Source organism: Spinacia oleracea, chromosome 5 (genome assembly GCF_020520425.1).
Source record: "Spinacia oleracea cultivar Varoflay chromosome 5, BTI_SOV_V1, whole genome shotgun sequence".
Classification (NCBI taxonomy): domain Eukaryota; kingdom Viridiplantae; phylum Streptophyta; class Magnoliopsida; order Caryophyllales; family Amaranthaceae; genus Spinacia; species Spinacia oleracea.
In genome coordinates this window covers 16,839,908-16,909,608 of record NC_079491.1, presented here as the reverse complement: position 1 = coordinate 16,909,608, position 69,701 = coordinate 16,839,908, and the positions used below count along the sequence as shown (strand labels likewise).

The 69,701-nt window shown below is 36.0% G+C and overlaps 1 protein-coding gene and 2 pseudogenes across 1 annotated transcript; 2 read left to right on the top strand and 1 right to left on the bottom strand.

The window, feature by feature from the left end:
- Positions 1 to 20,490: 20,490 nt before the first annotated feature.
- LOC110786043 (60S ribosomal protein L7a-2-like) lies at positions 20,491 to 37,146 on the bottom strand (annotated as a pseudogene).
- Positions 22,284 to 31,942, top strand: LOC110786045 (uncharacterized; annotated as a pseudogene).
- An 18,134-nt stretch (positions 37,147 to 55,280) lies between the features above and the next one.
- Positions 55,281 to 57,607, top strand: LOC130460755 (DEK domain-containing chromatin-associated protein 2-like). Its single transcript, XM_056828289.1, has 4 exons — positions 55,281 to 56,009; positions 56,097 to 56,130; positions 57,175 to 57,254; positions 57,407 to 57,607. Exons 1-4 carry the CDS (start codon positions 55,506 to 55,508, stop codon positions 57,590 to 57,592), a joined length of 804 nt encoding a protein of 267 aa, XP_056684267.1. The 5' UTR covers positions 55,281 to 55,505; the 3' UTR covers positions 57,593 to 57,607.
- Positions 57,608 to 69,701: the final 12,094 nt, after the last annotated feature.

The following is a 69,701-nucleotide window of genomic DNA, read 5'->3' as shown; positions in this document are numbered from 1 at the left end:
TGCATTTAAAAAATGTAGAGGACAAAATCCCTTGATAAGAATTATGATTCTAATAGTCTAATACTGTTGGAGATTGCCCTCTTGCACATGAAGATGCAAGTCAATGATTGACTAGGTTGTTCTATACTTTCCTTAGTACAAGGAAAGTTTGTTATATTTGTTAGTAGCTTGTATATATACAACACTCTGTTTGTATTCATTAGTTAGTTGAGAAATAATAAAAATAACACATTTTATTTAGCTCCCTGTCTTCCTCACGTAGTCAAGCCTTCTTCAATGGCTTCCCTACTCTTTCACCATGATTCTCTTCCACCTTAGATCATGAAATCTAACATGGTATCAGAGCGGGAACGATCCCGGCTCTTCAATTCCGCATTAAACTTCTGTTCGAATCAAATTAACAATTCGTCAAAATTTCCCCAAATTTTATGCTTCGAAATTTTTGCTCGAATTGGGTCAAAATTCGACGAATTAGGGTCTTAATTCGCCCTAATATCTTCTAAATTCGCACACAAATCTTCTCTAGAACCTTGAATTAAACAATTTTTTTTGATTCTTGAGTTTTCCCCAAATTCTAGGGTTCTTGAAATTTTTTGAAATATTTGCAAGAATCTGGTATTGTTGGTAGATTCTTGAAGCAATTTGTGATTCTATGTTCTTCGGTGTTTTTAATCGAAGGATTGACCGGACTTTTTGATCGGAGGTTTGATCTATGATCGATTTGGTTGTGATTTCTGCTTGGCAATCTTCCGTCGTCGTCTTCTTCGACGCCTGCTTCTGATACTTCAAGTTTTGCTGTTCTTCAATTTCGAAGTTCAAATTAATGGCGGGCACTACTCTTCCATTGTCGTCTTCTTCGACATCTGCTTCTGTTACTTCGTGTGAGTTTGAAGCATCTTGCGATTTCTTCTGGTAGATTCGGTTTGATTTCTTGATCTCCTTGATTACTTTCTTTAATTGCGAATTGAATAAACTTTCGTATTATTTGAGTGATTTGCTGCTTAATGGGTTGATTTCTTGGCATTTCTTGGCTTCTCCTGCTTCTCCTGCGGATGTTACATGGTTTTTCCCTTCACCTAAAAACTCTCCCTCTCCTCAACCGAACTCTCAAAGAAATCCAGCTTTTTATTCACTCCGAACTCCCAAAGAAATCCAGCTTCGAATTAAACGGATTTCTAAACATTCTGCAAATTGATTGATATGATTTGTTAATCTGGGTAACATATGATTGAATTGAGGTTTAAGAACTGTCAACTGCATCAGACTAATTTCCAGTTGGTTTGAATGTTCATTGGCTTTCAATTTGGTGTTGTTCAGAGATGTTATTGTAATTTGAGATTCTGGTTAATCTTGAATTTGGGTAGTTCTTGATTAAACATTGAATTGAAGTATGAGTGTTTTGTTGGATAATGTTGGAGGTTAGTTGTTAATGTGAACCCTGATGAAGTAGGGGACATTGTTGTGGGGTCTATTTTGGTTCCAGGTTCTCAGAGAGCCTGTGAGTGTAGGTTGGAAGCATACTGGTTTCCAGAAACAATTCTTATAAGGTGAATAGGCAACATTCTTCAGGGATTTAGGGAGTTGATGATGTTGCAGTAGCCACTAAAGTCGAATTAAATTTTTTTGGCTGGGTCTGCTTGGAGCAAATTCTCTATTTTTGGGGGATTATGTTGATCATGGCAGACAAAGTCTTGAGACAATTTGTCTTCCTCTTGCCTACAAGATCAGACTTTGGAAGACCTTAACAGATGTTTCAATATACTCTGCAATTTTTTCTTCAATTGAATTTTTGTTGTTGCTGGTTCTTTTGTGAGCACTGGAGTGAGTTCTGCTTGAAATTGTTTTGATCTGTGGATGGATTCGTGAGATTGAGTTCACTTCCTTTTCTGGAATGTAGTTAGGAGTTGAAATTTTTTGGAGTTGCTTTACCATAAAGCTCAGCCTCAGAGTCTGTTAACCAATTAGGACTTCGTGTAAACATGCCTCCAATGGTATATCCCAGGCTGCATTTGCGTTATCAGATTTGATTCAGTTTTGAGGTTTTGGAGTTTGCGTATGGAACCTGTGAAATCAAGTCTGTTTTGTTTTGTTTTGTGATCCAACAGAGGTTTATGTCCTCTTTGTTCTGAAATTGTTTCTCTAAACCCCTATTTCTTGTTCTAAACCTAAATCAGTTAGATTGATTCTCTTTCTGATCGTTTCTCTGAACCAAGTTTTTCTGAATTGTTTCTCTGAATTGTTTCTCTGAAGTTGATTTGACTGTTACTCAATTCAACTATATTGTTCTGAACTATTTCTCTGAATCCTTTGTTTTTCTCTGAACCTTTACTAATATTCTCTCACTTGATAACCAAACCTATGGTCCTTCGTGTGATCATATCTTTTCCCTACACCATTCTAAACACAAATTCCTGATACACATACTTTCCAAAATCCTTTCCACCTCAATTTCTTGGCTCATTTCCTTAGAGTAGTTGGTTCCATATTCTGGCAGTCTTGATGGGACATTTCAGCAAGTTGTTGGTTAACCTGGTGAATTTTTTGGTGCTAGAAGGAGGGGAGTTGGTGTTTCTGCCTTAGCTTGCGTTACACTCCTAGTGTTCTACAATTCACCAATCACTGTTATCTACATTCTGCTTGGCAATGGAGTCATATGGAGTGCATATTCCTTGATCAGATTTGATATCTACATTCTGCTTGGCAATGGAATTGGAGCCCTACTTGCTGTAATGCTACCTTGTATGCTAACTACGTTACAATAGCACTACACCAAAGAAGAGCAGGATCATACTCCAATTAGGGTAGCTCATCCCTCTGGTCACTACGATCTGTTGTGGTTCGGCAGCTTGTTATCGTTTTCCGCTTGCAATGGTTCCACTTCTTTACTTCAGTTCAACATTTTAGTTCAAACTGGAAATGTTTTTCCAACCATTTCCAGTTTGAGGGGGGATGTTGGAGATTGCCCTCTTGCACATGAAGATGCAAGTCAATGATTGACTAGGTTGTTCTATACTTTCCTTAGTACAAGGAAAGTTTGTTATATTTGTTAGTAGCTTGTATATATACAACACTCTGTTTGTATTCATTAGTTAGTTGAGAAATAATAAAAACAACACATTTTATTTAGCTCCCTGTCTTCCTCACGTAGTAAAGCCTTCTTCAATGGCTTCCCTACTCTTTCTCCATGATTCTCTTCCACCTTAGATCATGAAATCTAACAAATACTATGATGAATATATGATTTTTGAATAGCCCAACCAAGGTATGCAATTCGATGTACTCCGTCCGTTCCATAATGTTTCTCACTTTTCCATTATGCGCGGTCTCCAATGCACTACTTTGACCGTTAATAATTTTAATTTCGTATTAGTAAAAATTATAAAAAATTGATATTTAGAAAATTTATATTGAAACGAATCCAATGATATCCCACAAGTTAACATTTATACTCTTAATCATACTATTAATTGCGGTCAAAGTTTTTAAACTTTGACCATATGAATAGTAAACATGAGGAACATTATGGAACAAAGGGAGTACTCAATTACCAAATTACTCCATCCGTCCCGAAATACTCGAAACGGTATAATCGACACAGAGTTTGATGCATTGTAATTGACTTATTATTTAATTAGATGGTAGTCGATAGCACTAGTTCTTAAATGGACTTGGTCCACACTAAATTTATTGTGGACCATGCCTTAAAATAAAGTCAACAACTTATTCCTAATTTATTTTGGCATTTTATTAAGATTACTATGGAAAAAAATATCAAATTAGTGTCGTTGATACATGTTATGCTTGAATAATGTGATTTTAAGTCACATTTAGCTTTTAAAAATATAGGGTTAATATGCTTTAAAAAATGGTTACTATGTCTAAGAATTTTGGTGTTTAATTTATTATAGTTACTATATGAACAATAAAGGTCACTATGAGTGTAAAAAATGTGCTACGAAAAACTATTGATTTTGAGTCCGCACTAATATTATTGTGGACCAGGTCCACGCAAGAATAATCCAGTCGATAGTGGGGTACTTTTTTAATATAAGTAGTGGGATGTGTGTCAAAATTTAAAAGGGGTAGGGGGTGGGTGGGGGTAGTGGAATTTTTTAATGTTTTTTTAGGGAGTAGAGATTTAGGTGGGTCCTTGGGTAAGTGATGAACTGATATAATATTAATAAAAGTTTCCATTTTTAGAAACGTTGCAAGTAATTCGGGACGACCTTATAAGGAAAGTGTTTCGAGTATTCAGGGACAGAGGAGTAATTTGCTTATGGGCCCGGGCCATGTAAATAAGTTTCTTTTTTGAAGTGACACTACAAAAATTGTACCATTAACGACGGGAAATCCCATCGCTAAAGGCCAATAATCGATCGTTGATTAATGACGGGATATCCTGTCGCGAACCCTTCATAAAAGGTGGCCGTCATTAATGGAAAATCTCGTCGTTAACCTGTCGTAAAAGACATTTACGACGGTTATTCCCGTCTTTGTTTGATTGTTAGCCCCGTCGCAAACGCAAAAGGCTTTTGCGACGGGATTTTTGACCCGTCGTAATTAAATTGTCATTAAAAATACAAATTCTTGTAGTATGATTGAAACTATTAGCATCAATTATCTATTTAATTGGTTGTTTAATTTGATTGAATAGAGATTATTTGTGATTGTAATGAGACGATTCCTTGACATACCCCAATTATTGAGTGTTACAGTGCTAGATTTATGTAGACCAATATGTGGTTTATGAATACGAGTGCACGATGTTCATTGTATACCTTTATTTCAAAAGAACAGATAGTTCGGTATGTTTTTTCTTAGCTATTCGTATATGATATGAGATAGTAGTAAATGAGACTTAGGAAATCTACAAACGTAGGATATCTATTGTATATTATAAATAGAAGCATATATCCACATATAATATATATACGAGATAATCAAATATACACATTCTCTTCCTATTTTAACAATGTTAAATTTTATCGGGAATTATAAATTTTATTGTCTTATATTATTCGTGGGCTAACGCCTCAATCTATTTATAAATTATAATACAAACTAGATATCTTATCCTTTATAAATTTTATAAATCTTATAATTAAATTTCTATCTCATATCATATATTCCGTAGCTTGGGAATTAACATTCAAGAACGAAATGAGTAGGTGAGATAATTATATCACATATCAAGCCATGAACAACATTGTGTGGAAACAAAAAACAGCCTGGCAATATGTGACCAATATCTAAAGTAGACTTGTACAAAAAAGCTTAATAAAATGGTCGACATTCTAAAGCCATTGGCCCTAAACTCCCCCAATAACCCAATTGGTTAAAAAACATGCTAATACTATTGTTTTTAGCATATTCAATTTGTTATTCGATATGTCCCATAAAAGTCTAGCATGCAAACGGAGAGGCCAATATGTTTGGCTATACATGTGAACGTGATATATATGAATATACCCTTTTCAACTATACTCCGTATGTCAAAAAAAAAAAAAAAAAAAAACTATACTCCGTATTGTTAAAGTAATACGTTTGAAAACGTGTTTTAGAGACTGTCCAAACTCGTATATTTTCGATCCAGTTGAATCGGATTAACGAGCCGGACCAGCTATTTATAGTGTTAAGTAACATGCTTGAAGAACCTAGAAAATCTAGACAAGAAAAGCTTTCAATAATGTTTTTTATTTCTTGCTTTTTTTTTTTTTTTTACGGATTTCTTGCTATATACTTAGTATACTTTACCACTTTATATTTTCCAATATAATTGTTTTGATCCGTTGTTATAGCCAATTCAATGAGGGACCTATAGATGTTTATCACGATCCAAGCAATTCCATCACTAGCTAGGACGATTAAATAGATGTGACAAAAGCAAGCAATTGGCTTGGATTATTTGAGACCATTAACGAGTACGTAAATAAAGATTCAAATTATGCAAACAGTGAATCTCTTTGGACCCTCCAACATGCTATACTTTCTTGAGTTGATGACAAGAAAAAACACTCTCTTGTCGGCCGCGTTGTTTATTCATCCCTACCTCTTACAATTAAAATTATGACATAATTTTAGAAAATAAACGCTAAAAAAATGTGTTATTAATTCAAGTTCTTTTTATATTAAGTAAGAAGAAAATACCCTATTGAACCATCACATATAACATGTTAACCTGATAATTATTCAAATTAGGTTGCACTTCTATAAGGTACTTTAACCATGCATGCACGACAAGGTCAAAAATTATGTTGAAAATGTAATAAAACTCTTCTAATCGCCGAGAAATAATGTATGTGACTATTAATTTTGAACAAAGAAAGAAGTGTGAGTTTATTCATTTGATATACAACTATTGTTATGTCATGGTTTTGACTTTATAAAAGGATCATCTAATACGAACTTTCCTCATTTAAATGATTGACCAAACAAAAGGATTAGGTCGTGTTCATCCAAACCGTCAATCAATAGTCACCTTATAACATAAAACACTCCGTAGTTGATAACGCATAGGAGTTCCATCTTCCATCACTTCATGTACCATTATACCCTATATTATCCTATAATATAGGGTTACTTGATTTTGTTTTTGAATAAATATATTTTCATATTTATCAATTTTTGGTTTAGATTAAAAGAAGTTACCACCCAATGTTTTATTTAAATATTCAACTGAAAATTGTTATATTTTATACTCCGTATTTAATGATTAAAATAAAATAAATTAGATCTAAAGCCCGTGCAATGCACGGGTTAAATTCAATTCTTTTATGAGATTTTTTTTTATCTTTTTTTTATCTTTTAACGGGTCTTTTTTTATCTATTAAAAATTGCTCAAATTATCTTTTACCGGGTCTTTATTTATCTAATTTTTATTTTTCTCTTATTATCTTTTAGTGAGTTTTATTTATCTTTTTTACTTTATAGCAAAATTTATCTCTTACTCCATATTATCTTTTGCTGGATCTTTATTTATCTATTTTTTGTTTTTAATAAATCTAAAATAATATTAGAATTTGATGACATGGAAATCCTATGTGGTGCTCCAAATGCTCTCCAAAAAACTCCACTTTATATTAGATTGAGCATATTTCTAACGAAAAAAAAGGTACGTTAATCCATCACTGAATTCTTTAGTTATAAACTTGGATAATTCTGGGAGCGAGCCCAAACTATTAGCATGAATGAACGAGCGCTTTCGGGCATTCGGCATAAAGGTAAGAATTTCAGCAGATGTGTCCTTCGCATGGTTGTTTAAGATCAATTTCTATAGGCCCATAACTTGGCGCAAGCAGCAATATATTCAACTGGGAATTTGTGTACCGCAACATCCTTTGGAGCCATATTATATTAGTTTTTATTTTGTTCTTATTTCCTTTCCCGTAAGTTCTGAGCGATGTCAAAAAAAAATTTAAAAATTAATCTTCGTTCACAAAAGTCTTTCGGTGAACAATATATGGATTTGTTCTCTTCACCTAGAATAAGGTATTTTGATATAATCTGGTCTGAACTTTTTCGATCCGATCTTCTCATTTGACTAAACTTTGCCCATATTTGTACGTTACTCCGCAATATATAATAATTTCTTTTTTTTATCAAGTCATATCTTGTTAGATTCATCTCGATGTATATCTTCAAAAATCTAATTTGTTTAAATGATGAATTAAAAATGACAAAAGGAGTACAAAAAGAAATATATCTAAACTTTTTGGTTTAATACTTTATTTTAACAAAAACAAGCAATAAGTTCACGAAATAAGGGTATATGGTGTTAACCTCATTTTCGCTTATTTTAGAAAAAACTAGTTTTTTGGCCCGGGTGATGCACCGGGTTACTACGTTAATAACATTTATATTTATTATTTATTATTTTGCAATGATAACATGAAACTTCTAATAGCTTAGTGGTAAAGACTTTATTGTTTAAACTCAAGGTCGGGGGTTTAAACCATGTTTTGCATTTTTTTTTTAATGTATTTGAAGATTACACGGAGCGAACAACTCATAAACAGAGCGCCACGTTTCATGTAAACTTTCTAGCGTCACGTGTTACGTAAACTTTCTTCATAAGTAGATCGTCACATGTCAAATAAACTTTATTTTAAACGCCTTTTAATATATAGATATGTTCACAGAGGTTGGCGAGACGACTATCTGATATGTGTTGCAAACATAACATATCTAATAACACATATCAGTCAACAAAACGACAAAATAGGGGGAAATGAAGTACCATTCATGTAAAAACAAGTACCATTAATGTTAAAAAGTATCATTCATGTAAAAAAAAAAGTACCATTTCTTTTTTAAAAGTACCATTTAATTTATTTATTTTGTCTTTCCTATTTTATCTTTTGCTTGCAAACACATATCATATATGCAAAAATACTTCCTCTATATTCATATATGTTTAACTTCATACGATTACTCCCTCTGTTTTTTTTTTCTTTTAAAGTTCTATCCATTTTCCGTTTTGATGTGTTTATTTTTTAAGTTCTATTCAATTTTACTTTATTCTATTTATATCACTTGTCAGCCCAGTTTATGAAGTCATATACAGAGTTATTTAATAATTCTTTACTATCATCCTCTGTCTTCCTTGAGTGCGTCGAGGCGGATATCGGGCATGCAACAACAAACACATATCAACTAAAAGACAAATAGCTAAAAGACAAAAAAGGAAGTACCATTCATGTAAAAAAAGTACCATTCTAATACCATTCTGTAAAAAAAAGTACCATTTGTGTTTAGAAAAGTACCATTTAATTTTTTTTTTGTCCTTTTTCCTATTTTGTCTTATGTTCTGATATGTATTTGGACACACATATCAGATATGTGTTTTTACTTCCTCGTCTTCCTTAAAGCAAAATTATCCCATTTGTGAGGCTTCTCACTTAAGTAATAATTTATTATGGTACAGTAACAGAGTAGAACTCGAAAAAAAGAAAGGAGTATAAGGTAAGTTTATGAGAAATAAGTTCACCTTATTTCAGGATCTTATTATTTATTTCAGATCTAATCAGATCAGATCAGAACAGATCAGACCAGATCAGAAAAAATAAGTTCAGATCAGATCAGATCAGAAAAAATAAGTTCATATCAGATCATATCAGACCAGATCAGACCAGATCAAATCAGATCAGACCAGATTATTATTATTATTATTTTATTATTATTATTATTATGTTTATTATTATGTTTGTTATTATTATTATTATTATTATTATTATTATTATTATTATTATTATTATGTTTATTATTATTATTATTATTATTATTATTATTATTATTATTATTATGGGAAACCACCAAAACGTTACAAGCTTAACAAGCTACAAAGATCAAGTAAATTACAAGAAGTTGGAGGGGAGCGAGATACAATCTGGGCCCCCACTCCTCTAGCTATGGCGAACCCGATCCTGCTGAAAATATGGGCAGATGTCCGTGCCCCAATGTCTTGAGCCCTGGAGTACGTCTGGACCCGCTTCAGCAACGAAACAGCCCCTTTCTCTAATTCCCCAAAAAAAGAGAAGGAAAAGGAAAGAAACCGTAACCCAAAGCCCTACAACGTGCCGCATACTTATCCTGCTTCCTCTGCGCTGCAACCGCCACAACCCGACCCGGAACGAAGTCTGACAACCCAGATTGCGTCATAGGGGAAGACCCAGTCAAGTCAATACACACATCTACACCGCTATCCCAAGAATAAAGCAATATATCTGCAGGACGAAGAGCTCCATCACTCTCACTAGTCAGCCCAACATCAACCTCCTTGCGAGCAGAAATCCCCGACCGATAGAAAATATCCAAAAGGGTATCACGAACAACATTATATCGATGTTTAATACCCACAATCTCAGCACAAGACACGACATGATCCCCATAAATGTCCACATCGAAAATCCGAGAGCAAGCAGAACACGACGTCGAATCAGAGAACAACGGAATACCCAACCGATAGCAAAGAACCGAACGATAAGTCTTACCGTTCATAGTCTGGCCTAAACCCGAGATGGGGACTGCCCGCAACCAAGCTGAGGCGTGATCCCCCTGCTGTGATTTCCATAGGGCAACATGACGGGAAGATAAGGAGAAGGCGGATTCCGCATCAGCAGTAACCTTATTATTATTATTATTATTGGTATATGTTTATATCATTGTTATTATATTTAATATTTTATTACTGTTATTGCTTTAATAAAAAATAATGTTGTTGTCGGTGCAATTAAAATCTATTATTTAAGGCATAAAAAAACATTAACAAAACATTCAAATTGATCATGTCCAAATTAAAACCACTAAGTCCAGATTAGAAACGATATGATCAGATCATGTCCATATCAGAACTGATTTTTATAGATCAGAACCATTATATATCCAGACTAGAACTGATAGGATCAGATAATATCCAGATCATAACTGATCTGTACAGATCATGTCCAGATCATTTTCAAATCTGCAAAGATCTTGTCTACATCAGAACCGATCCTTACAGAACCATTATGTTCAGATCAAAACCGATTTGTACAGATCATGTCCAGATCAGAATCGATATGTCCAAATTATAACTTGTCTAGATATCGACTCTGTAAAGATCATGTCCAGATCAGAACTAGTCTGTACAGATCATGACTCGATCAAAACTGATCTGTACAGATCATTACCATATCAGAATTGATCTGTACAGATCATGACCAGATCAGAACTGACTTGTACAGATCATGACCAGATCAGAACTAATCTGTATAGATCATGACCAGATCAGAACTGAACTGTACATATCATGTCCAGATCAGAACTGATTTGTACAGATCGTGTCCAGATCGATCATGTCTAGATCATAACTGAACTGTATATATCATGTACAGATCAGAACTAATCTGTACAGATCATGTCCAAATTAGAACTGATCATGTCCAGATCATAACTTATATGTACAAATCATGTATAGATCAGAACCGATCTGTACATATCATATCCAGATCAGAACTTATATGTCTAGATCATAACCGATCTATCTAGATCATGTATAGGCCTATCTAATATAAGGAATAGTTAAATCATGAGCAAAGTCAAGTAATTAAATAATAACAATATTATAAATTTGTGTAACATTTATTTTACACGTAAGTCGTTTAACATTAATAAATGTAGATTTTTGTTTAAACTTAATTCAGAAGAATTAGATCAGATCAGATTAGACCAGATCAGAACAGATCAGATCAGATCAGGTCAGATCAGATCATATCAGATCATATCAGAACAAATCAGATCAGATCAGAACAGATCAGATCAGACCAGACCAGATCAGATCAGACCAGATCAGGAGAAATAAGGTGAACTAAACAAGGCCTAAGTACATAGTAATTGATAAATAAAATAAATTTTGATAAATTTTAAAAATTCAATTAGAATCAGATGAATAGAACACTCAATTACTCCCTCTATCCCGGAATACTTGCAACGGTTTGTCTTTTTGCACTATCCGCAAATTCATTTTGACCCTATTTTATTTATAGTATATGAAAATAATTGTTAGCATATAATGTATTATTGGTTTCATCTTAATATATACTTCCTCTGTTCTTTTTTGAATGACACAATTATTTATGCACGTTCGCCAATGCACGATTTCAAACATTAATATCCCTAATTATGTATCGGAAAATATTATAAAAAGTTGATATTTAAATAATATTTACTGATACGAATCTAATAAGACCCCACACGACTATGTTTTTTCTCATGTATAAACCACAAAAGGAAGTCAAAGGTGTGTGTGAATAGTGTCTAAAACTCCATTGTGTCATGTAAATAAGAACAGAAGAAGTATTTTAAAAATATTAATATTTTATAAGTTTTTATAATATAAAATTGAAGAAATTGATGATCAAAGTTATGCATTAACAAACGTGTTCAGTTAAACAGTTGCGAATATTCCGTGACGGAGGAAGTATCATTTATCGGACATAGGACTATAGGAGTATTCATTTCAAAACTTCACCGCTTGAGAAAAAAGACGTGGTAATTCAGAAATGGCTCAACTAAGAATCTCTGGCAACAAATTGAACTCATCATCACTTGTCCTATCTGTAATAACTCTGCATTAAAGCTTCAACAATTATTGAAATGCGAGTACAATCTGCTGAATTCAACACCTTTCCGTAGTAAAAAAGCGACCCTCACTCTTGTACCAATTTCAGTAATTACATATGAGTACATGCAGATGCACCCCATCGGTTTTGAGCTGGATACCGGACCACAACTCACTCTCTAGTCGGGTCGGTTAGATTCTCTTGGCTTCATGATGAGATCTGCACCACAGCACCGGTCACTAGCAGAGGCGGAGCCAGATTTTTTGAATCAGGATGTTGAGGTGTCGATATTTTTGGATTGGGATGTCGCTATGTTAGTAAAACGATTGTTAATTCGTATTAATTTACTTTTTCTAATAAATATAAGGTATAAATGTTCTTTATTATAAAATTGGGTGGTCGGTCGCCCATCCTTGACACTACATGTCTCCGCCACTGGTCACCAGAGTTGAAGGGGCTCAAGATTGAGAACTACTTCCTCCGTTCTTTTTTATTTGACACATTTTTTTTTTATGGATTTTTTATGAAACACCCCCGAATTTTGGCGTAATTCACCAAATACCCATCGACTTTCAAAAATTCTATTTTTTTAGGCAATTGTAGATCCTCGGTGGCAATCCAAATTCCCCTCACAAATGACTCAATACCCAAAATACCTTACTAATGTCGCACCGTTAGTCCTCCATTAGCCTAATTTTCAAATTTACCAAATACCCATATTTTAATATTTATTTCACCAGATACCCCTATTCTGAAACTTAATTCACCAAATACTCATAACATAATATTACCCATTTTGATGCTCAACGGCTAGTTTTTGTGTTTGAAAATTAGTTGTTGCTTATTGTTTGTTTATAAATACCTTTTTCTGACTATTTATTGTAGTTGTCCTATTATTTTATTAATTTCATATCATTTTTGTCATGAGTTTTCTTTCAAAATCATCATCCACCCCCATGAATCCACATACGTAAGAGTCCCAAACAAATTCTATTGTCGTGGGAGGAAATTTATCATTCGAAGTTCGGATACAACACTCAATAAGTTTCATTTAGGTATCCAATAAGTTCAGGCCTCATCCAGTAAAGACAACGTACTTCCGGTGAGCAAAAAGCCAAAAAAAACCATTTTCAATGAAATCTTATGTGAGTGAAGCTGGAGTAATTCAATTTTAAAGCTAACACCTTAATTTTCTTTTTGTCTGAATGGTGAAGAGACTAACAAATCAAGTTCAATAACGCATACATTTGTATCACAATCTCGATTTCAAACTAGGATTCATGATGCGAAAATCTTAAGTTTGGAGGAAAATCTTTGTCCTAAGATTCATGTTTTTTCATTGGTATATGATTTTTGGAGCATACCTTAGTTTCATTTCTTTTTCCCTCAAATACAAAAATAGATATTTGTCCATAAAATCTATATCACCGTGTCAATAGAACCTAACTCAAAAGAAAAGTGGGAGAACCTTTCTGCCTCGACTGTAAGGTTAATTGAGAGGAAGTTAGTAGATGGAAGAAAGGTGTTTGGAGGCAGTAGAGACGGGAGACAAAAAGGGAATTAACGTTAAATAGGTGGCATGGAAGCGATAGGAGCTGAGGTAGCTGGAATATATGCGTTAGAATAAAATTAATAAGAGCTTTGTTTTTAATCTATTTGCACATGTTAAAGATATTGCCCGTATTGGCAAAGGAATACCTTCCGATTGCATGAAAAATATTATTGGCCACATAAAGAATAAGGTACAAAAGCAGTAGCTATTTTCTTGAAGAGTTGCGGCGTTTTGAGGTGTTTTTAAGAGTATTTTTTTTGTTTTAGTGTTGTATCGGAGCTTCAGATTGAGTGCGCGCTTCGGATGAAAAATTTTCTCCCACAATAACATAATTTTTTTGGGACTCTTACATATGTGGACTCATTGGGAGTGTATATTTTTTTGAAAGAAAACTTATGACAAAAATGATATAAAATTAACAAAACAATACAATAAATAGTCAGAAAAGGGTATTTATAAGCAAACAATACGCAACGGCTAATTTTCAAACACAAAAAATTAGCCGTTAAGCATCAAAATGGGTAATTTTAAGTTATGGGTATTTGGTGAATTAAGTTTCAGAATATGAGTATTTGGTGAAATGACTATTAAAATAGGGGTATTTGGTAAATTTGAAAATTAGGCTAACGGAAGACTCGACGCGTTATTGGTAAGGGTATTTTGGGTATTGAATCATTTGTGAGGGGCATTTGGTGAATTTCTGAAAGTCGATGGGCATTTGGTGAATTACGCCGACATTCGGGGGTATTTCATTAAAAATCCATTTTTTATTTCATACTACCTTCGTTTCAAAAAGATCTTTACAGTTACTCTTTGCACGAACTCCAATGCAATATTTAACTACTAATATATCCAATTTCGTATGTAAAAAAATTATAGAAATTTGATATTCTGAAAATACATACCGAGACCAATCTAACCATATCTTACATGTAACGTTTTAATGTATATAATAGTGATAATTTACGGTTAAAGTTGGACACATTTTCCAAAGCGTAAAGAACTTTCAGAAACGGAGGAAGTATTACGTTTGTCAATGTAATATTTCAATCATCAATATCTTTACGGATTTTTCATGAAATACCCCTGAATTTTCACGAAATTCACCAAATGCCCCTCGACTTTCAGAAATTCACCAAATGCCCCTCATTCTCACTAAAATACCCAAACTACCCTTACACTTAACGGACGTTAAGTCGCCGTTAGCTGCACTTTACTGTTTTGCCCTTATTTGTCTTTTGGGCGCCATTACCCCTCTAACCCCACTTCCTTCTTCATTACAGTTCAAAAAAAACCTGATTCTCAAACGGCCCCTCTCTCTCTCCCCTGTTCTTCAACCTTCAACCACCATAAATGCATCATCAATCACTGAAAAAGCTTCAAAATTTTGTTGCGCGTTGTGTTGCTGAAGTTGTGTCCTGGGTTTTCAACCCCAACTGATTTCTTAGAAAGGGGGTTTTGCGAATTGCAGTAGGAAGTTGAAGAGGTGCAAGTCCAATTCTGAATTTCGTGTTCGTAGTAAACTCGCGCATCGTTTAAGGTATGTATTCACAATCGCACCTCATTTTTTTCGATTTTTCAAAGTTCTGTTGCGCAATTTTAGGGTTTAGGGTTTCTGAAAATTTGATGTTGGAGATGAGTTTTATGTTTGTGTTTTGATTAAAATAAGTAGGAATTAGTTGTATGATGTTATGCATGTCAATTTTTTGATCAAAATTTAAGTTTTTTTCTTGATGATTTGTTTGTGGTAGGATGTCTGCTACCTGGTTGTTGCTTCATTATAAAAGTCATGACTTTGATGTGAGGGTGTTGGACACTGCTAAGTGTCAATTGATTGATATATTTCTGGATATTTTTGAGGAGTCAAGGAAGCAAAATGTGTTTTTGCCTGAGAAGTTTAGGTTGTACACTGACTCACTCACTGGGAGGGTAGAATTGGTTGATGATAGTGTTATGATTAGAATGTGGGGGTGGAATATGGGCAAGGACACGGTAGAATTGTGGATAGAGGATTCAGATTCTCCAGGGCTAGCTTTTAGGTCTGCTGTAGCTCTGCTTGATATGCAAAGGAAGGAGTTGGAAAGAAAGTTAAGGGAGAGACAGGAAGAGCTCTTGAGGATGCAAAGAGAGGCTGAAGAACAGAGGAGGAAAGGAGAGGAAAAGGAGAGGGTTAGGTTGGAACTTGAGGAACAAAAGAAGTATACGGTGGCTATGGAGGTCCTAGTGGTGGATGTTGAGAATGATGGGGTTGAGTATGTGAGGGTTATTACCACAGAAGATGCTGATGAGGTGTTTCCTGGCCAATCTCAACCACAACCACAAACACAAGACTCCCCCCTCCAAAGAAACCTACAAAGTCTAAACCTAGGAAGAAATTGACTCCTAAAAAGAAGAAGACACCAAAAAATGCCCCCCCCCAAAACCAACTGAAACCACCACCACCCCAGAATCAACAACACAAACACCTCCACCCCCTCCTGAGTCAAGACAACAAACACCTCCACCCCCTCTTGAGTCAAGACAACAAACACCTCCACCCCCTCCTCAGTCAAGAAAACACACACCTTCACCCCATCCTCAGTCAACACAACAAACACCTTCGCCCCCTCCTCAGTCAACACAACAAACACCTTCACCCCCTCCTCAACAAACACAAACTGAAAATGCTGCACCAACTGAACCACAAGCAAACATACCTGAACCTAGTGCTCCATCCAAACCAAAAAAGACAAGGAGAGCTAGACCTAAGGGGTTTAGGGTGGGAAAACCAACACTGGTAAAACTGGGAACATATGTTGCTAAAACCAATGCTAGTAAGGTTAAGAGAGGTGCTGGAAGGGCATGTAAAGGCAAGGGTGTTGCTGTGTTATCTGATAATGAGGATGATGAGGACAGTGAGGATGATGATTATGAGGGGGAGGTGAGTGATGATAGTGAGGATGAGGAGGACATAGGGGATTTCATTATTGCTGAGGAAGGGTTAGAGGACTTGCAGGATGATATCCCTGAGAAAACATTTGAGGATTGTCTTGATGGTAGTGCTAGGATGGACAGGAATTACAAAAATGGGAAGGTTTATGTTGAGCAACCATATGGTTCTATTAGGCTAGAGCCCTGGCTAATATTTAAAGATAGGGAGTCCTTTATGAATGTCCTTATGGACTACTGCATTCAGGAGGGGTTTGGCTTGAGTGTGGAGAAGTCAGACAACCTGAGATACACTGCTGTTTGTGCAATTGAGGGATGTGATTGGAGAATTCATGCCTCAAAGATGGTAGAAAAGTTCAGTTGGGCAATAAAGTGTATGAGTGGGGAGCACAAACTGTGTGGTAGGCTTGAGGTCAACCCAATATTGACCACCAATTGGTTGGTGAGGAAGTTGTTGCCAGACATTGAGGCAAACTTAGAAATGACCACCAATTGGTTGGTGAGGAAGTTGTTGCCAGACATTGAGGCAAACTTAGAAATACCAGTGGTCACACTGCAGAGGTATGCTCAGGAGAGGTTCCAGATTGAGGTGAAGCTAAGGCTATTCTATAAGGTGAAAGCAGTGGCTAAGGAGATCATCCATGGTAGTTTTAGTGAGTCATATGCACTCCTACCTAGGTATGCAGAGATGATCAAGGAGACTAACCCTGGGAGTTATGCACTGGTCACATGGCATAGTGTTTCTGGGGATGTACAACCAAAGTTCAAGGCCTGTTTTTTCTCATTTGCTGCACAGTTCAGGGGATTTCTGAAGGGGTGTAGGCCCATTATTGGAATTGATGGCTCTCACCTAAGTGGGTATTTCAAGGGAATTCTTCTGGCTGCTTTGGGGATTGATGGAAACAATGAGATTTTCCTGCTAGCTTATGGAGTGGTGGACGCTGAAAGTCAAGAGAGTTGGAACTACTTCATGAGGAACCTAAGGGCAGTGTTTCAGCAAGAAGGATGCAACAGGGATGACTGGACCTTCATCAGTGACAGAATGAGGGTAAGTTATTTCACCAAATACCCTCTTGCATATTTAATTTTTACCAAATACCCTCATAACATAAATTAATTTCACCAAATACCCTCATACCAAAATTTATTTTCACCAAATACCCCTATACTTAGCATGTTAATTTCATCAAATACCATTTTACTTAACTGACTGACTTTGTTGTTTCATTCACTGATTAGGGGGTGGATTTAGCTGTGCATGAGAACTTTCCAAGGGCCACCAGAAGGTGTTGCAGTCAACATCTATACATGAATTGCAAAAATGGTGGTTAGAGTGGAGAACTTTTCCACAAGTTATTCTGGATAGCTGCAAATGCCTTCAACCCCTATGTTTTCAACAAGGCAATAGAGAAGATCACTGACTTTGATCCCAATGCAACAAAGTACTTGGACACATGTACTGAGCAGTGTTCCAGACATCAGTTTGACCCAGAAGTTTGTTGTGATCATAACACAACTAACTTTGTGGAATTATTCAATGCTCTGACCAAGCCATACAAAGATTTACCAGTTTTGACCCTGTTTGAAGGTAATGCCTCTGTTTCTATTCTACTTTCCTTATTCTGTGTTTTTATTACATGTTCTCTGCATCTTATGATTCCCTGGTTGTTTCCTGTTTGATTTACAGCAATAAGACAATGGGCCATACAGAGAATTGGGGTCAGATTTGACAAAGCTGCCAACATGGAACCTCACCAATTAACTGAGTATGCCAGACAGGAACTTGAGCTCAGAGGTGCAGAGTCCAGGTTTTGCTACTCTACTCCTTGTGGAGGTGGGGAGTATGAGGTGAGGGATGGAAATGTGCACTTCCCAGTGAGGATTGACACCAGGAAATGTGGATGTGGGGTATGGCAGGTCTCTGGAATCCCTTGCAAACATGGTTTGAGGGTGATTTACAACCAGAGACTTAGCCCTGAAGATTTTGTGTCCGGCTATTTCAAGGGTGTTGCCTATAAGCAGACATATGCACAGCATATGCACCTAATGCCTGACCCCAGTCAATGGCCAGAGTACTCCCTTCCCACCATTAATCCCCCTGGGATCAAGAGGAGTGCTGGAAGACCCCCTAAACAAAGAAAGAGGAATGCTATGGAAGCTAAGAAGAGGAAGAGGCATAGCTCAGTCAAGTGTGGAAAGTGCAAGGAAATGGGCCACAATGCAAGCACTTGTAAGAATGGTGCTGGCAGTTCCAAGGCTCCACCAAAGCAGAGAGCTCCTTCAAAGAAGAGGAAGGCATCATCTGATGGTGCAAGTACATCCAAGGCACCACCCAAGGGGAAAAGGTCAAAGCAAGCATGAGGCAGTGTGAATTTTGGGGGGTAGAATGACTTTTTGATTTAGATTAACATAGAAAACAACAGCACATGTAAATGGTGCACATATTTTTTGTAAAATAAGCTAAAACAGGAATGCTTCCCAAATGTGGGTTTTTTGTGCATATGTAATTATTCAAAAACAAGTAGTTGTTCTTAGATTGTTTCACTTCATTATTACAAAAAGTAAGATTACAAACATCAATATTCCCATTTGAATTACAAGATTCACTACTTTCTGTTGTTGTTTAAGCTTCTTCTTCATTTGCTTCAATTCTTCTTGCATCTTACTTTTCCCCCGATTTTCAACACTTTCTCCTTCATCAATGTTTCCCCTGTTTTCTTGCTCAACTCTACCCTTACACCATCTAAGATTGTTGCATGGATCGCACTTGTAGTATAGCCTTTGTGGGTTGAGTGTCGTATCGGAGCTCCGGATTGCAAATTTCCTCCCACAATAACAAAATTGGTTAGGAACTCTAATATATGTGGACTCATTGTGTGTGGATGAAGATTTTGATTGAAAACTCATGACTAAAATGGGATGAAACTACAACAAACACTCAGACCAGCCTTATTTATAACAAAACAACAAGCAACGACAACTTTTCAAATCCCAAAACTAGCCGTTAGACTTTAAATAGCTATTTTTCAGTCTTGGGTATTTGGAGAATTAAGTATATATTTAGGGGTATTTGGTGAATTCAATTAAAATATAGGGGCATTTGGTGAATTATAAAGTAGGCTAACGGAGGACTAACGACGCGTCAGTAGTAAGGGTAGTTTGGGTATTTTAATGAGAGTGAGGGGCATTTGGTGAATTTCTGAAAGTCGAGGGGCATTTGGTGAATTTCGTGAAAATTCAGGGGTATTTCATGAAAAATCCGATATCTTTAATTATCAATTAGCAAAAATTATAAAAGTTTGATATTTCGTATGATAAAAAAATAATAAACATATATAATAAGACGATTATAAGAAGATCCACATGACTATATTGTGTTTTAAGTATAAATCATAATTGATAATCAAAAGTAAATCATATAAATATAGTCAAAATTTAAATTGTGTCATCTAAAAAAGACCGGAGAAAATATTTAATTCGGTTTACGGTCATTTTTTAAACGGATTTTTCATGCAATACCCCTAAGATTTGACTTTATTCACCAAATACCCTCGTAGTTTCAGGTATTATATTCACCATATACCCCTGAGGTTTTCTTTTCTTGCATAACTTAGCCCTGCGGTTAAGTGACAGTTAGAAACTTTATTTCACCATATACCCCTGTATTTCATAAACTTTATTTCACCATAATTTGTGGTAACTTTGTAAGTCAACTTTGGTTACTCAATCTATAATTTATCAAACTTGGACACAACTTGTCAATTTCATATTTTTCTTGGTTTGTTGTTCTCGGTTTTTGTAAAAGCTTTCCCAAGCCTAATCAAAGTTGGACACAACTTCCTTTATATTTTCCTCGGTTTTATAATATTGTCGTCCCATCGGGATTTATAGCAAAGTGATTAACAAAACATATTTTATGATAAAATTTTACATTTTATTTATCAAACCACAAACGCTTACATAAAGTTTTCAAAATACATAAACAACTACGCACTTCAAGCATCTTAATCTACTCTTAACCAACAAACTAAAATAACTACGAACTTCAAGCTTATTAAACAATGTTTAACCAACAACTTTAACGTAAATTGCACTAACAACAATTGAAATTATAGCATATAAACATAGAAGAATTAACATGTGATCATTCCTAATCCCTGCCTTTACACCACCTTTTGTCATCTTCTTCATCTTCTCATACTTAACCTTCATCTTCTCATGCTCCTCGTGCATCCGGTTATTATCACGTTAAATACAATCAATCCTTGCCTCGAGGACTTTCACTTCACCAATCAATCTTTGTTTCTTAGCAATGAGTACATTAGTCACATCCTTCTGCCGTTCCACAATTTCTTCATCCACCCAATCGAACGCATCACAATGAGCCTTCCCAGTCGATAATCGTAGAACTTGCAGCCCAAGAATTTTCTTCCAGGATTATCATGCGGCCATGAATTTCTTTGAACAACAGGAAAACCACATCCACATGTCCTAACCTTTCTCTTAGTCACATCCATCCTGTATAATAGATTCAGCAAAAAATTAAGCTAAAGAACCCTAATTTCAAGATTCCTAAAATTGGACAAAAGAGAGCAAAAAAATTGGGACTTTTAGCATTACCTCGTACGAAAAGGACCGAAAAGCAATTGGGTTGTGCGAATTTGATTGATTTCAACTAAGGAGAAGAAATTCGTGGAATGGAGAAGGATGTGAGGGGAAGAGCAGCAGAGCAAGAGAGAGGAGAGAGAGAAAATCGATTTTTTTTAACGTTAATAAGTTAGTTGGGGTGGGGGGGAATGGAGGGAAGTCTTGGGGGGGGGGATTGTTAAAAAATGAAACACGTGCGTGTCACGTTGCAGTCAACGCCGGAAAGCGGTCGTTGACAACCGAGAAATCACACTTGGTCCTGATTCACAACATAAAATCCCAATTGGACCTTCTTTGACAACCTTTTATTTTAAAAGGTCATTTCTCCTAATTTTTGTGTTTTAAAAGGTCATTTCTGACAAATTTTCCTTAATTAATATGAATAGTAAAATTATAATTGTACGTTTGAGCCAACACGTGCATAGCACGTGCTGTTGACTAGTCTATAATCTTCTATCTATCTATAACTATCACTAAAACAATCCCCGCTGACGTCATTTTCCCCCCAAAATTGTACACATGTCGCTTTATCCTTCACCTTTTTCCCGCCCAATGTACATAGCTTGCTGTCATAAAGTAGAAAATGGAATGTGAAGAGTACTTATCAGTGCATTGGGAAAATGGGAAGCTAACGTTTTTAAAAAAGAATTAAAAATATGTTCACATGGAAAATTACACTTGTTATCCGTGCACTGAGAAGGGAGCAATATTAAATTACACTTGCTATCCGTATACAGGGAAGGGAACAATATTAAATTACACTTGCTATCTGTGCACGTGGAATTTTCTAGATGGGTATGTAGAAAGTTATTTTAATTTCTTCTAATAGAACTACTCAAGTGCATGCATACTTTTAACATCATTATTATATAAATAGTTGTGACTAGTTTCTAAGTAATAATATCTCTACCAGTTTACAGAATATTAAACACACCAAGTGTACGGCTCCTTCTCTCTTTCTTCTTATTTGAATTTGTATTTCATTAACCATGTACCTTAATAATACTTATATTAATTTGTTTCTTATCATTGATTTTGCAAGGTCGATAAGCAATAAAATGGCAGAAGTCTACAATTTCATAGAAGACATAGCACCAATGAAGGAGTCTATGACTATCAAGATCAGAGTTATACGCCTATGGAAGCCTCCAAGCTTTAACAATCCAAATGTGGACGGTAGTATTGAAATGGTGTTGTTGGACGAAAAAGTAAGGAATTGCTCACTGCAAATATACAATCTAATACTTGGTACTCTATACAAATTATCTTAATAAATATTGTGTTTGTGTAGGGCGATAAGATTCAAGCGACGATCAAGAAGTCATATATTAGAATGTTCGCTGCGCGCCCTGCTTGAGGAAGGCCAATTGCGTATCATCAAGAACTTCGGAGTCGGGGAAAACACCGGAAATTTCAGGACAACACACCACCCCTACAAAATTAACTTCTTTTTCTCAACCACTGTTAGGATTTGTGAGGATACCTCTACGTGGATTTCATTTCCTACCATTTGAGGATATACTAGCAAAAACTCTAGATGATAAGATCTTGATAGGTAATCTCTATAACTGAATACTCATTGCTTTTTATAGATATAAAGTTATATGGGTAATTTTTTTTGTTAGATATTATTGCTCAAGTTGCAGTGGTTGGTCCTATTGAGAGTTTGAGACTAGCGAAAGAAATGGGAAAGAATGTAAGAAGCTTATCATGGAATTGAAGGATACTAAGTAGGTTACAATTGCAGGTATTCAGTTGGAATATGGATGGTACTATCTAACATGCAAGAAATGCAACAAGAAAGTGAAAGAGGATGTTGAGAAAAAAATTGACAATGATAGTGAAAAATTAGCCACTACCTTCTCCTGCATAAAATGTAACAAATCTCTCCGTGTCGAAGATGTCATACCAAGGTGAGTATATATATATATGAACCATCAACATGTTATTTCTTTGAATTTTTCTTATTAATTTTTCTGTGATGATGTAATTAATCTAGGTTCAAGGTTCATGTTCGGGTGATTGATGAAACTGGTAGTGCATCCTTTGTCATGTTTGATCGAGAAGTTGTGTCTGTGGTGCACAAATCAGCTTATGACTTGAAGGACTCACTATCAAAGGTGCATTTATTTTTTGATTTTTGTTAACAAGTGGCTAATAACTTCTTTTTAATAATTATTACTTATTGACTGATAAAAAATTAAATTCACAGCTTGATGATATCGATTCATTTCCAGAAGAGCTAAATATTCTTGTGGGAAAAAAATATCTTTTTAAGGTTGAGGTTACTGATTACAACCTGAAGCAAAATTGGGAAGTTTACACTATTACTAAGATGAGTGATAATGATGACCTCATACAATCTTTCTTAAGTACCTCTACTGTCAACCAGGTATATATTCTGCTTTTGAAAGTGTGTAATTTAATTTATTTTTCCCGCTAATATTATCATTATGATATGTCTTATTTCTTTGTAGCATGATGTTTCGGACAATATCTCAACCGACTGCAATAGACTCAAGTCAACCACTAATGCAGAAAAGGTAACTCACATAAACCATTAAGTTGGATCTATATATTAGATTAACAGGTTGTTCACTCCTAAATCTTGCTCTTGATTGGTAGGAATCAACTTCATGCATGGGAGACAATGAACTATTGACAGAGTTATCTCCATCAAATATCTCAATAAAACGAGCAATAGAAGTTGATTCTGGTGACCTTCGAGTTGAGTTGTCTACTACCAAAAAGAAGAAGGTTGAAATCAAGATTGAAAAGGATGAGAATAGATATATGAGGCGAAATCAAGATTTTGAGATCTATTCGATTTACTAAGGATTTAAAACATTGAATTGTCTTCATTTGTGATATCACCCATTACGGGTTGATGATTTTGTAACATTCTACAATTAAGAGCAGAATGTATTTTTAATATTTTGTGGACTTGTGATGACCATTAAGAGATCAATTGCATGGTTTGAAAGTATTTTTGTTTTGAAGGAAAATGGCAGTGTAAATTTTACATTCCTCATTATTTCCTAACATCTTCATCGATCTTTTTTTACTACCCTTATTCTTCTAAAATTCGTTATCAAAATGTATTTTTTTGTTATAAACTTACTGTGAAAAACAAGCTATTGTGAAAATCCCATATACATTTAGGTTTTTACGGTTTCTTAAACTGAAATTTTTATCCTAATAAAATTATTAGTGTAATAACATGTACATCGTATAGCATGTTGGTTTATACAACATGTCTTGAACTGGATATGTTATCCTAATAATAACATCTCAAGTATAATAAAGAGTGATTGAATGGGTCTCGTCCCTTAAACAAGTTTAATTGAATATAGACTAACTGAGCATTGATAATTAATAAAAATAACTCGAAGTTTTAATGTTAACAGTGGGATTTCTACTAACTTATACTCCCTGTTTAGAAGTGCTCTTAATATTTTAAAGTGAACTTTCAATTTAACTTATAATTATCTTTTATAAATTGTTCATGTATAAGAAATTTCACAACCATAAAAATGATTAACTCTTAATAATCCTTTCCCTGTCACTTTTTTAAAAAATTGGGCTCAGCTAAGTTAACTTATATTTTCAATGTATCAGAAAATTAAAGGTTGTGAAAATCACAGTATTGAGTATTAGAAATGGGCAATGCTAAGTTAACTTATATTTTCAATGCATCAAAAAAATAAAAATTTGTTGTGAAAATGATTAACTCTTAATAATCCTTTCCCTGTCACTTTTTTAAAAAATTGGGCTCAGCTAAGTTAACTTATATTTTCAATGTATCAGAAAATTAAAGGTTGTGAAAATCACAGTATTGAGCATTAGAAATGGGCAATGCTAAGTTAACTTATATTTTCAATGCATCAAAAAAATAAAAAGTTGTTGTGAAAATCACAGTAATGAATAATAAAGTGGCCTTTCAACTTACTTTTTTCCTCTATTAACGTGTAACTTTTCCCCTCCCTCGCATTTAAATAGGAGTCTCTTTACTTCTTTTCATTCTTCATTATCAAATTATCAGATTTTATCTCATGAGAAAGAAAGAATCCTTATACAATGGAAGAAGACAACAAGAGGATGGCAAGGATGAAAAGAAAGTTGATTATGTCCCATAAGAGGCAAAAGACCAACACTACACTACAAGGTATGTTAGACATCCATACTTCACTGATCTTAAAAGTAACATAAGTTTTTTGCATTTACTACTTACATAAAAATCAAAACGTGGTTTGCAGAAAACTTTCATATTTCACATCAATTTCCCAATGGATATCCATCAGTGTCTTCTGGAAAGACAAGAATGTTCAGAACTCCTATGGAAAATATATCAAATAGTAAGTTGAATTTTCATCTTATTGTTTTTTTTAAATTTTTAGATAAAGCTGAAACAAAAGATAATCTATATTCAATGGTTTTTTGTTTTAGTTCAATCAAAGACTATTTCAAACACAAACATGCTCAGATCCCCTATGCAATCCATGCCAAACTGTACGTTTATCTCCTTTAATTTTCTATTGAGGTATTAAAATTTGCATCAAACTTTACTAACCTTTGACAATTAAATAGCATGCGTTACACCTTCATCAATAGTTTTGACACGCTTGGGTGGATGTTCTTCAACAAGCGAGCATTCCTTTTCAAGTCATGGTGCTCTCAAATCTGGAAAACACATAATTCAAAGTACTTCTACAATCAATCATGTGGTGAAGAACATATCAGACATAATTCAACATTCTGGACATCATACTTCCGAGAACACTCCAAGAAAACAATCATGTAAGATATGATCATAAAACTTTCTACCATGCGTTTTTTTGTCAATATATGTACATTGACTAACCTGGTCAACTTAACATATAGTATTGAGCACACCTCGATCAACAATATTGGATCAGCATGAATGTCCTTCAATAGGTGATCAATTAAGAAGATCTGGTGCCTTAAAACCTGGAAAGCATGTCATTCAAAATGTCACTTTTAACCAAACAAGCTCTCCCAGTAAGTCAACTATCAAAGTACTGTTATTTTGATCACATTATATCATCTATTGTTTATTGTTTAAACAATAAATATATAACTAGAAAAGTATGGCCTCACAGTGGTTCCCTTCACGCCCCTATCGAGATACTCATGTCAAAATCAATCGCCTATAATCAATAATAACATTGCAATGATACAATCATCAAGCTACAAAGTAGATTCACAAAGAAATGCAGCTCATGATAACAGGTTCAGCACAATGCAAGAAGATCTTGAGTCCTTAAGTACAGGTTCTGTCTAACTCACAACAAATACCTTTGATTATTTCAACGTGTAACTGAATGTATCAAGCCTATTTGTTTGTCCATATGTAGATCAAACTAATTATTGAGTAAAAATTGGTATTACTTTTAAACTTTTTTCAGGGGAGGAGGATGAGGATGTTGAGGAGGACAATGATGTGCAGGAGGATAATGATGTTACGACACATTCTGGTTTGTATCTTGATGAATTATATTGTCAAAATTTACAACCAACAATTCATATACTTTTTCATACTATTTTTGTGTGGTTAAAACATCAGATTTACTATTTGTATTCATTTCAGTAGAATATTGGGACATTGGAGATCCAACATGGATGTGCACATTATGTGGTGCGATGATGTGGTATCAGGAGAGAGCCCGAAAAGATAGAAAATCAACACACCCAAAATTTTCGTTGTGTTGTATGCATGGAAAAGTAAAACTACCGCTATTAAAAAATCCTCCTCCAATTCTTAGGAGATATCTTGAGAATAAGGATGCTAAAAGTAGACACTTTGTTAAAAACATTCGCACCTTTAACATGATGTTTTCTTTCACATCAATGGGTGGAAAGGTCGATTATTCTATCAACCAAGGACGCGGACCATATGTATTTAGATTGCATGGACAAGACTATCACAGAATTTGGAGTTTGCTGCCGAACACAGGGTCTTCTCCAAAGTTCTTGCAACTTTACATACATGATACAGATAACGAAGTATCAAACAGAATCTCTTCGATCAGGTGTGGTATTTTAATTTCAATCACGATAATTTCTTATATTAAATAGCAACCACTTAGATAACATATAAGTACTAATGTTGGAATTTTTTTATCTTGTGCATGTGTAATTTTGTCATTAAGTTCAAGGAATAATTCAAATTCATATGATGCTGAAATTGTCAATGATTTAAAAAGAATGCTAGATGAGCATAATCCTTTGACTAAGGCATTCCGAATGGCAAGGGATAGATTTGATTCAAATGAGTGTAAAGATGTCAAACTGAAGCTAATTGGAAGAAGGGGTACAGATGGAAGGAGATACAATCTCCCAACTGCTTCAGAGGTGGCTGCACTCATTATTGGTGATATATCAAGCTCTTCTGATGAAAGAGATATTATTCTTGAGACACAAAGTGGATCACTACGCCGCATTAATGAACTACATCCTTCTTATCTTGCCCTTCAATATCCATTATTATTTCCTTATGGAGAAGATGGGTATAGAGTTGATATCCCATTAGGAGACGCCAATGACAATTCTTCAAGGAAAAGAACAAAATTGAGTATGAGAGAGTTCTTTGCTTTTAGAATTCAAGAGAGACTAACTGAAGCTGCTACAATTCTTTCCTCTAGAAAGTTGTTCCAACAGTTTCTGGTAGATGCATACACAATGATAGAAGCAGAAAGGTTGTCTTACATTCGAAATAATCAGAAAAACTTTAGATCTGATACATTCAAGAATTTAGCTGAAGCTGTACAGAATGGGAATACTAACCCGTCCTCCACAGGAAAGCGTATAGTGCTTCCATCTTCATTCACAGGTGGTGCTAGATACATGGTGCAAAACTATCTTGATGCAATGGCTCTATGCAAGACGTATGGATATCCTGATCTATTCATAACATTCACTTGCAATCCTAAATGGCCTGAAATTACTAGATTTGTGACAGAAAGAGGTCTCCAACCTGAAGATAGGCCTGACATCCTTTGTAGAGTGTTCAAAATAAAGTTAGATCAACTCATTAAAGATTTGCGAGATAAACACATTCTTGGCCGTGTACAAGCAGGTGTGTCTCTACACTTGATATTAGTTTATTATAGATGTTAAATTAATTTTTCAGGAATGCCTTGATATTAGTTTATAACAATATGTGTTGTAACTTATTTTCAGTTGTGTATACCGTGGAGTTTCAAAAGCGTGGGCTTCCTCATGCTCACATATTGTTGTTTATGCATCGTGATTACAAGTTTCCTAATCCAGAGGACATCGATAAGATTATATCAGCTGAGATTCCTGACAAAGAAAAGTTCCCGGAATTGTATGAAGTTGTTAAGGCTTTGATGATGCACGGTCCTTGTGGTGCCTTCAATATGAACTCACCATGCATGAAGGACAAAAGATGTTCAAAAAAATTTCCGAAAAATTTCCAAGAGAGAACAAGTGTCAATGAAGAGGGATTTCCTGTTTACAAGAGACCGGATAACGGGAACACAGCGGAGAAGAATGGAATTATTTTGGATAACAGATTTGTGGTTCCTTATAATCCGACACTTCTAATGAAGTATCATGCTCACATCAATGTTGAATGGTGCAATCAATCTCGATCAATAAAATACTTATTTAAGTACATAAATAAGGGATATGATCGTGTCACTACATCTATTTGTCAAGATCGAAACAGTGGAGATGATGGAACTAATGGAGTTGTTGATGAAATTAAGATGTACTATGACTGCAGGTATATTTCTCCATGTGAAGCAGTATGGAGGATATTCGGATTTGATATTCATTATAGAAGCCCTTCTGTCGAAAGACTGACTTTCCACCTTCCGGGTGACCAGAATGTTGTTTTTCAGGATTAAGATACCATAGATTCTGTTATCAATCGTCCCGGAATTGATAATTCCAAGTTTTTAGCATGGATGGAATGTAATAAGGTGTATGAAGCTGCCAAAAATCTGACTTATGTCGATTTTCCTACAAAATTTGTTTGGAAGCCAGAATTAAAGAGGTGGAAGCCACGAATACTTCGATACTCCATTGGTAGAATTCATCATGTTCCCCTTGGTTGTGGTGAGCTCCATTATTTGATGATATTATTGAATAAAGTTATAGGAGCTACGTGTTATGAGGACATACATACGGTCAATGGGATAGTGTACCCTTCCTTCAAAGAAGCTTGCTACGCATTAGGACTTTTGGGTGATGATAATGAGTACGTTGAAGGCATAAGAGAAGCAAGTTTTTGGGGGAGTGCCCACTACTTACGAGCTCTATTTGTGATGCTTTTATTGTCCGATAGCTTATCAAGACCTGAATTAGTATGGGAGAAGACATGGCAGTTCCTTTCCGATGATATTCTTCATAGACAACGAAGAATTCTTGGAGTTCATGGTATTAAGTTTTGCCTCCTTATCTTATCAATGAGTATTTTAGTATTTTTATAAGTTTGTGAAGTATTTGTGATTGTTGTTAAACAATTAATTGATTTAGAAATATAGAATGTCTTGCTAATAGTTATAGATTTAATTTATGGGTTAGGTACTTAATATGTGGATTTTCTCATTTTTGCCTCTAATGAGAAAATACATAAACTTTTATAGTTTCTTTTCGGTTATTCATTTGACACATATCATTGATATATTTTTACTACTTAATTAATTGACTTATAATATACCTACAGATTTACATCTCAGCGATGCACAATTGAAAAACTACACTTTGGCAGAGATTGAGAAAATTTTAAATAGCAATGGTAGCAGCCTCAAAAGATACTCCCATATGCCTTTTCCGAATGAGGTCATTATCTCCGAAGCACACAACAAATTGATCCAAGATGAACTTTGCTACGACATGACATCTTTACAACACGAACATAAGACTCTATTTTCCAGCTTGACCGATGAACAAAAAACGGTATACAAAACTATTATGAATGTTGTGTCAAGTGGAGAAGGAGGCGTTTTTTTCATTTATGGACATGGAGGAACAGGAAAGACATTTATTTGGAGAACTTTATCAGCTGCTATACGTTCCAAGGGTGAGATTGTGTTAACAGTTGCCTCAAGTGGTATTGCATCTCTACTTCTCATTGGAGGAAGAACTGCACATTCTAGGTTTGCAATCCCTATAAATGTGAATGAGGACTCAACCTGCAACATCAGACCAGGGACGGACTTAGCTCAGCTAATAAACAAAACTGAGCTCATCATTTGGGACGAAGCACCCATGATTCACAAATTTTGTTTTGAAGCTTTAGATAGAAGTTTAAGGGATATTCTCCGAACTTCTAATCCAAGCAGCTTAGAGCGGCCATTTGGTGGAAAGGTTATAGTTTTTGGAGGCGACTTTCGACAAATACTACCTGTCATTCCAAAGGGAAGCAGGCAAGACATTGTTTTCTCCACAATAAACTCCTCTTATTTGTGGAGTTTTTGTAAAGTGTTAAGATTGACAAGAAACATGAGACTTCAAGTTAACAATCTTGATTCAAATTTGAACGAGTTGAAAGATTTTTCAGATTGGATATTAAAAGTTGGGGATGGATGTATCGGAGAGCCAAATGACGGGGAGACTACGATTGAAATACCAGATGAAATCCTGATCAAAGATACAAGTGATCCTATGGCTTCATTAATGGACTGTACATATCCTTCTATACTAGAGAACCTAAGGGATCCTAGATATTTTCAAGAGAGAGCAATTCTTGCTCCAACGCATGAAGTGGTGGAGATGATAAATGAATACTTGCTATCAAAGGTGGAAGGAGAAGAAATAGTATACCTCAGTTCGGACTCAATCTCCAACGCAGAAAGGAATGCAGGGAGTCATGATGATTTTTATTCTCCCGATTTTCTAAATAGTATTAGATGCTCTGGATTACCAAATCACAAGTTAAAGCTAAAGGTTGGTGTCCCAGTAATGTTGCTCAGAAACATTAACAAATCTGAAGGATTATGCAATGGCACTAGATTACAGGTAAGTCGATTGGGCAAACATGTAATTGAGGCTAAAATCATCACAGGACGCAATGTTGGGCATAAAGTGCTTATACCCCGCATGGTTTTAAGCCCATCTGATAACAGATTTCCTTTCAAAATGCAAAGAAGGCAATTTCCGCTGGTTCTTTGTTTTGCTATGACGATAAATAAGAGTCAAGGTCAATCATTATCACATGTTGGACTATATTTACCAAGACCTGTTTTCAGTCATGGTCAACTATATGTCGCAATATCAAGGGTTAAATCTAGAAAAGGATTGAAATTTCTTATTTGTGACAATGAAGGTAAACCCCGCAATACCACTACCACTACCAATGTGGTATACAAGGAGGTATTCCAGAATTTGTGACTAAAAGGTATTGTCGTTTATACTTGGAACTTTTTTTTTAGTGGACATCCCTCCTTATTTAAGGTGAACATATTTGTTTAATGTTGAGTTATGCGTTGGTTTCGAAATTAAATTCATGATCTTGCATTACAAGATAATCAAGTACGGAGTATTCATGTAAGCAATAGAGTCGAAATACACTATATTAGATACTAAACCCATACAAAATATAAAATTTCCATTGTAAAGTACTTACTACTCCATGGTTTTTTGGTGGCATACCATAGTTGATTCATGAGCAGGGGCATAAAGTCTTCTTATTTCAAATTTAAATAAATAAATTGATAGAATCTTACCCCTTAAATCATGTTTTATGCATGCAGAGAACTAAATTCTTTCACTTTTGCCTTGAATGACTGAGTTGCGGCGATCACTCCTCAAGTCTGGATCTGCTTCAACATTGAGATGCTCCCCTGCAACGCATTCAGAGAAAACAAAAACTATCCGAGCTTTTTTTTCTGGTTATTATTTTTATTATTATGAAATTGACTCAAGTTAGATCTATATTTTGTTTTTTAGACTGGAAAAAGATGTAAGACAGTGATTAATTGCATTCCTATTTTACTCAGTAGAATTGAAGATATACTTCTTTGTCTTACCTCCACCCCCCATTAACCCAACCACCGAAGCCGTTCTTGATACCACCATCCTCTCACATTAGCCATACCATCAATATATTGCAATCCACTCATAGCAAACGCCACCGATGCGCAAATCGTACCCGCCCTGTTGATGCTGGTGCCACTCTCGACATTCTATGGTCGCCCCTACGCCACTGCGCGCCCTCTTTATTTTTCCCTAATTTGATTTGCATGAATAAATTTCATCCATTTTCCTCAATCAATTCGAACCTGATTGGAATTCAGAAGCCAAAGAAATCCCAGCAAAAAATATAATCTGATATAAATGATGTAATCTAATGCTTTATTAACACTTGCTTTTGAGGAGGCAGTAGATGGAGCCCGAAAGAGCTGGAACCTGAAGATCGAAGGTCTCCAGTTCATGTAAATCTCATTAGAAGGGAGGAAGACTATCCTATGACTCTATGAGTACTTTATTAACTTCACTTTTTACTTTTTTCTTTAAAAAAATGGAGCATGTCGGAAATTTCAACTTTAAAAACCAAGCAAAACTAATATTGATTCAAAAAGGCTTTCACCGACCTTCAAAATAAAAAAATGGGTTTTCACCTACTTTAGTTAGATTAATGTGCATGTGGTTTATATAATTGTCTACCATTTGGCAATTGTATTCATTAATAATTCACTATATAGGTGTAACATATAACTATGTAAGTAATATAACCATGTTTGAAGCTTGCCTGGAATACTACTACTCCGAATATAAAAGCTAATATAAGTAGGGACCGTAAACCAAATAAAATATGTAGTAAATAAATAGAGGCATCTATTATGGTATATGGGGCTATCTTTTAGTGACGGAAATTGTATTTCATTTATTGTGCAGTTACTAAAATTGGTCCATTATAGAACAATTAAGAAAACTTACTCATATACCCGAAAGAAAATATGCTCAATTAAAAATAAGGGCAGAAGGTATTTCTACTATTTCCTCCACCTGTTGATGTTTGTACTTTTTGTTTTCGTTCATTTTTTATATTATTGAATTTGATATTGTACTTCTTTCATACGAACTAATATGTTTATTATTATTATTATTATTATTATTATTATTATTATTATTATAACATGTTTTGCGTAAAATAAGAAATGTTCAACCGTGCATCGCACGGGCACTAACCTAGTTTCTAATAAAGTTGATCTTTCGGTTCAGAATTCTGGACACAAAACAGCAGTTGAGTTGGGCCTAACTATTGGAAGGTTATTTTGATAATTCTTTTACCACCGTCAAAGGATAAGGCGAGTTGGGTTTAGGCAAACTGTACAGCGAAAGGAGAAAGGATGGCCACACATCACGCTGGAATAATATGTAAGCCCAAACTAAAACTGAATTAGGCTGGACTGAAGGAGGCCCAATGAAACTGATTTTGACACATCGTCCCAAGGGAGAAACAAAAATTTATATTCCAAAATCAATTTCCGGAGTGCCAATATATACCATGAACTGGAGTTCAAATCAGAGCATACATGGGATAATCCCACTCTTAACAAAACAGTACTTCGTACTTGCTTTTTCCTGGTCCAAACAAAAGAGACTCATGGAGTACAATCAAACTATCTAAGAAACAACAGGGCAACTTCAGAGGTATACCTCCCTCGATCTAAATGGAAAAGTAATTTCCAAACAAAGGAATGTTTATGTCCTATGACATTTGATATTTGATATTTGATATTTAACCCATGTAAACTCCAACCAAAATTGTTGAAAGGGTTATCTGACTAGTAAGTATTAAGTAGTAACTATGTAGACCCTCTCCTACATGACAACAAGTTTAACAACCGGTGCCTGGTATTGAGGAAATTCGAAAATGGTGCAAAAAAACCTGGGTTAGGTAATCCTCTGTGCAGCCTCTTTCGCTAGAAGTCTCTCCTTCGCCTTGGTTTTTGCCTGTGACTTGGAACCCATGATACCGCCTCCCCACTTCTTCCTGTACTCATCATACTTGTCATTGAACTTCGCCTGATACACAAGAATTGTTCACCGATGCATGAGTAAGCAAAAATGATAGTTTAGTTTTCTTGCAATGTGCAATAATCATTGCAAACAAACCTTGATGGCTTCAAGGACTTTGCTGAATTCCATTTTATCCTCATTCTTGACAGTGGTTAAACACAAGGCAGAAGCAATTTTCTTCTGAACGATCTGTTCAGAGGAAGAAGAGTATAAGAAAAGGAGAAATTCCCTAAAAAGAGATCGAACCAAGCAAAGATAAATTGGATATTGTAGTAACTGTACCGCTCCTAAACGTGATTTTCCTTTCACAATGCAGTAAGGAACCTCCATCTTCTTGCAAAGTGCAGGAAGCCATACAACCAGCTCAATTGGATCAACATCATGAGCAATAACTACCAACTGTGCTTTCTTCTGCAAGGGCGAAAAAACAACATAAATATACGAGTTTCATCCTCAGTTTGAATGTAGGGCAATTATACTCCGTGAAAAAATGCCTAGTACATAAATTTTATAAACAACCTGCTCAATCAAGTAAGTGATATGGTTGAGACCATATTTCACAACTATGGGTTTCTTGCTGGACTCTGGACTCTGGACTCTGGACTCTTTCCTTCAGCCTCAAGCTGAGCCTTCTTCAGAAGACGCTCCTTCTTTGCAGCTTTGTCCTCTGGCCTATACTTGAGAAGCATCTTGAACAGATTGGTAGCTGAAAACACATTGAATCGATTAGCAATATTATTTGCATGTGACATGTGACACGAGACAATGAGACATTATACTCCCGGATAACTCATAGTCTCATATCACTTCATTGATGGTATAAAAAAAATAAAAAAATAAAAAAAGAGGTACCTAGCCTAAATATCACAAGAGACCAAGAGCTCAACACACGTAGACTGCCAAACAATACACGAAGTATAGTAAATTTTCAAAGTCAAAACTGATCCTGAAGTGCTTCCCTACAAAACAACATACTCCGTATGTTGATCGAACTTTGGGATAACTGGATAAGGTTCGAATATAAGTACAAGATGTTACATTATACGGAGTACTATTTATATCGTCAAATTTTATGGATGGGACTACAGTAGAAGGATACATTGGATAGGCTCAACTAAAAGGGGTAAATGAAAATCATATTTCCAAGAGATGCTTACTATAATTACTGAAGTGAGCATGACTAGATTAAAACTAGACCCGGGGGAGGGGGGAGGCACAATGAAGACTCGTAAATAATGAGTAACTGCTGAACATGATCAGATTAACTCAGAATACAGAAACTGGATAAAAACCACTGGTTTACAAATAGTAAATTAACAGACTAAAAATCACTACGGAATTTCTCATAAACAAAATATCAATGTTTAAGCAAATACAAAATAGAGATTTTTAAAATTTTGATTCAAACACAATAAGACAGAAGAAAATGGAGCAGAACCTTACGTCCTAACCAATTTCAGATCGTTCCAACAAGGGACACGCAGCCCAAAGGCGAATAAGCCAATCTGATGTATAAAATATACAATTTCAGAATTTCTTGCCAGATTTGTATAAATATACAATAAGCCAATCTGATGTATACTTTTATACCAATTTGGCTAATTTACCACAACCCATTGTCCCTAATTTAACCAAGAATTCAACAAGTACTCCATCATGCAACTATCAAAATCATATTTCCCCCTTCGTCCATTCATTACACAATGATTGTCATCTCCATCTTGGTTAATCTCATTATACAGTCCATGTCTCCCCAAAGAAATTTACCCACAGCCACTAACACACTATTGGTCCACAGACATCGACATTCTCCACATAACCAGATAGATCACATTGCCCAGCAACATAACCTAACTTAACTTACAGGAAAGGAAACAATACATATAAACAAAAGTAAGTCAGAACTGATAGTCCATGCCAAAATACAAAAATTGCACGTTCGACAATAGGACTCGACCAAGAAGCACTCTAGGACATACACAGAAAGGGATAGAAGAATTCGCCTTTCACAACAGGATAGAAGTAGAAAATATGCTAGAACCAAAGGAAAAAGAAAACAAACGGTCCCCAGAATGGCAGAATGTAAGCAACACCACAATCAGAATCATATTGTAATAATCTCAAAAAAGATCCCAACCTAGGTTCTTGTCCAAAGTCTTGGTGAACTGATTCAGAGCAGGTGGCACCTTCAGTCGCTGCTTGAGGATCCTCTTCTTCCTCTGAAGTTGGACATTCTTAGGCCATTTCACAAACCGGCTCATATCTCTCTTGGGAGGCGTGTCCCCTCCAATTCCAAACTGCTTGGGACGCTTCTCAAATAGAGGATTCACGGCCATATCCTGATCACATTATCATATACCATGTCACAACAGCACATGGTAGTTACATCTCAAAGGTCATATGAACAAGATGAACAATCACTCCATAAGCAAGAATGACTTACCATTTTCTTCTTGGAAGGAACTATAGCAGCCTTTACACCTCGTTTTGGAGCCTACAAACCAACACAATCATATAAATCTTTAACCAAACATCAATCACACTAGCAGAAACACATCAGGATTAGTTCAGGATCCAAATTTAACTCCAAACTACAGTCAGATGCGGTTGCAATTACACTTGTGTGTGGAAAGTTTCCCTTTGCACTCATTCTACTAGAAAAGCAACAACAGTTTTCCCTTCTGAAAACCTTTTCATTCCATATAAAAGCAGAGAGTGCAATCAGCTTGAGATCTCACTTCTAAAGCTTTCATTTTTCTTCTTAGCCATCGAGTTCCATACCAAGATCAAATGAACTGCTGCTGGCAGTACTGAGGGGTTAGCACATATTCCATAGATTGGTCTTAGAATCCTTTCCTACTTTGAGATGAGAAGTCGAAATACAGAAGGAGAATTGCCTCTTAGGTACTTGCTCACCTATAAACGAAGCTGATGCTACAACCATTCGTGAGCCATACACATAGTTCTCTCACTACCGATAGTTCTCTCAGTTCAAGGGAAAGTTCTGATAAGGAGAGAAATCATAAATAGGTAAACTCAAATAATTGCCAAATGATATATGATAAAAAAAAAAATCTTCTTAAGTTCATATGAAAAGAACACAGGAGTAACTACATCATGCACCCAGACAAAAAGCTCCAAGCACAACTAATGGAGTCAAGCACTCCCTCAGTGAGGAATTATTGTAGCATCGACAGTTTAATGTAAACAAGTTACTCTGTGGGAAAGGCTAGGGATACACCTAGTGACTAGTCTACCAAAGGATTTGGTACACTTTTCTCCAAATTGGTTGTTAAGGATCTTTCAATCTGCCATTTCAATATTTCATATGATTTTGTCTTCCTAACTACCTATTAATCCCTATGTTAATTCCAACAGAATTTTAATTTTTTGTCAATGTAATTTTAGTATTTTTTTCATATGGCTATAAACGACAAAAAAAATAGCTTGAAGAAACTTAATTCCTCCCCATAACCTATGGTGATAGCTTCATTAATAATGGAATCAAAAAAATATGAGCATGTACAGTTAAAATAACCGATCGGGAGGGAGTTTCTTCAACCTATTTTCTCCTTTTATTGTTTAGAGGCCATATAGAAACGAAAATAAATTGGCAAAATTCTATTGGAATTAGCATAGTAATTAACAGGTGGTAGGGAAAACGAAATCTTCTAATTTGAAATTTTCAAATCTTTTGGTTTAAAATTTTCATGACTACTCTACCACATCTATCCTTTGGTACACTAGTTTATCCTTAGCCTTGCTCATAGACAACTGAATCTTGACCGAAAACACTAAGAAATTCCATCTCATATTGCGCAATGTATAAGCACAAATGCACAATTGACTACATTGCCCCATGACAGAAATTGATAACCAAAGCTAATTTAAACTAGTAACATGACAACTGAATCCGGAATTAATATCATCAATACTATAATTTAAGTTAGTAATGTGACAACCAAATCCGGGCCGACCAAAACACTAACGGCTCGTTTGGTAGGTGGTAATAATAATGTGGGAAATGGTAATGAAATTTTCATTACCACATTTTAGTTGTTTGGTAAACTTCAATGGTAATGCAAGGTAATACAATCTGGTAATGAAAACCCAAAATACAGCAATTTCATTACCATATAAAACCCTGGTATTAGAAAGGAATGGTAATGCGCCATTCCTTGAAAAAAAATGCGCGCCTTCATCAAATGACTGACATTTTTGTTGTTGTTTATAACGTGCATATTTCCACCGCTTTCTCTCTCTACCTACAGGAAAGCAACAATGGAGACCCTAGTTTTCTCCTCTAACGGCGCATCTTACATCAATGTGGTGAGAATTTTCTTCAATTACTCCAAAATATTATCCTCAGATTATTGATTTCGTTTCTTTAAATTTTTGGCTTTGAATTTCCTATTTTCAGCGATTTTTCTTGCTACTGGGGCAATTCTTACGCTTGCGATTGAAGTATTGATTTAATTTTTTTGTTGTTTTGATGTGGGATGTTTGATTTTCGATTGTATTGGTGATCGATGCTGCTGCTCTACTAGATTTTTTGGGTTTTGATTTTGGATGCACATATGTTGTTTGATAAAATGCCCAAGAGAATTTTGTATAGCTTGGCTAGCATTGATCAGTGTGAATGTGGGTAATGACTCGCCAATGCAATGTTGATCAGGTTTTCAAAGAAAATGTATGCTATTTAGTTTAATGTTTGACAGGAAAATTATTTTAGTGTGATATTAACGAAAAATCCAATTCCCAATTAAAATATTGAGAAGGGAAGGTATCAAAACATTTTTCATTTGACAGCAATTCAGTAAAAAAGTTAGAAGAATGAGCATTGCCATTAGCCCATTAATGCATACCAAATGCAAGGAATGGGAATTCCGTGTCCATTACCATTCTTTATTAACATATACCAAACAAACACATTACTATTACCAAATCTTTTGCCCATTCCTTCATTACCATTACCATTACCTAATTTCATTCTCATTCCTTTATTACCGTGTACCAAACGTACCGTAAACCATTACCTAATTTCATTCTCATTCCTTTATTACCTTGTACCAAACGGGCCGTAAAGGAAGTTCATCTCATGTATAAGCACAATTGACTACGCGCACCGCAACATATAATGATAAAAAAATTATGACAAACGCTAATTTAAACAAGTAATTTAACAACTAAATCGGGACCAACAGAAAACTAAGGAATATATCTCGCATAGCTCATAGTCGAATGTATAAGCATAATTAACTACGGTGAGCACGATGCTAAAAAAATTGATCACAAAAGCCAAATAGCGGCTAATCATTTCAGAAAAGAGCTACAATTTCTCCGAGAAATCTCAATGCAACAAATAGGCAGCACAACTGAAGAAAACGTAAACACCTAGAAATGGAGTGCAATGCCGCAATTTCAAGGCATTCTGCGAGAAGCATTGAATAAGGCAAGTTTGGAATCGAGAATAAGCGAGAAAGAGAGAACATGTTGCTCACCATTTTTTCCGGCGCCGGTAATCTTCCTCCGCCGCTTCTTAGTGCTGCTGCGCCGAGTCTCGGACTTCCTCTGCAAAAAGATATTATTAAGGCAAACCCTACAACGGTTATACGGAGTATGAAATTACTGTTACCGACTGTCAAAATTATAGGGGCTTTTATCGGGTTTATACTTTACAGTAATCCATTGTATAGTCCAATTGCTAACTGCTGTACCCGGGTACAGCCAGCTCTGGCTGTACCCCAAAACGACGCGCTCATATTGTTTGTTCATTCTTGTCGATTGTTTGTTCTTTTTTATTGTACTGTTTGTTCATTCTTATTGTATTGTTTGTTCTTTCTTGTTGTATTGTTTGTTCTTTCTTGTTGTACTGTTTGTTCTTTCATGTGGTTTTTTAAATTCATCATCAAATTTTCATAATTGTTGTATTTTTTGTTCTTTCTTCTGGAAATTTATGTTCTTTTTTATATTGTTTGTTATTTCTTGTTTATTTGTTTGTTTATAATAATCATATGGTTAATGTTCATAATTAAACTCTTCATTAATCTTTTATTCTTTCTTTTTGTATTGTTTGTTCTTTCTTGTTGTACTATTTGTTCTTTCTTGTTGTTTTTAAATTTCATTCATCAAACTTATTGTTGTATTGTTCTTTCACGTTGGCTTTAAAATTCATCATAGAATTGTTCATAATTGTTATATTGTTTGTTCTTTTTTCTGGTATTTTATGTTCTTTTTTATATTGTTTGTTCTTTTTTGTTGAATTATTTGTTCTTTCTTGTTTATTTGTTTGTTCATGATAATTATCTGCTTTATTGTTTGTTCTTTCTTGTTGTATTGTTTGTTCTTTCATGTTGGCTTTAAAATTAATAATAAAATTGTTCATAATTGTTGTATTGTTTGTTCTTTTTCTGGAATTTTATGTTCTTTTTTATATTGTTTGTTCTTTTTTGTTGAATTATTTGTTCTTTCTTGTTTATTTGTTTGTTCACAATAAATATATGGTTAATGTTCATAATGAAATTGTTCACTTCATTGGTCTTTTATGTTTTTACAAGCGCCTATATTGTTTATTTCCAAATAAATAAATAAATGTACATTTTCAAAATAGTAAATGTTCATTCCAAATAAATAAATAAATGTTCATTTCCAAAATAGTAAATGTTCATTTTTGTAGTTTATTTCCAAATAAATAAATAAATATTTATTTCTAAAATAGTAAATGTTCATTCCAAATAAATAAATAAATGTTCATTTCCGAAATAGTAAATGTTCATTTTTGTACTAGTATTTGTTCTTTCTTGTTGTATTGTTTGTTCTTTCATGTTGGCTTTAAAATTCATCATAAAATTGTTCATAATTGTTGTATTGTTTGTTCTTTTTTCTGGAATTTTTTGTTCTTTTTTATATTGTTTGTTCTTTTTTGTTGAATTATTTGTTCTTTCTTGTTTATTTGTTTGTTCACAATAAATATATGGTTAATGTTCATAATGAAATTGTTCACTTCATTGGTCTTTTATGTTTTTACAAGCGCCTATATTGTTTATTTCCAAATAAATAAATAAATGTTCATTTCCAAAATAATAAATGTTCATTCCAAATAAATAAATAAATGTTCATTTCCGAAATAATAAATGTTCATTTTTGTAGTTTATTTCCAAATAAATAAATAAATGTTCATTTCCAAAATAGTAAATGTTCATTCCAAATAAATAAATAAATGTTCATTTCTGGAATAGTAAATGTTCATTTTTGTACCAGTATATTAATGTTCATTTTAAACAACACAAAACGACATTGTTTTGGATGGGGGTACAGCCAGCTTTGGCTGTACCCGGGCATAGCCAAAAATTTGCGTGTATAGTCTATTAGTTTTGACTTTTGAGGGGCATTACAGATTTACAGGCCCATTCCTTGTTGTGTGGGCTTGTGTAGAGATCACAACATTCACAAGTAGACCTAAAACTGATATGTATTCATTACCCGACCCAAAATCACTTCACCCGACTTGAACGATTCGAACGGACAAAGAATGTACGTAGTATGGAGTATCTAAAAGGCGTTGCGAATAAAGTTTATTGTGCCACGTAGAACTCCCTCGATTTTGGGTAATAACTCTCATTACCATTTTAACCAACCACTAATTGTTGTTTACCCATGCACATTAATTTATAAATAAATGTGAACATGAAGTCTAAAAAAACTAAATCTTTATGTTATCTTTTATTTCTTATGGACTATATTTATTAAATAACAATTAAAGCATTAGGAAAACCATGAATTATACATGATATCATAAGTCTCATAAGCATCAACTATAAAAATGTCCTGCATATACCAATTGTATGTTGGTTCAGTGGTGATTGGGGCACTCATAAGACTTGTGTCCAGTTTCCCGACATTCGTAACAAATAATTTGGTTACCCGTACAGTCATAACCAATATGCTTCTTGTCACACTTCCTGCAATTGCGTTCTCTCTTGATATAAGGTTATTGGGGTGTTTGTTCTTGACCTGAATAATAGTGGTTGTTGTTCTTGTAGCTATCCTCTTGCTTGAAGTATTCACCACTACCACTACCGTTAACGATTCCTCCATAGCGAGGTTTCTTATCATACCTTTGTTGGTTAGAGGTTTCAACATTGCCCCTCTTCTTGTGCTTATTCTTCACCTCTTCTTCACGTTTCAGGACCCTTTCGGTGTTGCAAGCCCTATCATATGCTTCTTGGAATGTCGTTGTTGCGCCAGCTGCTATTACTTTCTTCTGGATTCTGAAAATCAGTCCATCTTCAAATTTCGAAGCCTTAGCTCTCTCATCAGGTACCCCATTGGGACAAAACCTAGCATATTCTTTAAACTTCTCAACATATTCTTGCACGCTCATGCCCCCAGTTTGGTTGAACCTACTGAACTCATTGTATTTCTTTCTTCTTATGTGTTCAGGAAAGAAACGTCCCTTAATTGCCAACTTGAAAGCATCCCAGTCAAAGTTCTCTTGATTTCTTAGTGCAGGACCTGTCTTTCCCACCATAAGTCAGCATTTTCGCGTAAGTAGAAAGTTGCTTGATCCACCTTTTGGGCATCAGGTGTACCAGCAGCAGTGCAGATCTTGTCAAAATCACGCACCCAATTTTCAACCAACAACGGATCTTCCTTACCTAGGAATAGTGGGGGTTTCAATGCAGCTAACTTCTTAGCCATAGTAGCTTGCGGGTCATTGTCAGCATGATTGTTGTTGTTTTTGTTGTTGTTGTTGCTGTTTTGAACGTGTTGTTGCAACAACAACCCATGGCCCATAGTCTGATTAATCTGTTCAAGGTTCTTCAACCTAGCAACAAGTTGTTCTGGAGTCTCAGCCATTTCTACGTTTCTCCTTCGGAATATAGTGTATACGTAATCTATCATACAAATTCCTGCACAATAAACTGGTGTTACCACCATCTCAAATTTATATGGATTACATGTGTGTCATTCATAACTATATCCATGTATTTATATACTAGCTTGACACACTTACATATTGTCGCATGAATTTGGTACTAATTGTCAATCATATCATTAAATAGTTATATCAATTATCATTTAGTTATATTATTATCAATAATATCATTAAAGCTTATCAATGTCACATATTCAAGAACTAGTAACACAATTGTAATTAAGTAACCATACAAATCAATCACGTGCGCAACGTTACGACATAATCTTCCTCTTGATCTTTGTAGTACTCACCACTAAAGTAGGGAGGGTTGGGTGGTTAACGCGTATTGAGTCCTCTTTAACTGATTCAATGCACTACTTGAGGTTACATACGTAAAAAAATTAAAAGAGCGCAAACAAAGTACTTACAATAAGTACTACAAACAATATCACATAACACCCTATTCGTGCCCCACTCTCACAACCTTATAAAAACTATCTTTATCCTTTTTTTTTAACCTTAATCCAACTCATTCATTTTATAAGCTCTGAATACCAATTTGTAACACCCCAAAATTTGGACCTTTTATATAATCAAAAACCCTATTTTTATTTCATAAAATCATCGTCCAAACCTTGGGAGTGTCACTGCTGCATTTATTTAGCAACAAAACAATTTAAAACCATTAAACTCAAAATTAACTAAGTGGTCTAAAATGTGGCCCATAAAATACTACAACCAATTAATTTCCATAAAATAAATAACAAAATTCAACTTAAACTGAAATAGAAATTGTCTCTTGACTAGGTGGTTATTCTAATCGTCTCCTCATTCGTAACCAAGTACATTTACCAACCTGCAAAAATAATTGAAAAGAGAAAAGAGAGACAAACTCACAAAAATCTGATAAACTGAATAATTACAATTTCATTCAGTAAAATAAATAATTTTATTTTGAAAACGTTTATGAGCAAGTAGAATAAATATACAAGAACAAGACTAATTTGATACTTTCAATTAACTAAAATAATAAAATATCACATAAACAATATAAAAATAAACACAAATCAACCAATCTCACACAAGTCCACCTATTAACTAAGACATGAACAACGAACTTTAGTAGGCCGGGATTAGTCCCTGCAACCACCCACTTTACTCACATGTAGGCCGGGGCTGGCCCCTGCAACCACCTACGATATTAAACAGCTAATGTAGGTCGGGGCTTGCCCCTATAACCACCTACGATTTACCCAGGATGATTGTAGGCCGAGGCTTGCTCCTATAACCACCCACCGCATCAATGGTTCTCTAGTATCACCTACTATGGTCACAACTCATAACCACCACAATTCTCACAATAACAAAGTATCATTCAAATAATAAGTTTTCATAAGATAATAATCATAGTAATAGCTTTCATAATTACACATTATCGCAAATATACCAATATCACGTAATTTAACTGTTATATAGTAGGCACATGGCAAGTTCAAAATTATATTTTTAACGGGAGTTAAATTGATGGACATTGATAATTACCTTGAATACAAGTACTCCGTACTAGCTAGTTGTTTTAATGCGGGTTCACGAAGTAACCTCCGTCTACATAATAATATGAAATCCTAAGTTAGTATGCGGCTAATACTCAAATAAGCAATTTCCTTACTCCTAATTTGAGATGCTCAACACTAACTAATAAGATCATTAGATCAACCCACTTTATCATTAAACTATTATCAAAAGGAGAGAATATAAATGTCATTTCCAAAACGTAATTTCCGTTATAAAAAAAAAAAAAAAAAAAAAAGGTAAGCAAAATATAAGTCAATGTTTACAAAACAATTATCCTAAGTACTTGGTATTACCAACATAGAGTTGGCTCAAGTGGTAAGCAGCTTGATGTCGCTTAAGGGAGGTCTCGGGTTCGAGCCTCGCCGTATGCAGAAACTCTTGTTGGGAGACTCACCCACCATAAACTAGGTGTGCGACACGGGTCGATCCGGATGTAGTCGGAGCTTAACTCCGGTAAACCGGGTGTGCTATGCGTAAAAAAAAAGTACTTGGTATTAAATGGGATGAGTTTTTGTAAAAGAAATTGGCCATCATTAAAACCTTTATTTCATACCAAAATAATTTATAATAAAGTACCCAAGATTCAAGGTATTACATCTACTCCCCCTAAAAACAAAGTTCGACCTCGAACTTTAAGATTAGCTCTCATGACAACGTGCTTAAAACAACGAAACGTCGAAACTAGTACCTCAAAATTTAAGATTATCTCTCATGACCACGTGCTTAAAACAACGAAACTGGTATGTTAGTATCACATTCTACCCTCCTTACAAAGTATTTTGTCCCAAAACTCTAGCGTACCTTATCATGATGCTTGGCATGTTTTGCTTCAATAGTGTTAAAACCACCTTCATTTCCTCCGTTATGGACATCTAGTTTTCTTGGAAACTCATAAGACTTGTGTCCAGTTTCCCGACATTCGTAACAAATAATTTGGTTACCCGTACATTCGTATCGTATGACAATGGATCGTCAAGTACGAAACGACAAATGAATTATCGAATGATAATTAAATGAAGCAAACACGAAGGAAAGCCCACTAGCAAAGAGCAAGGAGCAAAGGCCCATGACCTTGCTGCCTTGGTTGTGCACGCGTGGGGAAGCCACAACAACAACAACAACAACAACAACAGCGAGGCCCCGCCCACTACGTGCTGTGATGTGCGCTTGTGCGAGGTTGCAGTAGTGGGCCTTGTTGGGCGGTCGGGCTCTATGCTTGGCTGGTTGGCTTGGCTTACTAGATAGGTTATTATAATAACCTAATCTACATGTTTTCCTAACCTAATGCAAAAATCAGATTCTAACCTAAGGCAAGAGAAACCCTAAACCATCTTTGTGCCTCCATTAGAATTGTTCTTCCCTAAAGCAAACAATCTTGAGTGACTTCTAAGCCATCTATCTCAAGACGGATCTAAACGTGTTGGTGAACCAAGTAGAGGAACGACATCTGGAGTTTTTGTTCGTGTTCGTGATTCGTTGAAACTAGGGAAAACACGCTACAAACGTAAGTATTGCTTGATTTGTACTTTATACATGCTTCCTAGCTTTGGGGTTATCCGCTATCATGTTATGTATTTAACTGTAAACCCCTACAAAAACATTAACGGCAAACGTCAAATAATAGTGTTAGTCAAACAAACCAAATTTGAAAGGTAGTTAAATTTAAATACGGAATAAGAGGTAACATTTCACAAAAAAACCAAAATTAAATGCATCATTTCACAAATCTATTTTATCTATAGTTAAACGGAAGTGTTAGATTTGTGAAAACTCCCCCGATTCGAGTGTATTTCATTGATCTTATTTATAGTGTTACAATAGTCCTAATTATATTAGGAAACCTAATGTGACTAGAATTGTACAATTAATATCCTAGGAGAAATCTATTCTCTATCACACCCCCGCGGTCATAGCGGGAGGAGGTCGTACGCTAAGACTGTTTCAAAAATCTAAAAATAATTGTCGCGGGAGGTCTTTCGTGAATATGTCTGTAAACTGATATATCGAAGGAACATGAAGCATTCGTACTTGGCCCAACGCAACTTTCTCCCGAACAAAATGAATATCTATCTCGACGTGTTTAGTCCGTTGGTGTTGTAATTGCGATTGAGGTAGATTGCACTAACATTATCACAATAAACAATAGTAGCCTTTCAGAGAGGACAATGTAGCTCCAGTAAGAGATTACGAAGCCAACATGCCTCGACAACAACATTTGCGACGCCTCGATATTCTGCTTCTGCACTAGATCTAGACAATGTATGTTGACGCTTGGAGGACCAAGAAATTAAATTATCTCCTAGGAAACAACAATAACCCGGAGTTGACCGGCGGGTGTCTGGGCACCCACCCCAATCTGCATCATCAGTATAAGTGATCAATTGCAAGGAAGTATTAGGATATAAATGTAACCCATGGTCAATGGTGCCCTGAACATATCACAAAATGCGCTTTAATTAATGCATCAAAGTGGGCCTCTTGGGGATCATGCACAAAAAGACACACTTGTTGTACCGCGTAATCTATATCAGGGCGAGTAAAAGTGAGGTACTGAAGAGAACTTGCCACGCTACCGTACTTAGTAGGATCCTGAACTTTCGGACCTGATTCTGCACTCAATTTGGACTGAGTGTCCACATGAGTAGCTGCAGGCTTACAAGTGCCCATAAATGCGCGTTCTAAGATTTCCTGTGCATACTTCTGTTATGAGAGAAGCATAAAAGAAGGAGTACGAGTGACAACAATACCCACAAAATAATTAAGTGGTCCTAAATCAGACGTAGGAAAATCGGTTTGCAAATGAGTAATCATGCGGTCTCGCAAAATATCTGAAGAAGTGACCAGAATAATGACATCGACATAGAGAAGTAGATAATCCATGTCGCCGTCGTGTTTGAACGTGAACAATGAGGTATCGCTCCTGGCAATTTCAAAACCCATCTGCAATAAAAAAAATTAGCAAACCTTTGGTACCAAGCACGAGGTGCTTGTTTGAGACCATATATGCCTTATGAAGTAAGCAAACATGTTTAGTCGATCAACAAACCCTAGGGGTTGATGCATATAAACTGTCTTTTTTAAAATTACCATGAAGGAATGCATTTTTAACATCAAGTTGATGAATGGGAAATTTTCGAGTCATGGCCAAACTCAACAATGTGCGAATAGTAGTCGGTTTAACAACCGGACTAATAATCTCATCACAATCAACACCAACCTCCTGCGACCCGCCATCACAAAAAAGTCGACCTTTGTTCCTTATAAGGTCACCTTTATCATTTTCTTTATGGGTAAAAATCCACATGTAATTAACAATATTCACCCCGGTAGGCCTAGGCACTAAATCCCATGTCCTTGTTTGAATTAAAGCATCAAAAGAATTTAATTCAAGTCCTAAGCTAGCCCAATCATTTAATCCCCTAAGCCTAATTCTAATTTCCTAAGCCTAGCCCATTAACAATAAGGAGCCTATAAATAGGACTCCTCATCATTAAATGACCCCCTATTTTGTCATAAACCCTTTTCTCTATTTCTTGCTCAACACTCCTCTTTCTCTCTCCCTTTGTTCGTCCGGCTCACTCGGCCTGCAAGCACGAGCCTCGTGTTGTTGCGTCGCTGATGCTCTCCCTTGTGCCCTCGTGTGCTGTCGCGCCCAGCGCCCAACACTCCCTCACTCGCCCCCTCGCGCGCCAGCGCCCACACTCCCTCTCGCCTCTCGTCTCTCGCCCGCAGCGAGCCCTCGTGCCTGCGTTGCTGCTGTGCCTTGTTGTTGCTCGTGTGCTCAGCGCACACCCCCGCTCTCTCGCCCCTCCTCTCGCGTGCGCGCCCCAGCGTGTCGTGTGCCCTGTCCCGTGCGCAAGCGCTGCTGCGTCCCTTCGTCCTTGCGCGCACACACGCGTGTGTGTGTGTTTGTGTTGTTCGTGTTCGCAATTCAATTCCTTTTCTCCAAATCACTCTAATTCATGGGTGTTCCGTGCTATAGGCCGGATTGGTATAATTCTCTTCTTCCTTTCCTATTCTATTTAAATTCCGTATTTTAAATTATAATATTAATATTGTTTTGAGTAATTAAAATGCTGGGAACCGGTTATGAATACCGTGGTTGAGGATTTGCGTGTTGTGATTCATTAGGCTTGTTTTAATTATTAAAGGACGAATTTTCAGGTTTGATTATTGAATAAAGAATTGATTTTTATGATGATAAACTAGTTTTATTGGGATTTTCATGTTAGGGTTTTAACCTAGACCTAATGAGTCAATTGATTAGCATAATTAGGTGATGATTTTAATTATGATAATCAATTATATTTTCAGATTTGAATCAAGGTTTAAAGTGTTGATTTTTATTAATTTTAAAGGCGGAAAAAGTATGTTTTCGTACTAGGGATTGGTTTTACAAATTGAGACGTTTATATTATCGAAAAATGATTGAATTCTAAAGTTTAAAGGAGGTTTTAAATTTTATAAAGTTGCTGGAAATTTAATGAACATGGAAATAATTTAAGTTTCATTGTTTTGATGATAGGAGGTGATTTCTAGTTGAGTGCTCGTTATTGCAAAGTGGCCCCTACGCTTAGGTATTCAAGGTACGTACAAGTCTAGGGCGACCACACTTTTGTCAAGGGACATTACATGATTGTTGTTGATGTGAATTATATTATGTGGAATCATGTTTATTTTGGTGAACGAGCATGTGATTTGTGATGTTGGATTTATTGGATTAATTATTGAACAAGCATGTTGGAATTATTATGAGTATGGATTTCATTGTCAATCATGTTGTTCAATATTTATGCATGTATAGTTTGTTTCACATGCAAGGGATGGATTATTTATTTGTATGCTATTGTACGGGATGTCTAGCATACTTTGAGCCAATTATTCGTACCTCGTTGTACTATTTATTTTACCACATGTGAAGGGTTAGCTCACGTAAGCCACCGCACATGTAGGGTTCAGTTGGGAATATTATGTATGAAATGAATTAGGATTTGTCGTGCAAGGGCACAACCCTCATGTTAATGTGCATGATGTGGAGTCTCACTTTGGTGAGGAGGAACATGGTAGTAATTTCACAAGTGTCTTGCCTTGTTGATCACAAGTCCTAAAGCATTTAAAATAAGATTGTTTTGGTTGTGTTTATTAATTGAATGAATGTACGTTGTTGAGTCTTGAGTTCACCTTTAATAAAATATTAATAAACGTAAAGTGCAACCAGAACAAGCTTCAAAACTCTTGGAACGTATATACCTTGAGTATGAACAATGGGGGGAGTCTTGCCGGAAAGCTCGTACTCCTACTAATGATACAAGACGTTGTTTCATTTATAATATGCGCAAGAATTCCGTCGGTATGGCCCGACACTCGGTATGGCCCGAATTTATTATTTATTATTTGGTGTATGGTTGGCTCCCATCACCTCTTTCCTTTATGGAATATTCTTTTGGCCCGTTCGAAGCTTATTCTAATTAAATTGTGAGTCAAGAGTCGAGTCTTGTATTCATGATTTGTTTGTTAATCATTATATGGCTTTTGCATGTTGATTAGTACTTAGTGAGTGATGCATGTTTTAGTTTCAGTTCACTCTATTCTTGTAAGTACTCAGCTTTTGCTGACTACGTGCTTTGTGTGTTTTGGTCATGGCCTTTGCCTTAATGACCCTATGATGATCTATCATTTGCACTTGCATTGATGGGGAGTAGAATAATATAGCAGGTTGGTAGATCGGAATCATGTGGCTTGGGATGATCGAGAGAGTTGCATGTTTTCGTATTTTAAACTATTTAATAATACTTTAATTATGTTTGAAATGTTTGAACTATTTATGTTTTGGGCCATTATGGTTCCAAATTGTAGGAGGACTCGATACTTCATTAATTATGTTTTTAAAAGTTCGTTGACATTAATTTCCGCTGCGTAATTCTGGTAATAGCCTTAACCGTTATCACGGTGGCGGTAATGCTTTAGTAATTCCTTTATTTTAAGTTGGAAAATGATTTTATAAAAACAAGGAATTATTAGGGTGTTACGGACAATAAGAACATACTTAGAATTTGATTTAAAAATCCCATGACGTGAACGAGTTTGCATTTATGGTGAGGAAGGGGGAGGTCGGGTCAGAGTGATTGGGGTAGCTCCGCGCAAAGGCAGAGGAGTGTAGCGCAAGGGGCTAGACTAGGTGTGGGCCGTGATAGTTGCAGGATATACCAAATGTCTTTGGGTCAAAGGTGACACGTCGCTGGCCCGGTGAGGCGGGGTCTAAAAATGTTGGGTCGATGATTGCTGCAATGTGACAGCTTGAAATAGTAACGTGCGTTTGACATTGGTACCCAGCAAGCTGAACATGGCCCAAAACTTATATATGGCCCAAAAGAACCTTGTGGCCCACCTTGTTGGGAGGCAGGTGGGCCACAAGGTTGGGCCGTATATTGTTGCTGATGTACAACACCGGCCTCTATACTGAGCTTGTGGGTATGGAAAAGGTGTTGTAGCCCATTGAGGAGCTACCCATTATTGTGGGGCCCAAACTAGGGCCTGTTGTTGCACATGTTGCTGAACATGGCTTCCGGATTGGGCTAGGCTTTGTTGGTTTTGATTGTGTTGTTGCCCATTAGTTCCTCCTTTGTTGTTGTTGTTGCTTTTGCCACGTCCTTTGCCACGACCCTGGCCTTGTTCTACCCCTATTACCACGACCTTGCCTCACCCACCCCCACCATTACCACGGCCATGCGACGCCTACGGTGGCTGATGTGGTGGTGGTGGTGGTGGGTTGTCACGAGGGGCCAGAAAAAGTTGGCCTGCCGTTGTTAGATCATTAGCTTTCCTTTCCTCCTCAAGAAAAGGTCGAGATCTCGCCTCTTCAAACGTAGGTAAGGGATTTGATTGTTGTATCATCATGGCAAGTTGATCATAGCATGTACTAACAAGACCTGCAACCATACGTAACACCAACTTTTGTTCGGACACATCTTGATCAACATGCATTAGCAAGTTGATATGCCAAGTTTTTCAACTGTTGACAATACGCAGTAATGTCAGTAAAATGATTTAAGTGTAAAGAATTAAACTGATTTTCAAGATATACCGCCAGTGTATGTTTATTATCCTGAAAAAGGGCCTTAATCCTGTTCCAAGTGACCAACTCTCTTGTGCAGTAGCACCTTGATAAAGAACTGTTTGCAGGAGATCGGTCGAGATAGTCCCATAGATCCACTTTTTCACAATTGAGTCGAGACGCTTCCACAGGGCCTCGAATATGTCAGGTTTTGGAGTTTTGGGATCTATGTGATCAAGGATATTGCAAGCATGACAATAAGTTTCAAAAAGTTCCACCCAATTAGAATATTGTCCTCTTTCTCTATCAAGAATCATAAGAATTTCGTTCTTGATATTACTTACGGCATGAACGGGGTGATAATCATTAGACGGAGGGGGTGTTTGCATTGGGCTTATCATCATCAACCATGATTCCTTGAACAAAGGACAAAACTTTGAGAGTAAAATAAAATAACAAAATTAATTTGTGGAAGCTGGTTGTACCTAAGCTGTGATACCATGTTAGATTTGTGAAAACTCTCCCGATTGGAGTGTATTCCATTGATTATATTTTTAGTGTTACAATAGTCATAATTATATGGCAATCTAATGTGACTAGAATTGTACAATTAATATCATAAAAGAGTTCTATTTTGTATCAAGATTGCATTTTTTTTGAATTGCAATTAACCAAATAAAATTTGAAAAATTCCGGCCAAAAGTTTGCAAACCCCGCGGATTGAATTTACAAAATGTTTTGGTCCTGAAAATTTGAACCCCGCCTAATCGGTTAGAGAAACTTTTGTGTAAGACCGCCTCACAGGAAAGACCGCCTTGTTGGCAGCCATGTTGGCGCATGTGATGACGTCATGCTGACGTCAGCATATTTTATTTTATTTTTATTTTTTTTTTTTGAATTTTTTTTTTAAATTTTTTTTTTTAGGAAAAAAAAAAATTTAGATTTTTATTTCAGGCTTAACTAATTGGAATTCAGACTTAACTAATTGGAGTTCAAACTTAACTAATTGGATTTCAGGCTTAACTAATTGAATTTCAGCCTTAAACTTTTTCTTTTTTTTCCCGATTCGAAATTTTTTTTTTTGAAATTAAAATTTTCAATTTTTTTTTTGGTACTAACTAAACTAGTGTAAAACATAACTAAAAGTAATAAAATCATAACTAATTGAATAACAAAATAGTTAAACTTATGAGTCAAATAGTTATTAAATTAAACAAACATTTTATTAACTAAAACTCATAAAATCTTAACTAATTAGTTGCAATGCTTAACTAATTGATACCATTGCTTAACTAATTGGTTTCAGTACTTAACTAATTGGTTTCAGTACTTAACTAATTGGTTCATTGCTTAACTAATTGGTTTCATTGTATAACTAATTAGTTTCGTTGCTTAACTAATTGAATCTCAAACTTAACTAATTAGTTCCACTGGTTAACTTAATTAAATCCAGTGCATCACTAATTGCTTCCAGTGCTTCACTAATTGATTTCAATGCTTCACTAATTGGTTGCATGGTTTAACTAATATGTTACATTGCTTAACTAATTTATTACACTAATTGATTCTGAAGCTTAACTTAATAGTTTAATTTTTTAACTAATTGATTCAATTGCTTAACTAATTGGTTTCAATGCTTACAATTTTATATCTTAACTAAAACTCTGAAATTCGTTATCCAAAACTCAAAAATACATAACTAAAACTCAAAAAATCTTAACTAAAACCAAGAAAATCGTAACTTAAACTCGTGAAACTCAAAAAATCGAAACTAAAGCCATGAATTGAAACTAAAAAATACGTAACTAAAACTCAAAAAACTTTCACTAAAACCAAGAAAATCGTAACTAAAACTTATAAATTCATAACTAAAACATAGAAAATCAGAATTTTTAAATTAAACTCGAAAATTCGTAACTAAAATTAGAAAATATTAACTAAATTTCAGAAAATCTTAACTAAAACTCATAAATTTAATCTTAACTAAACAAGATTATTCTTAACTAAAATGAAACAATTCTTAACTAAAATGAAATTATTGTAACTAAAACAACAATATTCGTAACTAAAACAAAATAAATTATAACTAAAAGAAGCACTTGAAATGAAATTAACTAAACCATCAACATACTTAACTAAACCAGCAACATTCTTGACTAAAAGAACCATATTCTTAACTGAAACAAAAGACCTAAAACTAATTAAATAACAGTAATCAATTGTTCATTCGCGACAACGCAAGTCTTAGCAGCCACCGCAAGGCTTCCTTTCTGCATCAATTGGTCCGATTACCACACCAACAACATGAGCAACACCGAGCACCAACAAGCCTGAGCACCGCAACTTCCAGCACCAGAGTGGCGGCTGTAGCCTCCACGTCAACCACCAGAAGCAACCACCAGTGGCAAATCCTCCTCCTGTCAGAAATCCACCAGTCGCAGCGTTGTGGAGAGCCAACAACAACCCTGTTTCTTCACAGACACCAAGCATGCATAGTACCACAGACCTGTACAACAAAACCTAATTAAATTCAATCTAATTGACATAAAAACCTAATTAAATTCAATCTAATTGACATGAAAACCAAATCGAATTCAATCAAATTGACATAAAAACCTAATCGAATACCGAAAACCCTAATCGAAATCATCACCAGATCGATCAAACTAGCATCAACAGATCGAGGTGAATATATCTCCGACAAGTCAACCTACGAATCAAAAGTAGGTCCAACAACAAAATCGGCAACGGAACATAGCTTCAACCATCAAAATCGACAACAATAAAAAACGAATTACATACCTTGAAGATTTAGTTAGAGCGAGAGAGAAGCCGGAAATTTATAGGTTGCGCGAAGGAGTTGGATTTCCGACAACCTTCGATGGCGACGGCGGCAAGGCGGCGACGCCGGATTCTCCTTCCTCTCTTTCCTTCGCCGCTCTGGTTCTCGCTTCCCTATCCCGCCGGCCACCAGGATCTCCCGATGCTAAACGCCGCAATCGACTTCGCTGGTCGCCGTCGCGTCATTCACGTTCGCAACCACCACCACGAGCCACAATAAACCAGTAGATCTCGTTTCATCACCACCGCGCGCCTCCTTGCACGATACCAGTAGCTCGTAGCCGCTCACCGCCATCGCACCCCCTTCGTGGACCACCTCTTGGTGGTGGTGGCCATGGAATTAGTTTTGAGTTTTGAGGAGAGAGAAAGAGGCAGGTGTTTTGAGGAGAGAGAGTTTTGAGGAGAGAGAGAGAAACCGAGAGTTGTGAGGAGAGAGAAATGAAAATTGGTATTATATATTTTCAGAAAATAAAATAAAAATAAAGTTGATATTATGCTGATATCAATAATGACGTGGCAATAAGATGACAACAAGGCGGTCTTTCCTGTAAGACCGTCTTTTCTAAAAGTTAGCAAATCGGTTACATAGCCCGCCCTCATCCAAAATCAATTAAAATTCACACCCTAAAAAACCCCCAAATTCTCTTCTTTCCCCCCCAATCGATTCTTTCTTTCAATCTTTTCCCCCCCGAATTTCCAAAACACTTCTCTTTATCTCTCTCTCTCCAGTCTCCACCCAATTTTCTCTTTCCAGAAATTCTCACCAAATTGAATCTCACTGTCCGATCACTGCTTCCACTGCGTTAGGGTTTCGTTTTCCGCTAGGGTTTTCGCTACATCTCTGTAGATTTCTGCTCCATTTCTGTAAATTCATCCATGGCGACGGAGGTTCAAGATGAGAAGATGCCGGAGAATGAGCCGGAGAGCGGCGGAGGTACGGTAGTTGAAGACGGCGGGAAGGTTGTCGAAGAAGAGATAGTAGAAGAGAAGGAAACTATGGAGGAAGGTAAGGAGAATGAGGAGGGAGAAGATGCGAGGGAAGAAGAAATGGAGGAGGAGAAAGACGAGGGAGAAGAAGAGTTGGAGGCTGAGGAGAAGAACGTAAACAAAGGTAAGAGAGATCGTAAGCAGGGTAAGAAGGTAGCAGAGGAGAAGGAAGAGAAGGCGAAAAGTGAAGAAGAAGGGGAGGAGGATGAAGAAGTAGGGGAGGATGAAGAGTCAGAGAAGAAGAAGAGGAAGAAGAGTCCTCCTTCGAGTCCGAAAGAAGCTGCTACTCCTAAAGTGGAGAGGCCTACTCGAGAGAGGAAAGCTGTTGAGAGGTACTCCATTGCTTCACCGGCAAGTCGGTCCTCCGGTGGGAAATCGTTGTCAATTGCGAAGGTGATTTTAATTGCTTTTGTATTTTCTGTTGAAGATTTGATCTTGTCAAGTTTGTATTTGAATCATCTGTTTTTCAATATTTTGTAGGGTAGTGGAACAGTGCTTAAGGAAATTCCAAATGGTATGTATTAATTTCTTGTCTTTCATAGTTAATTGTTTATCATTTGCATATGTAGTTAGGATGGCTGGTTAATGGATGTATTTTGGGGTGCATCTTTACTCAAACAAGTTGGGTAAAGTGTTGTGGTTGTTGATCTCTTGCTGTAAAGAGAACAATTTTATTTTGTTTTAAGGGTTTAGTTTCATAAGAGGATTGAGATGCTGATATCCTTGATGTATCCTTGGGCTGGGGAAGGGAGATATGGGATTGCCTGATGAGATTGAGAGTCATATCTATAGAAGTCAACAGATTAGAATATTTAACAATTGTGTTTTAAGCTTGTCATATTTAAGAAACTGACTTGGGTTTTTGTTTCCTTTCATTTTTGGAGTCAAAAGTTAAGTTGTGGAACTGGGGTGAATCGGTTGCCCCCTGTAGAGTATTTGCCTGTTATTTGACTCCTTAATGCTTGGCTTGAGCTCACATTTTGTGTCCTCATTAAGATGATTTATTATGGCAACAGAGTGTATGTGCATAGAGGGAATTATCTGATTTAGAATACTTAGTACTGAAGAGGGAGTATCAGGCAGTAAGGCGTTAATGTTTCAACGTTGATACAGGCCTCACTCTATGGTGCGCAGTAGCAAAGAGAACACTGACATTATTATCTTACAATTAGTAAGAGAAAAGGGTACTAAAGTGCCATCAGTATGATTAACTGAACGTTATTGTGGTGATTTTAGTTGTTAATTTAAAGGTGTTGTGTCTGTGTGTGTGTGTGTCTGTTATCACTAGCATACAACTAAGGTTGACAAGGAGTGTGATGTATCCTTTTCTAACAGTTGTTGAGCGTTATTTAATTTGATGTATAGTGTTTTCCATCTTAAACTGCTGGCTAAACAAGTATCCTTTTTGTTGTTTATGTCTGAATTCAGTGTACCTGTCTTTTTGAAATCTTGTGTTGTGAGTTCAGTAATTTGATGGATGCATATTGACACTACCAAGCTTATTCACTTGTCACTGCACACTGGCTTGTTTTAATTCTGATTTTTTGTAATTTTTTAGTGGCTTATAAGCTATCAAAGAGAAAACCTGATGATAATTTGCAATTACTGCACACAATTCTTTATGGAAAGAAAGCAAAGGTAAGCTCAATGTTTTCTTTTTTTGTGAGATTCGGTCTAATAAATTTTATACTTATATTTTTTTAAATTTATCTTTCATGTTTAAGGTAGTGTATTTAATGATAATTTGTTGGATAAGTACTCAAACTTGTGCCACTTGCCCTTTTTTTTAGGTACATAATTTGAAGAAAGATATTGATCAATTTTCAGGCTTTGTCTGGACTGACAATGAGGTAACTTGTCTATTATTTTGCAGAAGCTTTATCGTGATATCATTAGTTTTTTGTATTTGGGAATGGCCTTTATATGGCTTTTGCTGTCATTTAGAAATAACAAGACCTAAGTTTAGGAACCTTTGATGCTCAAATTTTTTGTGGTTGATGTAACACTGTGCAATAAGATTATTTTGGTGTTACTGTTTGCCATTGATTAAAAGAAAATTTCAGCATCTTGATATTTATGCTATTCTATGCTACGTGCCAATGTTCTAAAGCTATGTAATTCATTATATTGAAGAGTAGGCCATTATCCTTAGGGTTTAAATAACATCAATTGATCTCTCCTGCCTTTTCTGTGCGTCCTCCTTTTTTCTCCTCATTCGATACTCATGCGCCCTCTGTTGACTTTACTTGTTACTCTTTCTTTTTTAATCTGTTCCAAATTTTGACTATACTTGTTACTTCCAAATTATGATTTACCACAAAAATTATTATAATGTCTTTCTCTTCCCACTAACAAAATTTTAGTCCCCACACCCTCTAATTCAATTAAAAATACCCCACTAACTTCTATCACATCTAATTTTACAATGAAATAATAATTGATAACTAACCAACCATTTATCACCTAAAACTTTGTATAAAGGTGAGTGTAGCGAGTATTGTGGGACAAGGAGTGTTTCCTTTTCCTCCACCAGGAAATTTAAGCGAACAGGGCTTCCTTGGTGTACTTGCATATAGATCTTTATTAGCGAGATGCAAGCTGTTGTAGTCATGACTTACAGATAACTCAGTCTTGTATGGCCATAACCAACTATCTTGTCTTGCAGATAGTTCCTTCTTTGAGAACAAAATGCTTTGCCACTTTGATATCCACTTATTTGCATACAACTTATGGGGGGGAGGGAGGCAGGGGGGAGTAGTGAGTCAGTATGGAAGTTGTTGCCATTATGTGAAATAATAGGATTCCCATGCTGGGTTAAAATTGACAGTGTAGTTTGAATTCTTAGTTCTTACAACTCTTTTGAATCAAGGCTATTATTCATTTGTTGTTCAAGTCTGGTAATATGTCCATTATGGCCTTTTTTGGTTCAAGTCTTGAAAGGCTAAAATTGGTTGTGTTATGTTTATAACGAAATCAATATTCTTGCCGAATTACAACTCTGGTGATTGAATAGAGCTATATCACCTAATATATGTGGTTATTAACAGGGTTATCAAAATCTGAATTCTACTTTGAACCGGAAGGGACTGTTAGAATCGAATCATAAAATCGAATCGTTGAATTGTAAGATTTTACGAACAAGTATAATCAAGATTTATTTTCAAATTTCATTTAAAGTGCTTATATAATAGGTGAAAAACTTAATAAATGAAATATATAGTTGTTTAATAGCTAAATAAGTAATAATTAACAATACTTATTTATTACTATATACTAAAAGATACACCAAGAATGCCACGTGTCATTTCCTGGTGCATCTAGTTTTATTTTTTTAATTAAAAATATTTGATATTGATACTTAAATGGAAAGAATTGAAAAAAACAAATAAAAGTATTACACAATAGGAAAAGATCACATAATTTACAAATAAAAGTCAATTGCATTAGAAAATGCATTATAGCAAGAATCTAAAATACTATTCTAATATTGGTTTAAATAATACTTCCTCCATTTTTTTTAATTGCACCATCTTAGATTTCACGCTTGCCAATGCACTATTTTAACCATTAATATCTCTCATTATACAATTGAAAAAATTATAAAAATTTGATAATTTGAAAGTATATCTCGAGACGAATCTAACAAGATCCCACATGAATATATTTTTCTTTACATATAACTCACAAAAAATAACTATATAAGAATATGTGAATAGTGTCAAAACCTAAGATGGTGCAATTATTAAAAAATGGAGGAAGTATATAGTGAGTAAAAATAATCTAAATATTTTTTTGTTATTAAAGATTTTAAAATGTATGAAAATCTGAAACTCGATCAAATACTCTGACCCTTCCGTCTTTTTTGGGAACTACCACTATGTTAGCCAACCATTCAGGGTGTTTGATTGGTTTAATAAAATTGGCGTCGAGTTGTTTCTGGATTTCTTCTTTGACTTTTAGACTAACTTCCGGTTTCATCCTTCGGAGCTTTTGTTGCTTCGGCTTGCTGTTGGGATAAAGAGGAATGCGATGTTCGGCAATGTTACGGTCAACACCTGGCATATCTGCATATGACCATGCAAATACATCTACGTACTCCCTAAGCAATGCAATGAATGCAGTTTGTTCCTCCGGGGAAAGTGAGGATCCTATTTTTACTTCTTTTAACACTACTATCAGTGCCAATATTTACAACTATTGACTCTTCTATGGGCATCATGCATGACTTAGGCTCATCGAAAGATTCATTATCAGATAATTCATTATGATCAAAATTAACTTCTTGCATGCAAATATATTTAGGTTTATTAACACACTCAAGGTCTTCATTTTCAGAATAATAAGACTGGGTATGAAGGCATGATTGCCTTCACGCTCAATCCTTGTATTAACCGGTAGAGTAAGCGCCATTGGATCAAGATTTCCTTCATTTCCAAAGTTCGTAAATAATTGTCTCAAAACTCCTTGCTTCAAATATTCGATCCAATCAATGTTCTCTTTAGGCTTAGGTTCCTTGTATAACCATTTTTTGATTAATTCCTCATCTCTAGCTTCAGCAAAGAAGATTTCTAGTCCTGGAAGTCTCTGCTTCTTAACTGGGTCATACCATGGTTCAGGAAATTCGTAGTAGGGCTCGGTATCGTGTTGTAATACAAATTGCCCATTCAATGTGAGGGATGGTTTCTTAACGACGTGGAGGTCCTTGCTTGGATCATACCCCAAACCATAGCGATTTTGCTTCTCCATAATGGGGATTGGATGTTTCATGCCTTTGCCGTCACGACCTAAACCTTCGCCTGGGATATATCCCATCTTCATCATTAATTGAAGGCCTTTGGTGAGGGGTTGAAAGGTATTTGTTTTTGGGTCTTGGCTTGAAATATTTGGGTGTAGAGGGTGGTATGTCATATAGCGGGGGATTGAGGCTTCAATTCAAGGTGATATGCACTTCAAGGTTTTCACCTAAACACAGGATACCCAAGGTCAAAATCATGAGAGAAAGAAGATAGGAAAAAGAAAAATAGAAATAATAATAAAAGAATGTGAATGCAGGAAGCGAAAGTACACGACTTATTGATTTGAAAATTTGACTTTTTAAAATAACGTCATACTTTTGAAAAGAAAAAAAAAAAAAACTTCTACGGAACCAGAAAGATTGTTGGAATTTGACTCTGTTAGATTAGATAGGTGATTGTTAGAGGATCAAAGTTGTTTATTTTATTTGTTGGATAGTAACACATCGTTTTGCTGTTTTTTGGCGTTCATCTCCATTCCACTTATGGTATCCGAATGATTACTTCTTACTCCTAACATCAATAATAAGGAAAATAAAATAAAATAAAAGAGTAGGGCCTGTATCCCTTTTACACATTTCTTCCGTATTGAACGTGTGTTTCGTGATAGGATTATGCACTCATGTTGTTTGTGCTAACATGCCCTTGTGAGTCAAGTAGAGTTCTCCCGTATCTTAAGAGTTTGGTAGGGGCTCTTTTCCTGTTGAAAGAAAAAATTGTTAGTTGTTTAGGGTCGCACCCGAAGGTTGCCTACGTATCTCCACGTGTGTAGTCATTTTGAATAAAGTCTTATGAGTATTTGTGCATGTGATAAGCAGAGAATCAGACCCGTCGTAGTTATGTACTAAATAAAAGTATTGTTTTGGTTTATTTAAGCAGCTGAACTCATAATTTGAGTTGCCTACGTACCCCCAACGATATAGGTGGGAAGTGTCAAAGGAAGAAAAAAAGAAATATGAAGGGTGTTTGAAATGAGGGATTTTAGGGGATCAAGCTGCACGTAGTTCTCAAATGGGGGATAACGATTTTTGTGTGTTTTGGCTTTTGGCTTTTGTCTTTTTTTTTTCCCTTGACTTTCTTTTGTTTTTTGGTTTTGGTTTTGTTTTTTTTTTTTTTTTTTGTTTCATTATAACGCCTTAGCTTCTTTCAGACAGGAAACGCATGACAATATTCCTTCCTTGCTTTCCCTGGTGTCTTAGACATTAGATGAACCTTTGCCGGCCTTCTCTTTATATCCATCAAATTCAAGAGCGTATAACCATTTCGCCCATGTCTTGCAGACCTGAGCAAATGCCTTCTTAGTGTCTTTGTCAATTCTATTCAGGAAGATATGTGGTTCCATAATCGATTGGATGGAGGTCACAATAGTCGCGGGCATTTCCTCATTGTTACTATTCACGGCTAAGTTCTCGTCATCCATCCAAAAGGGCTTACACTGGTTGATCGATCTGCAATATCGGGGTGGAGGATCCCTTGATTCTGCCAAAGTTAGTCGTCCCATCTTTTCACTAATTGGTTCTCGTGTCACAAGCTCAATGGGATCGTCTTCATTTGAACAAATTGACAAAACATTTATGGATACTGATTCTTTATGACTCAGGTGTGATATTTTAGTAATCCGGTTAATGCACAGACGAAGAGCGTGGCATTTGTCAGTGTCATGCCCATGGAGTTGATGATAGTGGCAATATTTATGGAGATCAGGTCCAATGGGGTCAGCTCTTGGGCGACGAGGAAGTGGTTTGATAATTCCCTTGTCAAGGAGTCCTCGAAAAATTTCTGACGGAGACGACCAACGTCGTGATGAAAGAGGTTGGAAGTGGGTTTCTCTTCGTCTAGGTCTTGTAAGTTGAGAGTTAATCTCCCTTTGTCTGGGTCTTGCATGAACAGAATCAATAATGCCGCGATCAATGAGGTCTTGAATTTCACACCGGAGATCATAACATAAGTCAGTTATGTGACCATATTGATTGCAATAATCACAATATTTCTCCATATTCGTTGCAAGTGGAGGTAAGGCATGTACATATCCTTTTATTCGGAGAACTCCTTGTTTGCGTAACCGGCTATACACCACACTTAAAGGTTCGTCAATTTGAGCAAACACTCTTTTGCTTGACGACTCGGTATACGGGTTCACCTTTGGTCTTTCGTCAAGTAGCTTGTAACTGTCAATATCAAAGCCGTGTTGTTCCATATGACTGAGATCACCATATCTTATCGTGATCATGCGACGATAATAGTAATCATTAAGGTTCCTTAAGATTATCAGCATGAACTCTCTATCGGTAATGGAGTGTCGGAGCTTAGATCTTTTCTAGGAACATCTAGAGCAGAAATGAGAAAACGTCTCATTATTTGTCTGTCTCGTTGCAATCAACGCGTGTTTCTTGGTATCTGTCTGCCTGAACTCGCGAGACCAATCAACGAAAGCATGTGCCACCTTTTCCCATTCTTGTCTAATAAGTGGGTTCAGAGTGCAGTACCATGACAACGCTGGTCCTTTTAAACTACGATCAAACAACTTAGGGAGATGTTCTTCCGGAATGCCCAAGGGAATTAAAACATTGGCAAACTTGTATAAATGTATTACTGGATCATCAGTTCCATCTGTTTTTTCCAATACCGGAAGTTCTTGATACCGGGCATCATACCTGTACTCTGGGAAGGAGACTAATGCTTTTGTGCGGATTTTAAAACATGAATTCGTAACATTGAGATCTAGATCATAGTCGTCATCTTTTGATCCGTCATGACAGCCTTCAATGCTATCTTCGTGAGAATTGCTACTATTCCAAGATTCACCTGGTTGTTCTGATTGCTCGTTGTTTATCCCAACATCTGGAGTTCTTAATTCATCTTCATCCGTTTCATTATGTGTTGGTCCTTCCTCGTCTTCATTTGGGTCTTCTGATTCGTTGTGCATATTCTCATCGCCAGAGATATCTATCCTCCCATGATCAGAGTCGGTGCGAATGCAATATATATTGAATCCATCCAAACGAGTTCCTTCTTCCTCATCTAGCTGGAGCACGGATTTTTCGACAGAGAAAACATTCACATCTGCCAAATCGCCCTGGATAGTGACTACTCCATGATCTGTAAGTAATTTCACCTTTTGATGTAACGTTGAAGCCACCGCCTTATTGTCATGTAACCAAGGTCGTCCTAACAGCAGATTGAAACATGCTTGAATGTCAATAATCGTGAAGTTCACTTCCCTGACCACAGGACCACACTCAATGAATAAATCTATGCAACCCAACACTTCTCGTTTTGCATTGTCGTACGCACGAACTATCTGGCTTGACAGTGATAAATCGGTTTTAGAGTGCCCGAGTTTAGCTAGGAGTCGATAAGGGCACACATTGATAGCAGACCTATTGTCGACCAATACTTTCTGTATATTCCATCCATTACATCTTACCGTGATATGCAAAGAGTTGTTATGATTAGGATTCTCGGGCAGATCATCATCTGTGAACATAAGAGTGCGGTCCACACCATGGATGAGTCCCACAATTTGATCTGGGGTAATGGAAGGATTGATCGAAGCTTCCTCTGGGTGTTTAATCACGGCGGTTCTGTGGGGTCCCGAATGCCAGAGTAAATTCCATATAGAAATATTTGCGTTGACCTCTTTCATGCGCTTGATAGCATCATCCACTGCACCGTCTTCCTCGGTCATTAACTCTTTTCCCTTATCCTTCTTCCGTAAAGCTTCTAACGGGTTGTCATCTTCTAGATAAGAAGGTTTGAAGTGACGTCCTGCTCGGGTCAAATGACTTACTTCTACTACCTCATCATTGCTGAGATCATCAAGCATATAGGACGCCCGTAGTCATTCGTTGTGGTGGGATGGACCATGTTATTATTTTCAACAATAGTCATAGCAGAAGTGGAATCTTCATCTTCATCTTCATCACAGTCTAGAATGAAAAATGCTCCATTATACCCCAACGTTCCACACATGTCACTAAAGGGATCTTTGGTGAGGGTGAAGCTGAGGTCTTTGCAAGGTGTTATTATAACCTTTTCCTTGGTCGAGAAATCATACATTATACATTTATAATTTTCTGACAAAAGTGTCTCATACACACAGGGACTATCTCTAGTGATCAGCGTGGTTGGGTTGAAATCGTCGATAGTGGTGGAAATCATGTTTATGAAAACAGATGACTTGTGATTTGGGATGGGATTATCTGTGATGTTTGGTTGAGAATTTTTGACTTTATTGGATGAGGCTCCAACAGAAAGCTTTCCCTCATCTATCAAGTCTTGTACACGATGCTTGAAAGCCGCACAACTTTCAATGTCATGTCCCTGCCCCCTGGTGATATTCACAGTGCTTGTTTGGGTTATAGTTGGGGGGTGGATTCCTTGGTGGTCCCCTCGGGTTCAAGGGTTGGACGAGGTTGGCCTTTTTAAGCTTTGAGAAGGCTTGGGCGTAACTCATGTTCAAAGGGGTGAAATTCCGTTGAGGTCGAAGTTGAAACGCAGATGTTGTACCGATGTTATGGATCATATTCGTTGGTTTTGAAGGAGATGCATCGTTGTTAACAATCTTCTTATTGCCTCCGTATCTTGGGTTGTACGAAGTATTACTGTTAAACTCTTCTCTTTTAATATCTCCCTTTTTTATGGCATCTTCAATCAAAGATCCGGTTGAAATCAAGGCCTTGAACGATGGGAAATATTGATAAGCCATTTGTTTCTGGTATACCGGGAGGAGGTTCTTGACGATCATTTGCAACTGCTCCTCTTCATTCGGCCTATTTATCATTTTTGCCGCTTTATTTCTCCACCTTGTGATGAAAGATGAGAATGTCTCATTTGCATTTTGAGCCGTGGTCTCCAAATCCCTTCTTGTGACATCAATCTCCTCATTGTACTTATACTGGTTCGAAAATTCTCTCACAATATCAGCCCAGGTTGATTTCTTCGAGTTCTCTAAGTTCAGAAACCAATGCGAGGCAGCTCCATCCAAATATTGCTGAAATAATTGAGCCATCAATGGCTCTTCCACTCCCCATGGACTCATAGCACCAACATAAAGTTTCAAGAAATTTGTGGGACTTCCTGTTCCATCGAACCGCGCGAGGACAGGCATTTTGAACCCAATGGGAAGGCGCGCCTTGGGAAAAAGAGTCAACCCATGGATATCCATCCACGGCTCAGCTTGGGTCATGCCTTTCAATACTTCTTTCAACTTAGAAATCTCCTCTTCGAGTTTGGTCGGGAGTTCATTGTCATGATTACCTTGCTCAAGATGAAATGGTGATGCGACCTCTGAGTCAGGAGCTGGTGGGTGAGCTTGCACGTTCTGTCTTATGAAATTAACCACAGTCTGCTCAACGGTGTTTTGGCGATTTATTATGGACTGCATCATCCCTTTAAGCTCAGATAAAGGATCCGGATGGGGGCTTGAATTCTGATGATCATTGTCGGGAGTCTGAGCCATATTGCTACAACTAGGGGACGAGAATATTGCCGATGTAGGGCAAGGAGAGAATTCTGCGGATAGAGATTTCTTGCTATGGAATGAAGTGCGGCGAATGAGCCTAGATCCAGCACGGATCCAGGTGCAACTCCTGACAAAAAAACAAAAATAGCCATTGTAAGTACCCACTTGAATATGATGTTTAAAGTGGAAAGTAAAAACAGATAAAAATAACATAAAATAAAAAATAATCATCGGATATACATAATGATATTGATTTTATTTTTATTCTTAAGGAGATGAACGCCGATTTTTGAATAGATTTCGAGAGATTTGGAACTTTGTGTTTTACTGAAGTGACTTATTTTAAAAAAAACTTTTATTGCACCCTTAAGATTTTACGGGTATTTAGGCTTCTTTGGGAAGTTTAAAGGATTGTGTATGTCGCAAGTTTCAGATTCTTTATGATCCTATGCGTCTCGAGTTTTGTGACACGCCATAGGTGGAACCCTCATGGTTGTTTGTCTATAAAAACTTAGACTCGATTTGAATTTTCTTCAAGTTTACGAATAACCGAATTCCTTTCTTCTAAAGCTATTCTCCCTCAAAGAATCATATGGATCTTAATACTCCATTTGAAGCTTCTTCGTCCTCCAACGTGCGAGAGTTGATCCAATTCTTCTCTGAGAATCATGCTTCTTCCCTTCAGGAAATACGAGATAGAGGACGTGAGGCGATTCTTGCTTCCATGTCCCTAGAGGACCGACTTGTCGTTGATTCCTCTACAGGGTTTTCAAACCAAATTCTTCCTATTACTACTTCTCCCACTCCCTTGGTAAAGCCTGTTTTAGTGGGTAATTTTTCTCAATTCTTTCGCATATGCGACCCTTCGAATTCCCTATTTTTGTTTGTGGCTGATTCTATGGTATTCGCCATGTCTCTTTGTCTATACTTTCCATTGAGTTTGTCTTACTTTATTTTGGCCGCTATAAACCACCAAAAGTTTCCTTTTTCGAATGATCGCACAGAAAGTTCTAGCTCATCAACCAATTTGTCCTTTAATCTTCCAAACCGTAGTACACTTAGGTTGTTAATGTGGGATGTCAGGGATCAGTCAACATCTCGTCTCCTTGGTCATCTCGTCATGTTATCTAAAATATACCAACCTACTTGCTTCGTATTACTTCTTTCTAACTCGAAGACTGGTGAAGAAGTGGCTAGGGGCTTGGGTATCAAGACCTTTGGTATCCTCCCTTGGTCTGGTTCATTTCCACCCATGTTATTTTTTTGGAACGATACTTGTTTCTTTTCTGTGACACAATTGGCTGCAGAGTCAATCACTTTATCGGTCTATGTTTCACCACAGGCTATCCCCACAAGAATTCTAGTACATGAGAGGCAGGGTCCGCGCCAAAGCACGGCTAATCGTCCATGGTTGAGTCTATTTGAATTTTCATCACTTGATCGTTTACAAATGGCAATGGATGGTCCTTCTAGCTACCAAAGTTCTAAAGAAGACTTCCTTCGGAAGATTCCTCCTTCTAGGCTTTCCTCATTTGCCATTCCTGAGACTTTATGGTCAATAAGTTAAAAGGGTCTTTTTATATTGGTAGATAGGTTTACTAAAGCTTCGTCTTCTGGCCATTGGAAACGTTCTAAACCGCATACCCTTTCGTTTGTTATGTCTGATGGGTCACATAAGTGTAGGGGTGGGTTTATAGTGCGGGACCCAAGACAGAACTGGGTGGCCGATTTTGCTTCTAAGGTTCAAGGGCAAAGCCTCTCCTCTTTTGTATTATCTATTTTGCAAAGAGGCTTGCAGAAAGCTAGAATGCTGCAAGTGAAACAATTGGAAGTATTGGTGGACGTCGAACTCCATACTCTAGCCTTGGCTAAGCTAGACATCTCCACAACTGCTCCCGAGCGTGAATTATGCGGTATAATGCAATTAATGTGGTTCCCTGGGTGGGAAGTCAGTATCCGCCATCTTCCACAGGAAAGCCTCAAAGGGGCTATGCTTATCGTAGACTTTTGCCAAAGGTTTCCATGGAGTCATTCAGAGTCATTCAAAGGTTATGATAATTCACGATGTTATTAACTTAATGCATAATGTCACATAATTTACAAGTAGTCAAACACACTCGGATGCAATATGATATAATATATGATGAGATAAATCTGGTGATGTATGGTGGGTTTGAGCATTAAAGTTGCCCTACGTACCGTTCATTGTGGGATTTGAATCCACTCCCGGATCAAAACCCTACGTAGTTCTGACAAGTGTCCCTTCCTATGTGGTCAATTCCAATGGGTGAAGGGAAATAGAGTTTTGAATAACTCAGAACAAGGATGGCAATAGGTCTTTAACTGACTTGCTTTTGGGAATCAAATCACGCCATTAAGGTTGTGGAAATCACCCCGATTAGTGACACCATAAAAGTCTTCTGTGAAAGACATCTTAACGATAAAATGCGTCCCGATTGACGACTTTTGGATTGACTTGTTTCTGAAAAGAAAGTTGTTTTGTACTTTGTGATTTGTTTATTTTGGGCTGAACTTCACTCTTTTGAGGATGGATAGTAATGTGCTATCTGAGTGGATTTTGAGGTAATGTGTTTGGGGTTTATGAAATTGACCATATAAGTTGGGACACCTGATATGGCATAAAATTGAATAATAGTTTCATAATAGAAATCATGTCATACTAGACTGAGAGTGATTCATTATAGGTAACAAAATTTGATGATAATAGGTTTTATAAGTGGGTGAATCACTTCACAATCCTATATGACTAAATTTTCAATTTGACCCGTTTATTCAATTCAAGGTCATAAACCATAAGTCACTAGGTTTATCTCATGCAAATGTGAAATGATATATGGATCAAGCATGCAAAGTGATTTAACCAATTTAATAAAAAAAAAACACTCGAATAATTTATTATTAGGAAGTGTGCATAAGATAATTCTTTTGTTGTTTTATTACTTTGGTGGTGGAACTTTAGTTTACAAGTGCCATGAATACAATAAATATTACAATAATCAGAATTCCTATCTAATGAGCAGCTTCAAGTCTTGATTCCTTCGTCTTGAACTGTGTTTCCTTGACTAGTCTTTATATTTATTCGCCTTGGATGTTTGGAAAGTAGCGACCTAAGTAAACAAAACTTATATTTGGGTTTATTTTAGAATTTTCCACTTTACTTAACTTAACCTACATTAATTTTAGGTAAGTATAACGAAGTGGTAAATGGTTTGGAGTATATATACTTACAAAATCTGTTATCTAGGAAAAATAGGAATTTATTTTGGGTAAATCGGATTTTATAAGAGAAAACTAATTTTCTTTTTTTTAAAAAATGTTTGAGAAAATTACATCTCGTTGAACTTTAAATTTAATACCAAGACCTCCCGAACTCGGATTTGAGCGTTTGATACCTTCTTGGAAAGATCTAAGTGTTTTCTTTAACGTGTTAAAAAATGGTTTCAAACTCAGAAGTAGATAATTTATAAATAATTTTTCATTAAAGCTGCTCCTTTTTTAGACCTTGAAGTGAAATTAAATTATAAATTAATTATTTGAAAACAAAATCACGTTTTTATTTTTAAAATAGACGGAGTCAAGTGTATAAAAAGCTCAGATTTTAAAGTTTATTTAATATTTTTAATAAAATAAAACTTATTTATTTGAAACTGTCATTTTCAAGAAACTGTCTTCCTAGATTTCTGTTTTTGAAAATATTCTATAAAATTGAATAAAAATCGTGTGGAGGTGGGAGAGGTCAATTTAGAAAGCTTAGGATTTTGTCCTTCTATGATATTCTTTGAGATTTTAGAAAATAATAAGTTAACC

Coding starts and splice junctions, on each gene's coding strand:
- LOC130460755 (XM_056828289.1), top strand. CDS start 55,506: ATGGCGACGGAGGTTCAAGATGAGAAGATGCCGGAGAATGAGCCGGAG. Junction 56,131..57,174: donor GCTTAAGGAAATTCCAAATG/GTATGTATTAAT, acceptor GTAATTTTTTAG/TGGCTTATAAGCTATCAAAG. Junction 57,255..57,406: donor TTTATGGAAAGAAAGCAAAG/GTAAGCTCAATG, acceptor CCTTTTTTTTAG/GTACATAATTTGAAGAAAGA.